The 72089-nt window shown below is 45.2% G+C and overlaps 2 long non-coding RNA genes across 2 annotated transcripts; both read right to left on the bottom strand.

Moving 5' to 3' along the window:
- Positions 1-15102: 15102 nt before the first annotated feature.
- LOC132026812 (uncharacterized) lies at positions 15103-15945 on the bottom strand. The gene is made up of 4 exons (XR_009407003.1): positions 15890-15945; positions 15584-15761; positions 15313-15482; positions 15103-15213 (listed from the first exon to the last, which is right to left on the bottom strand). It is a non-coding gene; the product is annotated as an uncharacterized LOC132026812 (long non-coding RNA).
- Positions 15946-18309: 2364 nt separating this feature from the next.
- Positions 18310-66542, bottom strand: LOC132026810 (uncharacterized). The gene is made up of 3 exons (XR_009407001.1): positions 66315-66542; positions 57492-57581; positions 18310-18860 (listed from the first exon to the last, which is right to left on the bottom strand). It is a non-coding gene; the product is annotated as an uncharacterized LOC132026810 (long non-coding RNA).
- Positions 66543-72089: the final 5547 nt, after the last annotated feature.

Genomic DNA, 72089 nt, shown 5'->3' with positions numbered 1-72089 from the left:
TCTGTCACATTTCTATATGCTAACAATGAGGCAGAAGACAGAGAAATCAAGGCATTCATCCCACTTACAACTACACCCAAAACTGTAAATACCGAAGAATAAACCTAACCAAAGAGGTACTGGGATCTGCACTCTGAGAACTATAGAACACTTATGAAAGAAATTAAGGAAGACAAAAAGAATTGAAAACATTCCATGCTCATGGATTGAAAGAACAAATATTGTTAAAATGTTGATGCTACCCAAAGCAATCTACACATTCAATGCAATCCCTATCAAAATACCACTAGCATTTTTCACAGAACTGCAACAATCCTAAAATTTGTATGGAACCACAAAAGACCCCAAGTAGCCAAAGGAAGGTTGAAAAAGAAAATCAAGGCTTGGGGCATCACAATGCCCGATTTCAAGCTGTATTACAAACCTGCAATCACCAAGACAGTATGCCACTGGCACAAAAACAGACACGTAGATCAATGGAACAGAACAGATAACCCAGAAATGGACCCTCAACTCTATGGTCAACCAATCCTGAACAAAGCTGGAAAGAATATCCAACAGAAAAAAGAGTCTCTTCAACAAATGGGGTTGGGAAAATTGGGCAACCATATACAGAAGAAAGGAACTGGGCCATTTCCTTACACCTTACACACAAAAATAAACTCAAAATGGATTAAAGACTCAATGTGAGACAGGAATCCATCAAAATCCTACAGGGGAACACAGGCAGTAACCTCTTCAACCTAGCCGCAGCACCTTCTTCCAAGACACATCTCCAAAGGCAAGGGAAACAAAAGCAAAAATGAACTATTAGAACTTCAAGATAAAAAGCTTTTGCACAGCAAAGAAAAAGGCCAACAAAACTAAAAGGCAACCTATGGAATAGGAGAAGATATTCACAAATGTCTTATCAGATAATGGGCTAGTATCCAAAATCTATAAAGAACACTCCAAAAAAAACAAATAATCCAGTCAAGAAATGGGCAGAAGACATGAACAGACGCTTCTTCAAAGAAGACATACAAATGGCCAACAGACACATGAAAAAATGCTCCACATCTCCTGGCATCAGGGAAATACAAATCAAAACCACAGTGAGATACCACCTCACACCAGTCAGAATGGCTAAAATTAACCAAGTCAGGAGATGACAGATGTTGGAGAGGATATAGAGAAAGCGGAACCCTCCTACACTGTTGGTGGGAATGCAAGCTGGTGCAGCCAGTCTGGAAAACAGTATGGAGGTTCCTCAAAAGGTTAATAACAGAACTACCCTATGACCCAGCAACTGCACTACTAAGTACTTACCCGAAGGATACAAACACAGTGATTTGAAGGGCCACTGGGACCCCAATATTTATAACAGCAATGTCCTCAATACCCAAAATATGGAAAGAAGCCAGACGTCTATTGACAGATAAATGAATGATAAAGAAGATGTGGGGTGTGTGTGTGTGTGTGTGTGTGTGTGTGTGTGCATATACACTGAACTCTAGGGAACAAACTGAGTGTTGCTAGAGGGGCGGGGATGTGAAGAGGGGATAACTGGGGGATGGGAATTAAAGAGGGTACTTGATGTAATGAGCATTGGGTGTTATATGCATCTAGTGATATGAATCACTAAATTCTACCCCTGAAACTAGTAATGCAGTATATGTATATGTTAACTGCCCTGAATTTAAATAACTTTTTTAAAATGAAAAGAAGGTTTGGGCAATATGAGAAGATCCCAGAATGCTAGTCCAATAAATTGGGTATTTATTAAGTACAGAGTAGAAAAAAAATTAAACTGGAAAATAGCATAAATGGGTCTATTTTATTTGCCCCAGGGGTACAGGTCTGTGAGTCATCAGGCTTACGTGAGGCTCACAGCACTCACCATAGCACATACCCTCCCCAATATCCATAACCCCGCCCCCCTCTCCCTACCTCCCACCCTCCAGCAACCCTCAGCTTGTTTCATGAGATTAAGAGTCTCTTATGGTTGGTCTCCCTCCCGATCCCATATTGCTTCATTTTTTCCCTCCCTACCCCCCACAGGCCCCTGCCTTGCCTCTCGAATTCCTCATTATCAGAGAGATCATATGATAATTTTCTTTCTCTGATCGACTTATTTCACTCAGCATAATACCTTCTAGTTCCATCCAAGTCATTGCAAACAGCAAGACTGTTTGCTTTTTGATAGCTGCATAGTATTCCATTACATATATAGACCACATTTTCTTTTAAATGGGTCTATTTTTGTGAAGATGAGAAGCTGTGGAGATACTGAAGGCAGGGACTTTCTGCGAAATTATTGAATCAGTCCAGTTAATAATAATAAGGAACTGAGGTGGGACAGGGAACTTTTCAGCAGAACTATTATTAGTAATACTTGGGATAAGTCAATAGAATCTGGTAACTAAAGACCAGATTGGAGGACGGTTATACCGTCAGGCTATGTAGCAAAGGGCAAAGCAGGTAGTATGGAAAAGCTGACATTGAGTTCAGTCAAGCTGATTTTGAAATACCTCCAGAACACCCAAGTGGTGAGAAATACGGATCAGAAGCTTCAAATAAAATGTAAGGACTAGGGGCAGCACCTGGATGGCTCAACTGGTTAAGCATCTCACTCTTGGTTTCAGCTCAGGTCATGATCTCAAGGTGGTGAGGCCAAGCCCCAAGGTGAGCCTCAAGCTGAGTATGAAATCTGCTTAACATTTTCTCTCTCCTTTTCCCTCTGCCCTTCCCCCTGGTCCCTCTCTTTCTTTTTAAAATAAGTAAATAAAAATCTTAAAAAAAAAAAAAAAAGTCAGGACTAAAACGTGAATTGACAAATCATTCCTGGAGAGCTGACAGTTGGAGCCATGACAGTACAGGAGGTCGGCTAGGAAGACTGTGCAGCCTACAAGGAGGGCCAGGACAGAGCTTCAGAAAGAGCCAACATTTAGGGGATGTGATGAGGACACGGAGTTGGTATGAAGCTTGAGCAGCTGTGGGAGAGAGGCCAGGAGTGTGCAGAACCACATAAGTCAGGGATGAGCTCCAAAGGGACTACGGTAGCCAGCAGTGTGGAGCGCCAAAGAAGGGTCAAGCAGGAAGAACATTCAGCAGTGTGGCCTCCAGGTCTCTGGGGGAAAACAAGTTGGGAGAGAAGCAGGGGTTGAGCAGAAGCTTTGTGCAGTCTGCTGGCTAAGCAGAGAGATAGGGAGTAGGCAGACCAAAGCATCTAAGCTACTTTTTCCATCAAAGTGAGTAACAGCTTCAGGCAGGGGCTCAGATGACATGGATTTGAATCCCACCTCTCTGGGGTCAATTTTTCTTATTGGTAAAATAGAGGTGACACCAACTTCGTAGGAGTTGTGGTAACTGAGATCATTCATTTCAGGGGCTTCCATGGCAACCAACCCAGGGTAAGTGGTAACCGCTGAGCATTACTACTACTGTAAAATACACGACGAGACCATCAGCTGAGAAAGGGCAGGAAGCAGGAGGTAAAGGCAGAAAAACAAGTCATGTGTATTTAAGTAGACTACTTCTCATAGTTTTGAAAAACAAAACAAACAACCACAAGATGATCAGGAGGCAGTAAGGGGTCAGTGGAAGCCAGCGGAGACGAACTTGTAATGAGCCCAAACCACCCCCACTGTCAGGCCAGTCCTCCGGGCAGCACTCCACCACTGAACAACGGGGTAGGAGAGGAACAAACGGATGGCTGGGAGCATTCTGGCAAGGGTTAAAACAATGTGGTGTGGAAAGGGACCAGATGTGAGCAAAAAAGGAAGATCCCACTAGACCTGGAGGAGAGGGCAGGATGTGGGAGTGAGGGTCAGATGAGGGCAAAGGTCAAGCAAATGGATCACGAGGAAGGGAAAAATGTCTAAAAAGGCGTACCTTGATGGAGAGGGAGAGATTCAGAGGCCTGGGCATCTCAACAGCCATTTTCCTTCTCTTTCTCTTTCAACTAGGCTCCAAGGCCTACACGGGGCTTGAACTTACAACTCTGAGATCAAGAGTCATAAGCTCTACAACTAAGCCAGCCAACCATCCCCGTTTTCCTTCTGTTTCTGTTGCTTATTCTATTCGTCCTATGTTCAGTCTCTTACCTACGTACCTCTGGTACATTCAATAATCTTTTTTTTTTTTTTTAAGGTTTTTTTATTCATGTATTTGAGAGAGAGAGAGAACATGAGCTGGGGGGGAAGGGGGGACAGAAGCAGGCTCTCTGCTGAGCAAACAACCAGATGCGGGGCTCCATCCCAGGACCCTGGGATCATGACCTGAACTGAAGGGAGACATTTCACGGACTGAGCCACCCAGGCGCCCTTCAACACTAGTGACAGTGACACTATTCAGAGCCAGGCAGGAACGGTGTCAAGCACAGTTGCCTTTATCATCCCATGGGTCAGAAAGTCTTTGACGCCCATTCCTATTACTACGCTTGCTCAGGGTAAATGGTGGGACTGGGATTTGAACCTGGGTAATCCGAATCCCAAGGCTGGGCAAGTAACCACGGCGCATGTAGCAATTTGAGCATTATGGCAGGTGACCTCTAAAATGGCTCTGGTGGTCCCTGCCTCCTGGTCCCACCCTGTGCAAGTCCCTCCCATTGACAGTGGGCTGTATTCCGTGGCTGGCTTCTAGCAGCAGAGGTGAGGAGAGGTCACCTCTGGGATTCGGTTACAAATAGACAGTGTCTTCCATCTGGGATGCTGGCTCACTCACCCTCTGAGGGAAGCCAGCTGCCACGTTGTGAGGTGTTCAGTGAGAGGCCCATGTGGCAAAGAACTGAGGAAGTTCTCTGGCCAGCAATCAGCGGAAAACAGAAACCCTCAGATCCATCAGTCCCCAAATAACAGAATCCTACCCATAACCATATGAGTGAGCTCAGAAGCAGACCCTTCCCAGTTGGGCCATCACACACACAAGACGACAGCCCCAGTCTACTCTGACTGCAACCCTGTGAGAGGCCTGGAGCCAGAGACACCCAGCTAACCCATGCCCAGATTCCCAACCCACTGAAAATGGAGGTAACGAATGCACATAATATTGGGGTTTTGAGGTTTTTTTCTTTTTTTAATTTTAAACTTTATTTGCAGATAATATTGGTTTTAAGCTGCTCTGTTCTAGGGTAGTTTACTGTGCTCTGATAGTTAACTAGCACGATCATCCACTCCATGCTTGACACTTCCTGACGTTGGGAACACAGAACTACGTAAGACTCAGTCTCTGGCATCTGAGAACGAAGAGGGGAAAACACTTCTTTTGATTCCAAGAGTAGATGGCCCAGGCACAGGTGGGGGAGGACTAGTGGTCAAGTCCAATGCGGGAAGCCAGAAAACGTTCACAGAAGAGGTGAAGCTTGGTCTGGGTCTTGAAGGAGGAATCACAGCTAACCAGATATGCAGGTGGAGAAAGGACAGTTCTATGGAGAGGGAACAGATCCGTGCCGAAGTGCAGGAGACAGAAGAGCATCTCAATTGTGGCTGCGTGTGGCTGGCATCAGAACCAACGAAAGAGGCACCTGGTCACTTGTCAGTTAAGCGTCTGCCTTTGGCTCAGGTCATGATCCCAGGATCTGATCAGGCCTGAGTCCGGATCCCTGCTCAGCAGGGGGTCTGCTTCTCCCTCTGCCCTTCCCACTGCTCAAGCTCGCTCTCTTGACTTCTGTCTCATAAATAAATACAATCTGAAGAAAACAAACAAACAAACAATGGAATGCCTTGTGTGCAGAAACTCCCAAACATCCCAAAGACAATCATGCACAATACACACTTGATTTATTCAAGAACTTGGGCTACTCTGAAGTCATTTTTAGGTCAGAGGTCACAAACTGACAACCCATGAGGAACATGGCCCGCACACATGCCTGTCTGACCCACAAGGTTATATTACTACTTCCAGTTAGTTGTTAATGGTCTACAGATAAGGGATCTCAGAAAAATATACAGATATCCCACTGTGATTAGAACAGCAAAAGATCTGGGGCGCCTGGGTGGCAGAGTCAAGTGCTGACTTAGTTCCAGCTCAGGGTATAATCCCACGGTCCTGAGATCGAGCCGTGCACTGGCTGTGTGTCCTGCAGGGAGTGGGCTTGGGATTCTCTCTTCCTCTCCCTCTGTGCCTGCCCCAAGTCATGCTCACACTCTCTTGTTCTTGCTCTCTCTCCTTCCTGCTCTCTCTCTCAAATAAATAAATCTTAAAAAAAATAAAAATAAATAAAAAATACCAGAAGATCTGCAAACTGAGCTCGCATTCCCATTTAACAACACTGGTCAGGAGCGAGACAGCAGCTAGCTCCTTTAAAACAGAGCGCATGCGCCCCAGCTTGCCACAGTTCCCACCTGGCCTGTGGAAGACCTTTGACTCTGCATCTCTTTCTCTGGAAGGCACATGTGTACTGAGCATAAACATCACAGCTGTCAGCAGGATGTGTTGGTGAACTTCCATCACCTCATCAACTGAGTGACCACTTGAAAGGATCAAGTAGAAAAAAGTATTGATTTAAAGCAGTGATTCTTACCCTTTAATGTGCATGTGAATCACCTGGGGTCTTGTTAAAATACAAATTCTAACTCAGTAGATCTGTTGAGGAGCCTAAGATTGTGCATGTCTAACAAGCTCCCAGGTGATATGGATTGGATGTTGCTGGTCCAAGGACCACACTTTGAGTGCCAGGGGCCAGGGGGCATTGGCCTTGACCTCTAGGATCCAGAGCCAGACTTCTTCTGGGATTGGAACATGTCCTATCTGCTAAAACAGAGCCTCTTCTAATAGGAGTCAGCCCTGGATCTGGGCTTTGCTAGGAACAGTAGCTGAGCGAAAATAAAATACAGGTATATTGAAAAATTATTCTTTCTAGAGTTTTGTAGAACTAGTGGAAAATAAAGTAGCACTTACTGACATCTTGTGTGTGCCCTGGGTTATCTCAGCTAATCTCAACCCCTACCTCACACCACCTACCCCCAAACCCCTACAAAAACAAATTATAAGTGTATGAGACAAGAAAGTGAGCTGTGGAGCCAAGACGGCCTAGGTTCATATCCCAATCTTCCACTTACTAGCTGTGCAGCTTTGGCCAAGGTACTAACCTTTCTCTGCTTCATTCAGTTTTCCAACAGGAAAACTGAGGGTGGTAATAGTACCCACCTCCTGAGATGTAAAAGGGTGAATGTAAACACAGACTGTGCTCAGGACAGCGTCTGGCATATGGTAAGTGGCCAACAAAGACTTGATATTATTAATATCCCATTTTTACAGATGCAGAAAACCAACCTAGGAGAAGTTACTTTGGTCACACATTAAATGGTGGGCCCAGTTTTCTTTTCAATGACCCTAGGGAGTAAGGACAGAAAGGCTTGTGTGAGTAAGGCAGTATCTACAAAAAAAAAAAAAAAAAAAAAATAGCCCACACCCTCCTTCTAGGTCCTTTTCTATCCTACTGTGCAGCTCACTCTTGTCCAGGAGACTTTGGTATATGGCAATAATAATAACATAAAATTTACTGAATATGTATATCATCTTATTTAATCCTCACAACAAAATTTTTTTATGGATTTATTTATTTATTTGAGAGAGAGAAGGAGAGACAGAGCACGGGGAGGGGCAGAGGGAGAAAATCTCCAGCAGATTCCCCACAGCGGGAAGCCTTACACAGGGCTCAATCTCACAACACTGAGAGCATGACCAGAGCTGAATGAAATCAAGAGTTGGACACTTAACCGACTGAGCCATCCAGGAGCCCCTCCTCACATCAATCTTATCATGTAAGAACCATTGCATTGTTATTCCTCCACTTTGCAGACAGGTGTCTGGAGACTTGCCCAAGTTCACCTACTGCTAAGTTTTAGAACTAGGACTCAAAGCAAGGCAGTCTGATCCTGGAACCCAGGTATGCTACCTGGACAAAATATGGATATGTAGATGGCTTTGCTGATGAATTCTATCAATCGCCTAAGGAAGACATAATACCAGTTCTATATAAACCCTTCTAAAAAGTAAAAAAAGAAGAAATACTTCCCATCTGATTCTATAAGACCAACATTACCCCACTACCCAAACAAAGGTATTACCAAAAAACTGCAGACCAACATCCCTGATTATACATGCAAAATTGCTAAATTAAACACAGGCAAGTTGACATAAACAGTACATAAAAAGGATAATAGGGGCACCTGGGCGGCTCAGTGGGTTAAACCTCTGACTTCAGCTCAGGTCATGAATCCAGGGTCCTGGGACTGAGCCCCACATCAGGCTCTCTGCTTGGTGGGGAGCCTGCTTCCTCCTCTCTCTCTGCCTGCTGCTCTGCCTACTTGTGATTTCTCTCGGTCAAATAAATAAATAAAATCTTTAAAAAAAAAAAAAAGGATAATAATTTTGACAGTAAATCTTGCCTCAGGAGTATAAGTTTGGTTTACATTCAAAACTAAATCAAGGGGCACCTGAGTGGCTCAGTGGCTTAAGCCTCTGCCTTCAGCTCAGGTCATGATGCCAGGGTCCTGGGATGGAACCCCGCTTCAGGATCTCTGCTCAGCAGGGAGCCTGCTTCCCCCATCTCTCTGCCTGCCTCTCTGCCTACTTGTGATCTCTGTCTGTCAAATAAGTAAATAAAATATTTAAAAAAGAAAAAAAAACTAAATCAAGTAATTCACCATAGCAGCAAACTAAAAAAAGAAGAGACATCTCTATAGATGCAAAAAAATCTCATTTGTGAAATTCCAAAACAAACGTTGGAATTTTTTTACTCATTCATAACAAAAGCTCTCTCCACAATGTAGGACTAGAGGAGCTTCTTCAACATGACAAAGAGCATCCAAATAACGAAAGCTTCTCCCCTGGGATAAGGAAGAAGACAAGGACAAGACGTCCTCTCTTGCCATTTTTTTCAACGTATACCAAAGTTTCTAACCAGTGCAATCAAATAAACAAACAAATAAATAAAAATAAAATTTTTTTAAAAAGGAAGGCACCCAGAAATGGAAGACATAAAAGCGTCTTTATTTGCCAATGGCATTATCATCAAGCAAAAAAATCTGCTGTGATCAACAAGAAAGCTAGTTGTAACCAGTAAGTGAGTTAAGCAAATTTGCAGGATATGTCAATACACAAAACTAAGTTAGATGTCTATATAACAGCAAGACAGTCATGAACTGAAATTAATAAAATGATACATTCGCAATAACATAAAAATAGGACATATGTAGAGATAAATCTGACAAAATCTGTGAAATGCTCATACATTGAAAATTATAAACACTGCTAAGAGAAGTTTCAGAAAAACCTGAAGAAATGGAGGGATACACTATGTTCATAAAGATTCAATATTGTTAAGACAACGTGGTCTCCCCACTTGATCTATAGAACCTGTGCGATCCAAATGGAAAACCCAAACAGGCTTTTTTTTTTTTTTTTTTTTTTGGTAGAAATTGACAAACTGGCTCTAGAATGTATATTAGGGGGGCACCTGGATGGCAGAGCACAGTTAGGTGTCTGACTCTTGGTTTCAGCTCCGGTCATGATCTCAGGGTTGTGAGATTGAGCCCCATGTCAGGCTCTGTGTAGAGTTTGCTTCTGATTCTCATTCTCTCCCTCTGCACCTCCCACTCATACCCTCTCTCTAAAATAAATAAATCTTTTAAAAAATAAATAAAACAAAATGTATAAGGTAATGCAAAGGACCCAGAAGAGCCAAATTACCTTTGGTGGGAGGGGGGAGAAGAATGAAGTAGAGTAAAGACTTATAAAGCTTTAGTAATCAAGACAGTGTGGCAATGACATAAAGACAGAAAGATAAATCAGTAGATCAATGAAACAATAAAAATCCACAGATAGACCCACATGTGTATGGTCAACGGATTTGTAACAAAGGCAGATGGACAATTCAATGGAGAAACGATAATGCCTTGACACATGGTACTGGAAAAATTAGGTGCTCGTATGCAAAAAGGAAGATGAACTTCTATCCATACTTCACATCATATATTAAAATTAACTCAAAATGTATCATAACTTTAAATATAAGACTTAAAACTTTAAAACCTTGTAACAAAGGAGAATATTTTCGTGTAACCCTGACCTGGGGTTTTTTCAGATTCATCATCAAAAGCATAATCCATAAAAGGACAAATGGTTAAGTTGGACTTGATCAAATGTAAAAACGTCTGCCCTTCAAAAGACACTGGTAAAAGAATGAAATACAGGCTGCAGGCTGAGAGGATCATATATCTGATCAATCAAACAGCTGATAAAACACTTACGTCCCCAATATATCAAGAACTCTGAAAACTCAATAAGTCAACAAACTGATAAAAAAAAATTACTCAAAATATTTGGACACATCACCGAAGAAGATGTATCGCTGGTAAATTAGCACACGGAAAAAGACTCAATCTTCAGTCTTTAGAGAAATGTAAATTAAAGTCACATACCATAGTATTCCTACTAGAATAGCTAAAATTTAAAAGACTGACCATACCAAATGCTGGTGAAGATGTGGACAAAACAGAAGCCTCACAGACTGCTGGTAGGAATGTAAAATAGTGCTTTTGAAAACAGTTTGTCAGTTTCTTACCTATTTAGGTAAAAATGTGCCTGCCATATGAACCACCTATTCTACTCTTAGGTATGTACCCAAGAACAAATAAAAAGATACATCCATAAAAAATATGTATACATCTTCACAGGAACTTTATTTTTTAATAGGCCAAAGCTTAAAAAAAAAAAAAAACTTAAATATCCATCAAGAAGTGAATTATAAACTGTGTATACTGTTGTGTCCATAAAATGGAATACTACTCAGCAATAAGAAGGAATGCAGGGGCGCCTGGGTAGCTCAGTGGGTTAAAGCCTCTGCCTTGGGCTCAGATCATGATCTCGGGGTCCTGGGTTCGAGCCCCGCATCAGGCTCCCCGCTCAGTGGGGAGCCTGCTTCCTTCTCTCTCTCTGCCTGCCTCTCTGCCTACCTGTGATCTCTGTCAAATAAATAAATAAAGTCTTTAAAAACAAAAAAACAAAAAGAAGGAATGCAATATTGATACATGCTACGACATGGAAAAATCTCAAAATAATCATGCTAAGTAAAAGAAACCAGACCAAAACCCAAAGCACATTATTTCATTTTGATAAAACTGTAGGAAATGGACTGCACACGGACAGAAGGCAGATCAGGAGCTGTCTGGGAAGGTGGGTGGGAAGGCCTTCAGAGGGTGCACAGGAAACTTTTGAGGGTGACGGACATGTTCATTATTTTGATCGTGGTGATGGTTTCCCTGGTGTATCCATACGTCAAAACTTACCAAACTACACACATTAAATACGTGTAATCTACTATATATCAATTACTCCTCAGAACGGCTGTGTAAGTATGACAAAATTTTTCTTCTAATTTTTTTAAGGTTTTATTTATTTAAGAGGAAAGTAAGTGAGAGAGCATGAGCAGGGGGAGGGACAGAAGGAGAAGCAGACTCCCCGCTGAGCAGGAAGCCCTGATGTTGGGCTCTGATCCCAGCCAGGACCCTGGAATCATGACCTGAGCTGAAGGCAGATGCTTAACCAACTGAGCCACCCAGGCGCCCCTAAAGTATAATAAAAAATTGTAAGTGGATGGAGGGGTAGGTGAGTGGATGGACGGATAAATGAATGGATAGGTGAGCAGATGGATGGATGGACGGACGGATGGACGGATGGTACATCCGTGGAAGGAGAGAGAAAGGGAGCCATCTTTCCTTCACTTGTAGCTTAAGAAACAGGACATTTCCCCACTGGATTTTTGGACAAGCTTTCCTATCGCCTTGGGGCTTGTTTGTCTCCCTGCTCACATTGCATTTATTGTCTGTCCCAACCCCTGCCACCCGAAGGACCAGATCTTTGATCACTAATTACACTGTCATTGGATTGGATTCCCTCTGGGACTATACAACCCTTCAGAGCTTTTCATTTTCTTACCTCACCATATTCCCAACACCAACTTTAGCACACACATAAAAAAGGCATTCAGTAAAGACTCTTCTGGTTAACTGATTTATTGATTAATTGAAAAAAACTATAAATTCTATAAGGTGTTAATTCTTTTCAAAATCCAGTGGGATTTGGGGAATTGGATCTTTATTAAACTGCTTACCTTAAAAAAAAAAATTGGATCTTCGACTTCCAAATTTTTCCATAATTGCCCCACAATGCTTTTATAATCAGAAACTGGCTCTAAAAATAACTAAATAAGTACATGTACCATTCAAATTTTAAAAACAACAGCCTTACCAGGCTCACTGGCAACTGTAGTAAATCAGACTGAGTCTTTCCACTGTGCTATGCCAGGCTGGGGTCCCATCCTCCTCTCCTCTTTAAGCTTAAAGTGGTTCTGGAAGATTCCAGCAGAAACCACAGAGTGAACTGAAACAACGGATTCATGGAACAAGACAATCAGGAAAGGCAGCCAAGGCCAACTGAAGTTGTCTGCTTAGACGAAAGCTCTGATCCAGCAAATTTCTCAGAAAGTTCCATCTATATTTATAGTTTTGGAAAGCTTTGGGGAACATGGGACACTCGGGCTGGTGGAATCCTGGCTCTGAGAGGTACTGGGAACAAAATGTTCCTTCCTCGCTTGGATTGCAAGAAAGCTAAGTGTTGGTTTTCTGAGTCTTTCCGGATCTCAGAGGAAGGAAGACTTCAAGCTTCTCTGTGCCCCCAGGGTCTCCCTTTGTTTAATGCAATTTCATTTTCCCTACTTGACTCATGAAGCACAGTAATAACCACCACCACTTATGTAGTTAGTACCCGTCATGTTTGAGGCACTGGGCTAAGAGTCACTTTATTTTCACAAACACTATTTTTAATGCCCATTGTAGAGACGGCATAACTGAGGTGCAGGGAGGTGAAGTAACTTACTCAAGGTTCACACTGCCAAGTAAGTGGCGGATCAAGGATTTATGACAGGGTCTGCCCGGCTCTAGAGTCTTAGGTCTCCACCTGTAAACTGCTGAGGGGCTGAGATTAAACGTGATAAAATACAAACAGGAAAAGAGAGGGAACAACTGTTTGCTGAGCCTCTTTTATGAGCCAAGCACCTTACACCAGTCACAACTACAAACTGCTCTCAAACAGAAAGGTCAGGGGCGCCTGGGTGGCTTAGTGGGTTAGGCCGCTGCCTTCGGCTCAGGTCGTGATCTCTGGGTACTGGGATCGAGTCCCGCATCGGGCTCTCTGCTCAGCAGGGAGCCTGCTTCCTCCTCTCTCTCTCTGCCTGCCTCTCTGCCTACTTGTGATCTCTCTCTGTCAAATAAATAAATAAAATCCTTAAAAAAAAAAACAGAAAGGTCAAAGTAGTATTGTTTATTTATCTAAATCAAATACAATCCAGCTGAAACCCACCCTACCCCAAGAAAACAGGGTTATCCTTAAGCTAATGTCCCAGGTTAGGCCCTTCGCTCCATCACTTCCAGGTCCCCCTTCTTTTCTGGGGTTCTGGAAAGCCCCAAGTCACATCCGTGGTCGGCTTCCCACCGAGCGTGCCGCGGTCTCATCCTCTCTGCCTCACGGAGGAGGGGGAAGGGTTACCAGGGACCCGTGACACCTGCCCCCAGCCCCCAGCCAGGGGGCTTCCCAGGCTCCTACCCATAGTGCCTGCTCTTCAGAGACAACCTCCCAGCACTGCTTGAGGGTAAAGATCTCTGAAAACCAGGCAGTAGCTATGGTCACCATCAGTCTTTATTATACACCTTTACATCCAGGTAATGCACCAAACTCCTTAAGTTCACGATTTCATTTAATCTCACAACAACTAAGAAGTGTTACTGCCCCAGTTTTGCAGATAAGAAAACAAAAACTTAAATAAATGGAGGGTTTTTTGCCAAAGTCTCAGGGCCAGCAAGTGCTAGAGGTAGGATCTGAACCCAGGCAATCCGACTACAAAGACTCCACTGGCTCTCATAGCCCCGAAACCATGAGGTAGCAATTACTACTCTCTTTTCTAAGTAGAGTTGCTGAGGTGAAGTAACTCACTCGGGTTAATAGACACAGAGCCAGAATTCCATGTCACACCGAAACAAGGGCAACCTACTAGAATCTTTGCCAACACGGAAGGAAAGTGTTTTGAAAAGCCAAAGAGAACATGTACACCTAAATCTAATTCTGCTCAAAACCCTGAGTTTGGAGGTGCCTGGATGGCGCAGTTGGTTAAGCTTCGAACTCTTGGTTTCTGCTTGGGTTATGATCTCAGGGTGATGGGATCGAGCCCCGCATCTGGCTCTGTACTCAGCATGGAGTATGTCTGAGATTCTCGCTCTCCCTCTCCCACTGCCCCCTCCCCTACTCTCTCTCTCAAATAAATAAGCTCTCCCCTACTCTCTCTCTAATAGATAAATCTTTTTTAAAAAAGAAAAAAGAAAGAAAGGGGGAAAAAAAAAAAGAGCCCGTGTTTGTCTCGCCCCTAGAGTAAAATCAGGTTTTTCCTCAGGCTGTTGGACGGTGGGGATCTGGGAATAAAGAAAGACTCATGGTTCCCCAGAGGGCTCCACTCGGTCACAGTGACCACCTAATCTTTGCCAGAAAAATGTGCAGAAACCTATGAAAAAATAATAGCAAATTTGCCTATGGTGCTTACTATGTGTCAGGCCCTGTTCTAAGCAACTTATAAACATGTTCACTGTTTAATCCTCCCAACAACCTCATGAGGTAACGGTAGTGTGCTCTTAAGTTTAAGAAACGGCTCTTGGGGGAACGTCTGATTTCACAACGGCCAACTTCAGGACACAAATGTGAGGTCATGGGCCTCAGAGTTGGGAAGAGATGCGCAGGGACACACCAACATATCACTGCCATCAAAAGCACTTTTGCAAGAAAAGCTCCTAACCATCTCGCCTACGGCTTCTCTTGCAAAAGTGTTGTTATCTTTCTGGCGAGCATGTCAGCCCAGGTTTTCTTCTGTGCTTCTCTCAGGAAACATAGCCAGTGCATTTGATCAGAGGAAACATAGCCAGTGCATTTGATCAGAGACTGCAGAAGGGCTCCGGGTTTGCGCGCAGCTTCTTCCCCAGGACCTCGGGCAGGACCTGAGGCCGCCACCTGCCTCGGCAGCACAGCTCTCGGGCTCCCAGGCCCCGCGATTGGCTGCAGAAGCCTCACCTGGCAGCGCTCCACGTCCGGCGGGCTGGGCCTTGCCCTCGAGGCCCGACTGCGCCTGCGCTCAAACCGCACATCCATTATGGAAAGGAGGGTCCCTTAATGTAGCGCAAATTATAGCTGGAACACAAGCAAATTGCCGGCTTTTACTAGCACATAAACTGAGCGGAACCTTTGAGATAGATCCGCATTACCCTAAACGGCATCCATAATTCATACCTGCAGCAGAAATGCTTCCCTCTCCGAGGGCTGGAGCCGATCTATTATTGATGGGCCCCTTAGAAGGCCACGACAGAGTGTTTCTCATGCTCCAGCCATCTGCCGGCGCGGTCAATTCCTCCGGCGGCAGCAGCACATTTATTCATCAGAATCAACTCCCAATTAGTTTCCTAGTAGGACCCGGGGGGGGGGGATTTATTTGAGGAATCAAAGTGAGTGTTTCTAGAACAGTACCCCCATCCCCACCCCTGTGATGCTAATCAATACATACAGAAGCAGGGAGCAGCGGGCCAGCGTTCCTGCTTGCTCAGAAATGCCGCCGCCTTTGGAAGCCATAGGGAGCAACACGGAAAGCTGTCGCTCCTCCCTCCCCGCAGAGGGTCTGGGATGACCAGAGGCTGCCTGGGGTCTATGCAGAAGTCACCAGACTGTCGAAGCACAGACATCACCTGATGGAAGACACATGAGGATTCTATCTATCCTAGGTGCTTTGTGAAAGTCCTTGGAAAAACTCTCTGAGATGGGTAGTTAGTACATTTCCCTATATACATGGGGAAACTGAGGCACAGTAACTCACCCAAGGTCACACGGTTGGTTAAGTGGCAGTACCCAGAAGTAGGCCCAGAAATCTGATTCCAAAATCCAAGGGCTTAACCACTACTCCATGCTGCCACCTGGAGGGGGAGGAAAGGGAACCCACAACAAATCCCTAATGAAATGTGGACACTCAGCTACAATAACACGACAGGCTGACAACTGCCCCAACAGACTGGTTAAGTAAAGGCTGTTGCTTTTTTCTTTAAACGTTATTGCTATTTCATATTGCGATTTATTATTTTATAGAATGCCTAATTTTTAAATGACTAAATGGATTAATGGCTATTAATAAACACAAATGGTTTTAAGAGACTAATCATTTTTAAAATTTTATTTTATTTTTTATTTTTTGAGAGAGAGAGAGCAAGCACAAGCAGGGGGATGGGCAGGGGGAAGAAGAAACAGACTCCTTGCAGGGAGCCCGATGTGGAACTCAGTTCTAGGACCCTGGGATCATGACTGAGCCAAAGGTAACACTCAACCAACTAAGCCACCCCGGTATCCCTTTATTATATTTTTAAAAGATTGATTTATTTATTTTAGAGAGAGAAAGAGTATGCAGTGGGGAGGGGGAGAGGGAGAGGGAGAAACCCCAGCAGACTCCCAACTCAGCATGGATCCCAACTCACCCCATGACACAGAGATCACAACCCCAGCTGAAACCAAAAGTTGGACACCCAGCCCACTGTGCCACCTAGGCACACCAAAACTAAATCTTTTTAAGTGAGAATTTGGGAGATGGAGGATGATGAATCGTGAAAGGGGAACCCAGAATTTAAAAGGTTGAGATACACTAGGCAAAGATATAACCATCAGGGTTTAGAGCCCACAGGAAGGATTCACCAAGCACTTGTATCTGTTCAACATCTTCCCAATACCAGGCTCTATGCACGGCACAGAGGATACAAGGACCAAAACTGCACAGATTCTAATGTCCACAATAGACTAGTCAGGTGGAGACACAACTAACTCCAACACGTGGCAGAGCAACACAGAGCTGGATATAAACAAGCCTCCCCACCACCACACCCCTTCTTTCTTACCCCAGGGGAGGTTGGAATAGCACTTCATCAAGATGAAAGTCACGATCACATGGCACTCTGTCTGCTTGCTTGTCTGTTCCTGCCACAGGACTCTAAGCTCTGTGGGGGCAAGAATTGGGTTGTATTCAGTCTTGCACCCACTGGAGCTTACTACAGTGTCTGAACATAGCAGGTGCTGTTTGCTGAATGGACCTGTCACTAAATGAATGAATGAAGCATTAGACTCTAAGATCAGGGAATGAGCGCAGCTGTCCGAACCGGACAGCTCAGGTACACAAGCCCAACGGCAGTCTAGAAAAACACCAAGCCCGGGACTGTTGCCCCAGGCCAGGCCGACTCTCACAAAATCTAAGCAGCAGGTTGCACCGAGGAACCAGCTCCATTTCAGAGCTAGGGCTCGGCGGGGCACTTACCTCCTGTCCTCCTGACTCCCACACAAGGCTAGCTTCCACATCTCTTTCTAAATCCCACCCCTTCATTTATTTTCTGCCCTCTGTTCTGAAGAGAGAGAGCCTCTCTCTTCTAGTTTTCCTCCTCGGTGCCAAAACAGTGGCTCCCATCTTCTCAAAACTAAAACAATGAAAGCATATTCCTCTACAGCAACCAGCCCTTCCCTCCTCCCAGAGCCAAGCCTCGGGTCTAGGCTAAGAAGCTTCACTTCCACACAGGCCTGGCAGGGGGGTGGGGTGGGGGGTGCTATTCACATGGTGCCAGGAGAGGAGCCTGTGTCTGGGAGCACCGCTCTACAGAACAGTGTGAAAGAAGCCCAGGAGTTGAGGCCCACGCACTCCGCAATCCGCTGCTCTCTAGCTCCCAGCGCGGCACCGACGCGGGTCCAAGTGTGGTCAGAGAGGACGCTGCGCCGCGAAGCCGCAGGGGCATTCTGACCTGTGCCCTTGGCTTCTCTGCGGGGGGCGGCACCGTCGTCCCCTCCCTCCTGCTTCACCCTCGGCTTCTGCGTTCCGCTCCCTCAGGTTTCCCTTCTCCCTCTTGGCGTGCTCCTCAGCGCCCCTGACCTGTCCCTCCGTTCTTAACTCTTTATCTTCTCCTTCCTTGCAGCCTTTCTCTCGATGATCCTGTCCCGCTCTTGGACTTCCACTACCTCTTCATCACCGAGAACTCACAGCCCCGCGTTCTCCGCGGAGCTCCGGCCCCGCTGCGGCATCGGCCCCGCTGCGGCATCGGCCAGCTCGCTTCCTCGCCTCCCAAATCCGAACCGTCAGCAGCTCCTATGGGTCTGACTTAACCAGTCTGCGAATCTACCTTCTTACGATCCCTGCTGCGGCCGCCTTAGCTGTCCCTCGCCGGACTCCGTACCTCCACTGCACCCTCCCCGTACACACCCCACCCAGCTGCCCGCCTGCCTTTCCAGGGGAATGAGGTGCTCTGTCCCCCTCATCTCTTTATTACTTCCTTACCCTCACCCCCAGAGAGGACATCTTTCAACTGCATTACATCAGAATACTGATACAGAATATTTCATCCAACCGAAAACACTCTGATGCTGGCGGGTCTTTTTGAGTTTACAAGAAAATGGCCAAGGACAGTTTTCAGACAACACGGGGAACTTAACATCCTTCGTGAATGCACAGAGCAGAGGGAAGGGAGAGAGAGACGAGGAAGAAAAGAAGGAAAGAAAAAAAGATGAAAGAGGACAAGAAACTAAGAACATGTACGGCCAAGAGACTTTTCGAAGGTGATTCTCTATGGACAAAGGGGCCCCCCATTTGGGACACCCTCCTCTGGATTCTGACGACACCCGTGACTGGCTCCAAAAAGCCTGGTTCTTTCTGGCGATGTGCTGGGTCCTTCCAGATACAGCGCGTTATGAAGGCAAGCCGGACAAGTGCAAATCCCATCTCACTGTTAAAACTCTTTAGGACACTCTGATGCCGCATCTCACACGACCTACAGGAAGGAGTCCAACATGCGAAAGATTATTATGACGGGACTTGGAAAATGTTGAAAATATCCCAAGGCCTCTAACACACTTCCCGCCTCTTACTGGCAGACAGCTCCAGCAGGTGGGTACGAGGCGGTGAGTGAGAAGCTGCCATGCTGCCTGTCTGGCCCGGCCTGCCCAAGAGGCCAGCACCCCGTCACTCCCCAATAAATCAAGAGGTCATTTTTCACTGAACTGAAACTCAATACTCCCATCGTTTTCTCCCCTAACCAGCCCCGAGATTGCTCTGTGCTCTTTATTACCTTTCAATGACTTAAGCCCCTGAACTGAATAACTTCATCAAGGTGTCAACCTAAACAGATTTTCCCCATAATGGCCCAACTCTCACAGGTTCTTAATGAAAAATATTGATTCCCAAGGATTAGTTGCAGATTTATGTGTGGGGATGCTGATCTCTCTGTCACCTAGCACCTTATCAGTGGATGAAAGGACCTAGCTCCCCTTCATGGTTTTAAAAAAAGCAATCACTGGCTATGTCAAGGGGCAGCTTAGGTCCAGAAAAACAAATAAAATTCTGTGTCTGGATCCCTTGGAATACTTAACAGATGGGGGCAGGGGGTGCAAAGACACCTGTCTGTCTTCCCTCATTAGCATCTTCACTGGCTGGGCTCTTGGGGACCAGGCACCGAGAAGCTGGAAGCGAATGTGACAAGCAATCCTCCCGGTACGACTGATCCCGGGGACACAGTCTGGAGAAAAGCATGTTGTCTGGGGCTGAAGACACCACCTGGCAGGAATTCAGCAGCCGCTGTCTCAAAGTGGCATTCAATCAACACCAGCCTAAGGTTGGCTCTGCCAACTCACTCTGTGAAATGTGGTTCTCAGGGGATAAGTTGAGACGCTGGCACCTAAAACCCCAACAAGCTGCACAGCAGATTCTCTCCCATCACCCAGCGGGGGCTGGGATGGAGTATGAGTCATCCGCTGTTTGGTAGATACGTATCTGCTGATGGTCTACTATGGGCTCGGTACAGTGCTAGGCACCGAGGACACCACAGTCAACAAAACCAGATATGGGTTCCCACACTCACGGAAAAGGCAGACAAAGAGAAAACCATCACAAATAAATGCAGAACTGCAGCTGAGACAAGATGCTGGGGTTGGGGACAGAAGCCTATAAAAAGGGGATTTACCTGGTGAGAGAGGTCGAGAGTTCGTTCTCTGAGGAAGCTATGGTCAAGGTAACACCTGAGGACGGGAAGGAGTCCACTGGAAAAGCAGGAAAGGTGGGGGACATTCGGGCCTGGGAAGTAGTATGTAAAAAAGCCCTGGTTTGGAGGGAGCCCAGCACCCGCTGTGTGGCCAGAGTGCAGACAGAAGCGGGGAGCATGGCCTGAGAGGGCTCTGGGCAGGCACGCAGAGGCCAGACTGTGGAGTTGAGCCCCAATTCTAAGAAAAACAGGAGGCCACCAAAGGATTTTAAGCAGGAAGGTGACCTGATCAGATACACATTTTGCAAGGACCACTGAGGCTTGTCTGTGAAGAGTGGATGGAAGCAGAAGGTAGGCGGGAGACAGTGGTGGTCTGGGAGGGAGATGAAACCACGAAGCTGCCAGAGAGGGAACGACACGGACAGAGTCCAGGATGTTTGGGAGGAAAACCCAACAAGCACTGGTGAAGTGACTGTTGGGGGGGGTCAGCTGAGGCAAAGGAGGGGATGAGGATGACTCTCCGACTTCGTGCCTGAGCTGCCCCTTCTCTGAACTAACGACCGCCTCAGGCCATCTAAGATTCTCTAACCCTGAGGAGTCCCTAGAGCAGGGCTGGCAAAGTTCTTCTGTGAAAAGACAGACAGAAAACATATCCGGCTTTGAAAGTCTCTGTTACCTGCTCTGCTGCTGTAGGGGAATAGCAGCCAGGACAACAGGTAAACAAACAGGTGTGGCTGTGTTCCAATAAAACTTTATTTAGAAAACAAGTGGCCAATTCTCCCGGCTGTAGATTCTGGACCCCTACTCTAGGAAACCTGGAGGAATCTGAAAACGCCTGAACTCCTGGATTCCCCAGTCCCAAAAAGCTGGAGTAGTCCACTGAATTGGGATGTTCATTCCCAGACCTGGAAGCCTTGGACCCTCCCAGGGAAATGAAGTAGAACACTGAGCACTCTGGGGAGCTCAGAACCCCACAAAAGACCTGCAGAAAGGGTCCTGCGAGACTCCCAGAGCTGGAGCTGGGCGGATAAAATAGACGTCCAGGTTCCCCGGGCCTCCTCGGAGACCCCAACACCTTCCATAAAGGAAACCCAGAGCAAGTCCTTCCTATACATTTTCATGTGTACTCAAAGCAGAATTTTATTTTTTATTAAGATTTTATTTATTTGAGAGAGAAAGTGCACAACAGAAGGAGAGGGAGACGCAGGCCCCCCACCGAGCAGGGGCTCTATCCCAGGACTCTGTGATCACTACCAGAGCGGAAGGCAGATGCCCAACCAACTGAGTCACCCAGATGTCCAGAAGAACACCAGAAGGGCACCCAGGAAACTAGTAAGTGCTCTTCTGTAGGCCTGAGAGTGGGATTGAGACTTTCACATATGTACCTTTTATATCATTCTGATTTTTGCACCATAAATCTATGCTAGAGTATTACCTACTCAAAAAAATTAGTAAATAAATTTCTTCATAAAACATACTGTTTTGGGGGTGCCTGGGTGGCTCAGTGGATTAAAGCCTCTGCCTTCAGCTTGGGTCATGATCCCAGGGTCCTGGGATCTAGACCTAAATCCCGATCTCTGCTCAGCAGGGAACCTGCTTCCTCCTCTCTCTCTGCCTGCCTCTCTGCCTACTTGTGATCTCTGTCTGTCACATAAATAAACAAAATCTTAAAAAAAAAAAAAATACTGTTTCTATGTGGGCAGAAATGTATCTAGTTGCCTACCATTAGACTGTAACTATGAAAAAGACCTGTATCTATTCCTGAAGTCACAAACTAAAATTAGGCCCGGAGCAGGTTTTTCAGCTGCACCACACACGGAACCGTGGAGTTAGCTGTGAGTAATTAACAAAAGCACCCTTTTCTGGTTTGATTCTCCGTCTGCTTCCTTGGTTAGCAGACACCTACTTCCCGCTTCTCCTCTGTTCTTAACAACCCCACCCCCAACTCCAGGTAACAGCCCCTACTTTTACTGAGGGATCCTCCCCTCCCGTAGGAGACACAAGGGTAGGACTGTCAATCAAAAGACTCTCCCCGCCTAGATGCTGATCATGTGAGCAGACTAGACCAATCAGATTCCCTCTCCCCGACCCAGTCTGGAGGGGATCCCCCAGAGAAGGAAAAATGGTAGAAGTGCCTTGAAGAAGAGTTTTGTTTGTTCCTTTTACCTAGATCTTTGAAGCAGCTCTTTCCAAACATATGGTTATTTGACCTTTGTTTCCATTTTAATTGTTTAGTTTTATTGACTAAATTGGCCAGTATCCATGTTTGTGAGTTGATACTGATGAAGTGATCCTGCTTAACTATTTCCAGTGTGTCCCTGTGGCTTACAGTCAAAGGGCAGGCAGATGTACGAATCTCACCAAACTCTGGCTCAGGACACCCCCTCCCTCCTCATCCTCACCAGACCCCCTCTGCTTCAGCCTACTAGAATTTCTGCCCTTTTTCCAAAAGGCACAAACTACAGATACCTCTGTGCACTGTTCCTGCTTTGGCACCTAGAAACGCTCCCACCGATCACTTGAGGTAGCAGACTGGGGCAGATCGGAGTACCAGGCCTGGTGCCAGTCTAGCAGCCAGTGACTGCTTTGTGACGGGCCCTGCACCCCAAACATGAAACCGATAAGGCTCTCTTCCTTTGAGAAACATGGAAGAAACTGCCACAAGTCAGGGACCCCCTGAGCCCCTTTCAGAGATCTGAGATATGCTGTGGTTATGACAGCACTGAATTCAAGTGTTTCTGCCAGCTGGCCTTGGGCAAGGTGTTTCCTCCTTCAAGGTCTCAGTTTTCTCATCTGTTAAGTAAGGATATGAATTCTGCCTTCATCCTAGAAAGGACTTATGTACATATTTAACAAACACCCTGTACCATTGTTCTAAATGCTTTACATATATTGATTCATTTACTACTCGTAACAACATCATGAAGCAGAGACTATTATTATCCCTGTTTTGCAGGTGAGGAAACTGAGGCACAGAGACATTAACCTAGTTGTCCAAGGTTACAGAGCTGGTATGGGGACAAAATGAAAGACTGTATGGAAACGACCTAGCACAGGGCCCAGGAGATAATACGTATTTCATAAAATGCTAGTTACATGGATTGAATTGTGTGGTCCCCAAAATTCATATGTTAAAGCCTTCAAACTCAATATGTAACTGAGATTAAATGAAGTCATAAGGGTGGGGCTCTAATCCAATATGACTGGTGTCCTTATAAGGAGGAGACACATGGGATGCACACACACAGAGAAAAGGCCACGTGATGACACAGCAACCATCTGCAACCCAAGGAGACAGAGCTCTCCAGACAGAGCTCTGGAGAGAAACCAAACCTGCCAGCACCCTGATCTTGGCCTTCCAGCCTCCAGAACTGTGAGGGGTCCGTGTCTGTCCTTTAGCCACCCGGTGGGTGGGATTTTGTTAGGGCAGCCTGGCGCGCTAATATACTGTTGAAGAAGACCCCACCTTGTGGGATCATCCCAGCTGCTTTTCAAATGCCTGTCTGACAGCCTCCCCCCAGGACATATTCTCCTCAGCGACTCCCTGCCCTGATCTACAGGGTCTTCCAAAATACCTCTCCAAGTTCATCTTCTTTCACCCATTCCAGTCCCGCCCTCAGTTCAACCAAAATGAATTTCACACTTCCCTACACATGCCAAGGCTTTGTACATACCATTTCCACCTCGCATGTCCTCTTCCTCTCTTGCCTTCACCCATCCCACTTCCCTGATGAGTTCCTAGGCATCCCGCCAAGACCCAGCCTCGGTACTTCTTCTGAGGTTTTCATGGCACTTCCCGGGGCAGAGTTGGATACTTCTTCCTCTGTGCCACTGCCATACCTTGCACATGGTTCTGCCGTCTTACACCACTGCTACCTGACCTAGTACCTCTCCACCAGCACCACCACCACCATCTTGCAGAATGAGTCTGGTTAGGAGAATGCCTCTGTCATTAAATAAAAACTTATTCCAGGGGTGCCTGGGTGGCTTAGTGGGTTAAGCCTCTGTCTTCAGCTCAGGTCATGATCTCAGGGTCCTGCAATCAAGCCCCGCATCAGGCTCTCTGCTCAGCAGGGAACCTGCTTCTCCCCCTCTCTCTGTCTGCCTCTCTGCCTACTTGTGATCTATCTATCTCTCTATCTCTCTCTCTCTGTGTCAAATAAATAAATAAGTAAAATCAATCTTAAAAAAAAAACTTCTTCCATCATCTGTCACCTTGTCTCACTGCTCAGGATTCGAATCCTAGGAAGAAAGCATCAGAGCATCCCAGCTTGGCTCCTGCGCCCACTCCAAGTCTAGGAGAGGACAGGGTCTCCGGTTACTGTTCCACGAGCCTGCAGTAAGTGGGAGGAAGGTTATTCCTCAAAGGCAAAGTAAGAGAGTCTAGAATTTGACTCACATGTAAATAAATGATTTTCAACAAGGGTCTAAGGTAGTTCAATGATGAAAGAGTATTCTTCCAACAACTGGTGCAAACACAATTGGATATCCTTATGTCAAAAATGAACCTAGGGGGGGAAAAAATGAACCTAGGCCCTTAACTCACACCACATGCAAAAAATCAACAGAAATGAAGCATGATCCAAGTATAAGAGATAAAAGTTCTAGGAGAAAACAGAACAGGAAAACTTTTATGACCTTGGTTTACACAAACATTTCTTAGTATTGACATTAAAAGTACAATCCATCAAAGAAAATGTTGACAAATTGGACTTCAACCAAATTTCAAACTTTTGCTACATAAAATGAAAAGAGAAGCCACAGACTCCATAATAAGGAGACAGACAACTCAGTTTTTTAATGGACAAAATGTCTGAATGAACACTTTCCCAAAGAAGATACACGAATGAGTAGTAAGTGTGTGACAAGGGGCACCCACCATTAGCCATCACAGCAATGCAAAATGAAACCACAATGAGATGCCACAAGATACTCAGAAGGACTAAATAAACAAGATGGGTAAATCAAGGGTTAGGACAGAGAATAGCTACAATCCTCGTGGGAATGTAAAATGGTACAACCACTTTGGAAATGAGCCGGTCGTTTCTTTAAAAATCACTTAGTGTACAACCCAGCAATTTCTCTCCTAAATACCTACTCAAGAGAAGTGAAAATATGTGTCCACACAAAGACACGTATGCAACTGTGTAGAGCAATTCGTAACAGCCCCAAACTGGACAATCCGAGTATCTATCAGTTGGTGAGTGGGTAGAACGGGGTTTGTATCCATGCCGACAATAAAAGGGAACTCTGGATACGTGCAGCAACACAGATCTCAGAAACACTAGGCTACGTGAAAGAAGCCAGCCACAGAAGGCTACCTATTGTTCGATTTGATGTACAGGAAATTTCTAGAAAAGACAAACTGTAGAGACAGAAACACATTGGTGGCCGCCTGCAGCTGGCACTGGGAGTAGGCATCAACCATAAATGGGAATGAGGGGACCCTGGGGAGTGACGGAAGTATTCTAAAACTGGACTGTGGAGGTAACTGCACAATTATATAAATCTGCTAAAAATTCATTGAACTGTACATTTAAAATGGGTGAATTTTAATGCATGGAAATTGTGCCTCAATAAAGCTTTTAAAAATAAGTGATAAACTATGAAGGAAGGAAGGAAGGAAGGAAGGAAGGAAGAAAAAGAAAAGGAAGGAAGAAGGGAAACCACTGCTGTTAGCTGGGTTTGGAGAGAAGAACACACGCGTATCACCTCATTTTACACACTAAGACAGTGAGAAACAGTGAGGTGCCCAGTATCACACAGCTAGTAAGTGACAGAACCCAGATGCGAACCTCAGCTCTTTGGCCCCAAACCCATGCTGCTAACCCCTCCATCAAGTGAACTTTCTTCCCTGTTGTGCCGCCTGCCTCCAGTCAGCACCACCGCGGATGGAGCCATCATGAGGACTCTGCTCACATCGCAACGTGACCAGAATGCTCATCTGAATGACATGTAAGCGAGAGACACGCGGAGGCCTGATGTCCTCGGACGCTTCATTTAAGTCGCAGTTGTTACTCTTCTTTGAGCGTGGTGTGCTCGGGTTCATTTGGTGCTTTTTGTATATTGCTCATCTGGCAGAGAATTACTACTCTACTCCACAAGTTCCCACAGATGGCTTTATTTTCCATTGCTATTAAATTGGTTTTGAACAAGACATAATTCTTCAAGTGCCTAGTGAGCTCTCTGGGTTTGTTCAGGCAAGATTCCATAAAAATGTAAATAATCAGAACACTTCTGGGATTATTTATCACAACTGACTTGCGGCTGTAAATTTATGTATTAATTTCAGCTATAAGCTACAGTGGGGAAAAGATGAACAGCTGCAAACAGACTTGCCCACCTAACATCCTCTCTGTGTCCCCATTTCCCCTTGGCTTCCAAGGAACATACTGTAGATCTGGGTCTGAAAGACACTGGACAGCGCCAGGAAGATTAGGTGGCAAGCAGGAAAAAAAACATCCCTCAGCAAGCCGCAGGCTGGTCTCTTACCATTACCCCCTGCTCTTGGAACTCCAGCCACACCAGCCTTCTTTTACGTCCTCCTGCTGATTCCTGCCTCAGGACCCTTGCATATGCTCCCTTGGCTTACAACGTTCCTTTCTCCCTTTTATTGCCCGGTTGTGCTGTAGTCAACCTTCAGCTCTTGGCTCAAGAGCTTGGCCTTGCACGCTCACCCATCCACTACACCAGGGTCTACTCTGGTGGCCACGGGCCTTCTCATCCACAGCACTACACACAACTGTAATTCCTCATTGTTGTGGGCTTTTTAAAACCTGTCTCCCCTACTCAATTTTAAACTTCATGAGGGCTGGGCCTAGGTCCTTTGTCACCTGCATCCCCAGAGCCTGGCACAGAGTACATACTGAATGAACTGACAGGTCCACATTAAGAGCAGAAGAACATAGCTGGGCTTCCAGGGCTCTGCCCACACACACTCGGATCGCTTCATCACTGTCTGCACACAAGCACAGGTGTGAAGCACCAGATGTGCCTTCACTCAGCCAGCATCTGTATCTCCTTGTCAGAGAACTGCTCTCACCTTGCCTGGGTATGCCAAGAGCCTGAAGTAGCTAGGTACTTCCATTTCCTTTAACCTTTAACCAGCTAGCTGACAGGTACAGGTGTATAACCTTACCAGCTCTCTTGTCTCTGTGGGACAACTATCAGGCGTGACCTGTACTGCCCCTGGAGCTCCCCTGCAGGACAGCCATGCTGGCCACCCATGGGACTGGGCTTGATGATACCACCCTCTTGCCTCGTCCAGTCCCCATCCCACTTCTCTACCAGTGCCCCTGTGAACTCTTATAAATCACGTTACACAAATCGTCATCACAGGCTGCTTCTAGGGAGCTCAACCTAAAACCAAGAGCTTACTTCTGGAGAAGTTTCTCGATGAGCTGTGATTAACATCGTCAATTTTAATGCAAGAAAGCACTCCAGCCAGACCATTTGCTAGTTCAGACGAGGACAGGTCCTGCCAGTAATTCTCTAACTGGCAAGAGTCATGTCTACAAAGAGAGAGCACTAAAACCCTCCACTTTACAATTTTCACAGACATGACCCAGTGCCCCACTAAAAAGGAGCCGGAGGCTGTGCCCCTCGCCTTCCAATCACACTGGACGTGGAAACCTACTGGCAAGACTGTCCTGAGGGTGAGCCGAGATCGTCTCTACCTGCTCCTTCTCCAGGATTTCAGCTCAGGCCAGGCCAAGGGCAGGACCAAGCCTGCGGGCGGGGAGAAAGGGACAAAGGACCTGACCGGCTCGAGGACCTTAGGGGGAGGAGCTGCAGGCTGTTAAGGTCTGTGCACACACAATCAAAAGAGGTTTCATAATGGGGCACATTTATCAAGGAATCTGCTATAGACAAAGTCACACGGTGTTATGAGAGGAAAGATCAGGGGAAACCTACGTAGATGGGACTGGCTGAAAGGCCCGAGGAGGTCCATTAAATTCAACACTAGAGAGTCAGCTATGTCCGGAAGAACACTGACCCCCCGAAGATGTCCACGTCCTGATCCCCGGAGCCTATGAACCTGTTACCGTCCAGGGCAGAAGGCACTTTACAGACATGACCGAGTGCAGAACAGTGAAGTAGGGCAGTTATCCTGATTAGTCCACGGGGCCCACTCTCTGCGCAAGAGTCCTCGTAAGGGAAAAGGGGAGCAAGGGAAACAGAGGCCTGCGTGATGCGGCCAGGAGCCACGGGATCCAGGCAGCCCGCACTTCTGGAAAAGGCAAAGACATGGATTCTCTCTCTAGAGCCTCCAGAAGGAATACAACTTGATTTCAGCCCACGGAGACCCACCTGGGATTTGTGACCTCCAGAACTATTAGATAAAAAAATGTGTGGGGTTTGCTGCTGCTGTTGTTGTTGTTTTAGGGAAGGTTTTGGTTTTTTGTTGAGAGAGAGAAAGAGAGCGCACAAAAAGGGGGAAGGGAAGGGGCAGAGAGAAGTAGCTTCCCTGCTGAGCAAGGACCCTGGGAGCATGACCCAAGCCAAAGGCAGATGCTTAGCCGACTGACCCACCCAGGTGAACCGAAATGTGTGTTATTTTAGGCCACAAAGTTTGTGGTCGTTTGTTACAGCAGCCAGAGGGAAAGCATATGAGCATCGTCACACGGGAACAGTTGTATACAAAATTCTGGGGCCGGGGGCCTTTTAGTGTTATTAGGAAATACGAGGATGGGGGCACCTGGGTCTTTGGCTCAGGTCATGACCCCAGGTCCTGGGATCAAGCCCCGCATCTGGCTCCCTGCTCGGTGGAAAGGCTGCTTCTCCCTCTCCCACTTCCCCTACTTGTGTTCCCTCTCTTGCTGTGTCTCTGTCAAATAAATAAATAAAATCTTAAAAAAAAAAAAGAAAGAAAGAAAGAAAGAAAGAAAAGAAAAGAAAAGAAAAGAAATGTGAGGGTGACCAGAAGAAATGCGTGGCTGCTACTTAGTAAGTCAGCCCCTGTGACAAAGTGAGAGATAAACAGGGCCCAGATCCTGTGGGGCCTTAACAGACCACTGTAAGAAGTCTGGATTTTATTCTAAGATTCTAAGTGGGAAGCCACTGAAATCTCGATATAATCTAATCAGCATTTTTCCAGTATCGCTGCGGCTGCCGCAAGGACAAACGGGTGGAGGGCTGCATGAGGACCGGCAGGAGGGGCACAGAGACCGGGAAGCCGTCCAGTCACCACAGAGTGAGGTGGCGACGGTACGCATCAGGGCAGTGGGCAAGTGCGGATGCAGAGAGAAGGCGGTAAGATATATTCCAGACACTGATTTACTGGCCCGGAAAAAAATCAAATCAAATAATTTGGACGTCTTCATGCCAGGGGCCCTGCCATCAAGTAAGAGCTTTTCAGGGACCGCATGTGGGCTCCTGACAGTGACAAAATGGTATCGCCACAGAAGTAGTCCCAGAGCGGGGACTTGGGGATGTTCCAGCAGAGCAGAGAGGAGTCAAAGGAAAATGTGTGTTCCTTCCTAAATGTCCAGCAACAAATGACTGCCCAGTGAGAAAGAAATTGAGCCAAAGTGCAGGATGGTCTGGCTGTGCTGTGGACCCCTGGGAGGCCAGCTGTGATTTATGGGGACAGTGACTTGTTCTCCTAAACAACCGCAAAGTCCTGACCTGTCTGAGTTTCATGAAAACCTCCAGGTCAACTTCCAATTTTAAGTTACAAAAATAAGCACAGATCCTTCAGGAATTCAGACTTGATGTAAAGTATATCCAAAGACCTGCCAACAGATGTTACAGCATCTTGGAAATGTTAAAGACTCATGCCAGCTGACAGCAGTGTTAAGTAGCATCAGTGTTCTGATTTTTTTTTTTCCAAGATTTTATTTATTTTAGAGAGAGATTGAGTGGGGGGGGGGGGGGGGCAGACTTCCTTGGTGACCAAGGAGCCCAGTGCAGGGCTAATCCTAAGACCCGGAGATCACAACAGATGCTTAACGAACTGAGCCACCCAGGCGTCCCTGATTTTTTTTTTTTTAAGCCAGGATGAAGGGATGGTGCTTGTTATGGGGTGACCTTCCTGAGACTCTCCTGTTCCTCACAAGAAACAATAGTCATAATGATGCTAACAACAAACCAACAATAAAGCTCACATTTCTTGATTACTCACTATATACAACAATCCTTCAGACCTCTTGGTACCCCCTTCTTAGATAGGAGGAAACTGAATCTCAAGAAGTAAAATAATTTACCAACATCACACAAGGAAGCAGTGTAGATGAGTCTGACTATAAAATGAAGTTCTAAACCACAGATCTGCGAACTCTGGCCTGAGGGCAAAAATACCATCTGCCACTTGTTTTTATAAATAAAGTTTTATTGGAACATACCCACACCCATTTATTTACCCACTGTGTATGGCTGCTTTTGCAGTCAAGGACAGAGCTGGGTAGTTGCAACAGAGACCATGTGGCCCACAGAGCCAAAAATATTTACGTGACCCTTTACAGAAAAAGTTTGCCAATTCCTGTTCTAGATCATACATGACACCAGAATGTTACCTCGTAATACATTCTCCCACTCCTTCATGACACTTCCACAAGTTAGAGCCTATTCCAGAGCACTGAATAAGAGACCCAGGATCCTGGGGCGCCTGGATGGCTCAATGGGTTAAGCCTCTGCCTTCGGCTCAGGTCATGGTCTCAGGGTCCTGGGATCGAGCTCTGCATCAGGCTCTCTGCTCAGCAGGAAGCCTGCTTCCTCCTCTCTCTCTGCCTGCCTCTCTGCCTACTTGTGATCTCTCTCTCTCTGTCAAATAAATAAATAAAATCTTTAAAAAAGAGAGAGAGAGAGAGAGAGAGAGACCCAGGATCCTTCCACTTCACAGATGCCTCCCACTCCCACAGCTAGCCTGGCAAGACCCTGGCGACCTTCCTCTTCGGACTGCTCTGTGTTGAGAGAAGAGTGCAGTCAGGGCTGCAGTACTACAAGCAGGCTCGCTGGTGCCTCCAAGAGTTCCACATGCGAGAGAATGAGCCAGACTACTCACTGGGGGACCACCCACGGCAGGCATGGTTTTAGAGAAGCATGAATGTTATTTATGAGACCATTTACTGTTCTAACCAACCATAAAGTCCTGACCTGTGTGAGTTCTATGAAACACCCCAAGCATGATGTCTACTACATGAGGCCTTTCCTTCGGGGGTTCGGGGGGGCCCTCCTAGAGAGTCTACTCAGCCGGAGGGAGGGGGAATGACCATCCTGTAGCCCTTCCCCAAAGCCGGCAGGAAGAGACGCAAAGGGAAGATGGGGTCAGGGTAAGGCACGGTCTTCCCTCTCGCGGGCTGACAGCTACACCCACAACCCTTCTTCCCGACCTGACTTGCCCTGCCTGGTTCCTTCACTCCAGCTTCCACTCCTCTTCGATTTTTTAAAAGATAATCTTTGCATCATTTGTTTTTCATGTCCCATCTCTGGTGACTGTTAAAGGGAGACATGGCAAAGAATTGTTCCACCTCCCTGGTTTGGAATTCCTGCGCCACGCCACCCTGTTTGAATTGTTAGAGCTTCATAATACGTTACCGTATCTGGTGTTTTGAGTCTCTTGTTAGGAATCCTTTCCTGTGCTGTCCTCACTGGACCACAGAATTATTATTATTATTAAGGCAGTAATCAGTAGAAATTCCATGTGTTCATCTGTAAGCTAATTCTGGAAGAATTTAAATCTCTAAACTCTTTAGGCTCCTGTTCAGGCAACTGACACGTCTATTTATCTAAACCACCTGCACTGCTCAGGACGTGTTTATTTTTATTTATTTTTTAAGAGAGAGAGCACGCACACACATGCGTGCATGAGTGAGAGAGAGAGAGAGGAAGAATCAATGCAGGGATCGATCTTAGGACCCTGAGATCATGACCTGAGCCTAAATCAAGAGTCAGCTGCTTAACTGACTGGGCACCCAGGCACCCTTTAGTAAATTTTTATAGTTTTCGTCACGCACTTCCTCCCCTTACAGTCTGATTATTTTTTGTTGATATTGCCAATAAGACATTTAGTAATAGCTGTCTTATTGGTTATTCATCCTAAATGTCCGAGATCCAATCATGTTCCTGAACCATCGTACTGACAACGTTCCAGTTCTCATGACACGTCACTTATGAATGATACACTGGTGTTTCCCACAGGTGTGCCTCTATCTCTGTAATCCCATATGGTCATTGATCAAAAATTTCACAACACACTTACACAGTATCGGTGAAGGTGAGTGTACTGGTCTGTTCGGGCTGCCATCACAAATACCATAGACAGGGTGGGTCAAAAACCTGAAATTTATTTTCTCATAATTCTGGAAGCTAGAAGTCCAAGATCAAGGTGGCAGTAGGGCTGGTTTCTTCCAGAGCCATTAGAGAAGGATCTGCTGGCTTACGGATGACTGCCTTCGCCCGTGTCTCCACAGGGACATCGCCCTGTGCCCTTCTGTGTCCTTGCTTCCTCTTCTCCCAAGGACATGAGTCGCACTGGATGAGGCCCCATCCAGTGACTGCATGTCCACTGAATTACCTCTCTAAAGACGATCTCTCCAAACACAGCCCCATTCTGAGGTTCTGGGGATCAGGACCTCACCATATGGAACTGGGTGGGGGGACACAATTCAGCCCCTAACAGTAAGCATCATTATCTCTAATGAAAACGCACTTCATGTTTCCTCAGCAAGACTGAGGGATACCTTGTTTGTTCCAAAGAGATAATTTTATCATGTTTCTGTTCCTCAAATTTCAAAGAGCTTTTTATAAAAAGTAATCTCGGGTTCTACTGAAGGCCTCTCTGGTATCTATTGGCGTATCATATAGGGTATTTTTTTAACCTACTTCTCTGGTGTAATATATTAACACATTCCTTGTCATTAAATAGTCCTGGATCAACAGAATATAAAAAGAAATCCTACAAATCAACAGGAAAAGGATTTTCTTAACCTAGTATAAATCAGACAACAGATATAAAGAGAGAACTCAGAGAAAAGGAAACACTCTTGATCACTGAACACTGGAAAAATCAGGGAAACAAACTAAAACAGAAATAAACCCATCCCACACAAGAATTAGCACGGCTGTGGGAGACAGAACTGTCACACCCAGCAGACAGGAGAGTAAACTGTAATGTCATTCACACGTGCATGTGGGGAAAAGAATGCAATGTCTGTGGGAGCACTGTTTATAATAACCACCAAAATAAGGGAAACAACCTTAATGTCCACATGTAGAAAATAAAGGATAAATAAAATATAGTGCATTTATATAATGAATGAGCTAGATCTACTTGTGTCGACCTGGATACATCTTGAGAACATAACACCAAGAGGGGGAAAAAAAAAATCAAGTTCCAGAGGAACCCACTTAGAATAAAGCCAGTTATGAAATGTTAAGGACATACAAACTAATATGTAGTTTAGTATTTATGGACATATGAAAATTGCAGGGATACAAAACGTAGATTAGGGGGCTAAATACCAACTTCACGATAGTCGTTTCTGCAAGGGGTGTGGGATGGAAGAAGGGAAGGTGGGGGAGAATGAAATCCCGGAGGGCTGCAGAAAAGGTGCCTCAACTAATCTAGGAGATTTTCTTTTATTTCTTTTTTAATAAAATTGATGTGAAAAACAAAAGTCTTTGCATTCTGAAGCTAAATCCTACTTGGTCATGGTGAACGATTCTATTAATGTATTATTGAATTCTGTTTGCTATTATTTTATTTATCGTTTTTCATCTAGTGCCGTGGTCTTCTGTTCTCCTCCCCCACCCCCTCTATATTCTTCAAGATTGGATTTCAGGGTTGTTCCACCCTGATAAAATGAATCAGAGAGTTTTCCATGCTTTTCTATAATCTGGAACCGTTAGTCAAGTATAGGAACAATCTGCTGCTGGAAAATATAGGGGGAAAAAAACAACACTAGAAAAATCTCTGTTCGAGGAGGCTACTTTAGAGCTACCATTTAGTAACACTTTAACTTTTTAATTTTTGTATGATTATTTTTCTTTTCATACATTACGTTTTCATGAGCCCATTTCTGTTGTCAAGATGGCACAAAAAATCGGCATCGCTGGATTTTTTTTCATTTCTTTAGAAAGATCTGCTCATGGTAGTATCTTGGGTTTTAATCTCCCACATGTCTTTTTTAGTTCCTCATCTATAATTTTATTTGTTTTGTTCTTCCTCCCTTCAGTCAATATGCCAGTGGTTTATCTGCATTATTAGTTTTCTTCCAAGAACCACTTCTTAGATGCATTTATTATATCTTGAGCTTTTCTGCTTTTGAATCCATGGATTTCTGCTTTGTTCTTGAGAAGATTTATATATATATTTTTTTACTTCCTGAAAATTTTTTTCTAATTTTCATAGTTCTTGATTTTAAAGCTAACTTCATTCGTTTTTATTTTCAACAATAAAAAGCAATTTAAGGGCTTTGGCTATATCCTGTAAGTTTTCATATGTCTGAGTCACATTCTCATTATTCTCTAAGTGGTCTGTGATTATATATTTTATTTTTCCTTTGACTCAATAATTACTTGGGAGACTGTTCTTTTTTACTTTACTTCCACGTAGTTACAGCCATTCAGTACGAATGTGAAAAACACGAAGTACAAGAGGAAGGCCAGTGATGTGCCCTCCCCAGTGGCCAACTTTCCATAAACATCTGCTTAATAGATGTGCTGACTGATCATGACGTAAACATAAAGGCTGGTAACCCTGAAAAATAACATCAACTCCCTAGTTACATCCCAAACGTCCAAAGAATAACAACAAAATTAAAAGGAAATAAGGAGAGTCGAAATCCTCCGCCCTTTAGCCCATCACGCAGTTTGCAGGTTAGATTCCACAGACGGCCCACAGATAGCCTTAACCCACAACAGGACTGTGGCACAACCAGAGGAGGCCACTCAGACCTCATGAACGGCAAACAACTTTGACAACCAGGGCCTGACCTCATCCTCTCTCCATGTACAAGATAGCGTAGTTGCTGAAACCGAACATGCCCGCCCCGTGTGCACCTAAGGGGTTCATTCTTCAGACGGAAGGTCCATCACCAACAGGGTCAGTGGAGGACACCATCCCCTTGCGGCAGAGCATGGCGGCACGAACATCACAGCCAGCACCGGCAGAGGAAGCTTTTACCAACTACCTGTGAAACGGACCCTTGACAAGAGCTGCAGATTCATACCCCCCACCTCTGTCACACCTACCTGAAGATTTAAGATGCTACTCCATTGGAAGTCCAAAGTCCATCTGCTGTTCTCATGTTTCCGGGACACAGATAATACCCTGTCCTTTTTAAAATGTACTTTGCTGAATTTCCCTCCCGAACTGTATTAACAACATATAGTCACATGAACTCTTCCCTTCAAAGTAACTAATGTCAACTACATGATATGTATTTTCCCATGTTTTTCCTGGGCTAATGCAAATAGGCATCTATAAAAAGTTACACGAATAGGGGTGCCCGGGTGGCTCAGTGGGTTAAAGCCTCTGCCTTCGGCTCAGGTCATGATCCCAGGGTCCTGGGATTGAGCCCCGCATCAGGCTCTCTGCTCAGCGGGGAGCCTGCTTCCTCCTCTCTCTCCCTGCCTGCCTGTCTACTTGTGATCTCTGTCTGTCAAATAAATAAATAAATAAATCTTTTTTTTTTAAAGTTACACAGATAGATTTTCTTTTTCATCAAAAATGAGATCATCCTACACAAATTTGCTTCCTTAACAAGATATTATAGGTGTAGCTCCATGTTTTTCCCCTAGTAGCTGCATAAAACTCCAGAGTATGAAATAATATATTTACTCAGTAATTTCCTATTTTTGTACATCTGGACTGTTTCCAAATTTATGCAAGTATCCAATATGCTGTAATAAACAAACATTTCTCTTTTGACCTGTATTTTTGTCTACCCAAAGAGTATGTATATTTTGAATTTCAGTGACTACTTCCAGATTTTTGTTCACCAATAGTCTAGTTAGACAAATCACAAATTATTTTGAATGGTTAAAACAATTCTCGCTCACACCAGCAAAGTCTGAGAGAGTCCCTACTTCCCCCACACAGTCAGAAGCTGTAGGTTATGAATCACTTCCATTTTGGCCAAACTAATGAATTTCTAACATGATCTTACTGGCTTTTTATTTACATTCCCCTCCCCCCTATGAATGAGCATAACTGAATTTGCTTATTGGCCATTTGCATTTCGTCCTCTGAGAGCTGCCTACTCTTATCTTTTGCCTACTTCTTTATTGGATTTTTAAAATCTTTTCGGTTTTCAGTACAGTAGAAAAATTAACTCTGGGGCTCTCCCCAGTACTTTTGCTAGAACTGTCCAAAAAGCAGCACAGTCTAATCTTTTCTGTTGAAATCATTGGTACAAGAGCAATGGAAGCCCAGAGGTGCTGGTGCTGTCACTGCCGCCATGTGAAAGAGTGAAAAAAAGGAAAATCAATACAGAGAAAAAGTAAGTCAGAGTTGGGGAGAGAGAAAGAACTAATGACATCATCTGAATGCCCAGATACAAGGGCGCCTGGGTGGCTGTCGGTTAAGCGTCTGCCTTTGGCTCAGATCACCGGGCCCTGCCTCAGGTTCCCTGATCAGCAGACAGCCAGTTTCTCCCTCTCCCTCTGCTATTCCCCCTGCTTGTATGCTCTCTCTGTCAAATAAATAAATAAAAATATTTTTTTAAAAAAAATGAGTACCCAGGGGTGCCTGGGTGGCTCAGTGGGTTAAAGCCTTTTTGCCTTGGGCTCAGGTCATGGTCCCAGGGTCCTGGGATTGAGCCCAGCATTGGGCTCTCTGCTCAGCAAGGAGCCTGCTTCCTCCTCCTCTCTCTCTCTGCCTGCCTCTCTGCCTACTTGAGATCTCTGTCTGTCAAATAAATAAATAAATAAATAAAATGAATACCCAGATACTGCCAGACTTGAAGCTGGAAGGGTTTAGCCATAGCAGTTCCCAATTAAGATAGCCAACACATTTTCTTTGGGGTTTGTGCTGGGTTTTTGTCATTTGCAACAAAAACATTCCTGGCTAGAGTGAGTCTGCACACAATGGAATCCCGCACTACGATTCTGGAACAAGACCTTACCATCCGAGAGAACTGGATATGCTAAATTCTGGTCCAGATAATATTTGAACTGGCCTCATCACTGTTCCTGAATGTCCCCAAGGTTTCCTCCTATGTGACAGCCTCTAAGGGATTTGTAGCACAACAGCACACCAAGCCATGGGAAGAGTTCCCCCAGTGTATACCTGTTTATCGGTCACCGAAAGAATTCAAGTCCACAAGTCACTTGGTTTACACCTATATACAGGCAGGACACGCTAAAATGAGACCCAAGCTGACAAATGTGCAGAGGCCCAAGGTAAACAAGTCACAAGTTACTTTTGGAATGGCTGGGTATTTGTGTAAAAGGAGTGCTGGAGTCCACAGAGGAGTCAGAAGGCCTACGCAGGGTAGGTCTCCAACTGCTCATTGAAAACACAGAGGTTCCCCAAATGGGCTGTTATCATAGGCTAAACTTCCTTAAACTATATGAGATACTAGATAGTGTTGTAATGAAGAGGCGAAAGTAATTACAACTATGTGTTAGAAGGCTTTGTCTATTCTGGAAACTCCAACAGAGGGGAATCAAGTGAGCCTGCGGTGGGACTCCTGATTAGGATGGAGGGCCAGATACTGAACTGCTAACAGTTCACAGAAACAATGAACATACTATCGTGGTATCACAGATAGGGTCATTTAGACACAACACAGAGGCATCCCCAACTACAGCAATAAGACCAGCAAGTGCTTTCATTAAGTACCTGCTGTGTGCCAGATAACGAGTGAAGCAATTTTTGTGAATTACTTTTTTCAATTAACAACTCAATAAGGCAGGTACCAAAACGTAAAGAAATCAAAGCTTAGAGAAGGTGCACCTGGGTGGCTTAGTCAGTGAAGCTTCCCACTCTTGATTCTGGCTCAGGTCACGATCTCAGGGTCATGGGGTCGAGCCCTGCGTCAGGCTCTGTGCTGAGTGTGGACCCTGCTTGAGATTCATTCTCTCTCTCTCTCTCTTCCTCGGCTCCTCCCCCTCCATCTGACCCATGTCTCCACAATTGCTGTGATAGGGAAAACATGGCATGCTACCTCTTAACGCTTCCGCAGGCAACTGACACCCCTCACTTCTTGCATATCATTAACCACACAAATCTCAGGCCGCTAGCCAAGTTCAGGGTTGGGGAAGGAGAAGAATAAAGCCTACTTGTGCCCAGAAGGAAAAGAACTGGAAATAGCTGAACTGGTCAGAACTGGTCTCACTGAGCACAACAGAGCGTGAGACAATGTGGCCTCTTCTCGAAACAGATGTGTCAGAAACTACAGAGCTCTCTGTTTCTCTCTCTGCAACTGCCCCAGGTTAACACTTTAAACCTGAAAGTCTCTGCCTCAACTACCCACAGATGACTGTATGTCTCATGCCATGGCTGTCCTCACAGCCAATGATGCTTAGACTACCAACAATCAGCCAAAATTTCAGAAGGAAAAAAAAAATTTTTTTTTTAAGAAGGAAAAACTTTTGGTATGTTCCCACCAAGTAGAATCATTCTGTCTGTGCAGGTCCTTCGTCCCCTCCATGGAGATGGGTTTTTTAAGAACTCCATGGTTAGATGTGGGCAAACAGATTTCTCTTTTAGATCGCATGCCACCTGGAAAACTTCTAGAGCTATAGCAAAATGCCTGTGTGTAACAAAAAATAGGTTGCAATATCTGTACTACCCATCCACATACAGACAGTTTCTGAATTATTAATGGTTCAACTTAACAATTTTTCAATTTTACAATGGTGCCAAAGCAATACTCACTCAATAAAAACCTTTCTTGGAATTTTGAATTTTGCTTTTACCCGAGCTAGCAACATGCAACAACAGGACCTCCTTCCATCATGCTGGGCAGCGGCAGCCACAGCTCCCATTCAACCACACAACCATGAGGGTCAGCAAACCACTCTGCACCCGTACAACCACTCTGTTTTTCACTCTCGGTAGAGTGTTCAGCCAATACGTGAGATGACACTTTACTATAAAACAGACTTTGTGTCCGCTGATTTTTAATGTTTCAAGTTTTTAAATTCTAGTTAGTAAACATATAGTGTAGTAGTGCACTGGATGGTTCAGGAATAGCATTTAGGGATTCGTGACTTAAACGGAACACCCAGTGCTCATGGCCGGTGCCTTCCTTACTGCCTACCGCCCGTTCAGCCCATCTCCCGTCCACCCCTCCTCGGGCAACCCTCAGTTTGTTCTCTGTCATTGATATGGCTTGTCTTCCTCTTTTTTTTCCTTTCCCCTATTTCATGTTTTGTTTCTTAAATTCCACGTGAGTGAAACCATATGGTATTTATCTTTGACTTATTTCACTAAGTATAATATGCTCTAGCTCCACCCACATTGTTGCAAATGGCAGGATTTCATCCTTTTGATGGCTGAGTAATATTCCATTGGGTATATATACCATGTCTTCCTTTTTTTAAAAGATTTTATTGATTTATTTGACAGACAGAGATCACAAGTAGGCAGAGAGGCAGGCAGAGAGAGAGGAAGGGAAGCAGGCTTGATGCCGAGCAGAGAGCCCAATGTAGGGCTCGATCCTGGGACCCTAGGATCATGACCTGAGCCAAAGGCAGAGGCTTTAACCCATTGAGCCACCCAGGCGCCCCAATGTACCCTGTCTTCTTTATCCATTCACCAGTCAATGGATGTCTGGGCTCTTTCCATAACTGGCTATCATTGATAATGCTGTTATAAACACTGGGGTGCGTGTACCCCTTCAAATCAGTATTTTTGTGTCCTTTGGGTTAATACCTAGCAGTGCAATTGCTAAGTCATAAGGTAATTCTATTTTGAACTTTCTGAGGAACCTCCATATTGTTTTCCAGAGTGGCTGCACCCATATGCCTTCCCTCCAACAGTGTGAGAGGGTTTCCCTTTCTCTGAATTCCTACCAACATCTGTTGTCTCCTGTGTTGTTAATTTTTGCCATACAGACAGGTGTGAGGTGATATCTCATTGGGGTTTTGATTTGTATTTCCCTGACGATGAGTGATGTTGAACATCTTTTCATGTGTCTGTTGGCCATCTGTAGGTCTTCTCTGGAAAAAAGTCTCTTCATGTCTCCTGTCCATTTCTTAACTGCATTATTTGTTTTTTAGGTGTTGAGTTTGATAAATTCTTTATAGATTTTAGATACCAACCCTTTATCAGAGATGTCATTTAAAAATATCTTCTCCCATTCTGCAGGCTGCCTTTTAGTTTTGACTGTTTCCTTCACTGTGACTTTTCTTAACTGTCAGCTAATGTTGTAAGTGTCCTGAGCACATTTTTAGGCAGACTAGGTTAAGCTAAGGTGTCCAGTAGGTTAGGTGTTAAATGCACTTTTGAATTATGATATTTTCAACTTACAATGGGTTTAAAGGGACATATCCCCATCTTAACTCAAAGAAGATCTACACTTTCTAAATGTATAAAAACAGAAAATGCAAGTTTCTTAAAGCTCCTCCAGGAAGTATGCTTTATTCACAATTTGGTTCCCTCACTATCCCCCATTTTCTGTCTATAATACCTTTCTACAAGAATTCTTTTACTTTGGGCGCCTGGGTGGCTCAGTGGGTTAAGCCGCTGCCTTCGGCTCAGGTCATGATCTCAGGGTCCTGGGATCGAGTCCCGCATCGGGCTCTCTGCTCAGCAGGGAGCCTGCTTCCTCCTCTCTCTGCCTGCCTCTCTGCTTACTTGTAATTTCTCTCTGTCAAATAAATAAATAAAATCTTTAAAAAAAAAAAAAAAAAAAAAAGAATTCTTTTACTTTATTTTAATAGAACTTTCTTTCTGCTCCTGGGCATAAAACTCTTTAAAGTGCACATTTGGTTCAGAGGGGTTGTTGGGGTTTTTTTTTGTTTGTTTGTTTTTTGTTTTTTTCCCCGAGAAGTTTAAAAACCTTCATTTTGCATTCAGGAATAAATGAGAAGTGGTGTTATTTATAATTGGCTCCTTCTAATTCAGACTAAATGCAGATTAATCCTAATTGATAACACATAAAATTTAATTAAACCTTAATAAAGAACCTGGGAAAGAGTTCTCAAAAGATAATATCAATGGTAATGTTGGATGCTGCACACTGCAGTACTTGAGATAAAACACAGTTCGTAGGAGTATTTTCAGGGCTTTGTGCAAGTCCAGATATGGGTCATTATCTCAAATAGGACATTCATTAAAATTGTGGATAAATCTGAGAGATGGTGTTCTTCGTGCAGCTCACCGATAAGAAGTTTGGACCATAAGAGCTCCCAGTGACTTCCTCAGCCCTCCCTCCTCTCTCTCGCCTGTTGGTCAGACGGCAGCTCAGCCCCCTGACGATGGGGCCACCCTGAATCCCTGCCACGAGCCGCCATCCCAGCCCACAACGCATCAGACAAACCCCAAATGACTGAATCTCTCATTGTAGAAATCCAATTACCAATGCTACAGAAACATCAACCCTCTGACCAATGTTCCCAGCAGAGAAACATTTTCATCTCATGTATTCACGAATATTTTTGTGTGTTCAGGAGTGACTGAGGACTGATCTTCCATGGTCTATCACCCCAGTACCTAATTACTTAAAACATGGAGAGAGAGCCCAGGAAGATGGGAGACCAGGCCCTCAGGAGCAGGACGCCTGCCTCAGAGATGGGAGTGTACACTCTAGCTGCTGGCAGAAAAATACAAGGAGCAAACCCAGATGCCTCCAGGGACCAGAAGGTAACCCAAGTGAAGGCAGTATGTTGGGCTAGATCACAGCAAACTGGAAAGATCTGCCTAGTCCAAAGGGGGTGAAAATGTCTCCATTCTCCCCACGCTTTCTATTAGGGACTGTGGATCCAATGTTACCAGGTTATTTTAGTCTTCATGAGAATTTTTAAATTTGGACTGTAATCTGGAAAATGAAACCGTATTTTTGAGTGGGTAGCAAATCTTTTTAAATGTTTAAATACTCTGTAGGCCTTATGATTTCTCCTGTATAAGCTGACTCTAGATCTTTGAAGTTCCTTCCCTTTGGTTCTTTTTTCCTTTTTTTTTTTTAAGAGAAAGAGCGCTCACAAACAGGCGGGAGTGGGGATAGAGCGAGATCTCAAGCAGGCTCCACACTCAGCGCAGAGCCCAAAGCAGGGCTCGATCTCACAATCCTGAGATTATGACGTGAGCTAAAACTAAGAGTTGGACACTTAACTGACTGAGCCACTCAGGCACCTCCTTTTGGTTCACTCTTTAGCAAACATTTAATTTTTTTTCTGAGCATTATAGGAAGAAGGAATAGCCCATGCAAAATGCCCAAAATAGAGGAGTATGCCTGGTGTGTTCAAGAAACAACAAATTAAGAGCGCCTGGCTGGCTCAGTCAGTAGATCTCAGGGTCATGAGTTCAAGCACCATGCTGGGCATAGAGTTCACTTACAATAAAAAATTGAAGTATAAAATTTTAAAAATTAAAGGTATTAAGTTAAAAAATTAAAAACTAAAGTATAAAATTTTTAAAAAGAAACGGCTAAGGAACGAATGTGGCTGGCACAGAATGACTGAAGACGGGAGGAGGAGGTCACAGCGCTGCGGACAGAGGAGGAGGTCACAGCGCTGTGGAGCCTGAGTCCCTGGAATGCCTCTGGTTCTTAGTCTAGGGGCGATGGGGAGCCACTGGAAGGTTTTCGGCAAAGAGACATGGGCAGACCATGTGTTTTTACCAGGATTCTTCTGGCTGCTGTGTTGAGAAGACCGCTGGAAAAAAGCCAGGAGACCAGCTCGGAGGCAGCAGCGGTGTCCAGGAGCGAGAGGACAGCGGTCAGACCAGAGTAGTAGCAACTGAGAGGGCAGAGAGTTAGCCAGCTTCTGCTTTAAAGGGAAAGCCCACAGGAATACCTGATACGCTGGTTATGGGGACTGAGAAAAACAAAGGATTCAAGGACCATTCTAAACTTTTAGCTTGAATAACTGGAAGGATGACAGTTATCAATCCAGACCTCCGACCCCAAATTTTCCCAGAAGGATTGCAAACAGCCAGGACACCCCCTTTCCCATCCCCTGTCCAATAATAATGATGATGTTAAAGAGTATTATCTTTTTATTAAGCACTCACTCTATAGCCAAGCATTTTCTTTTTTCTTTTTTTTTTTAAGATTTATTTATTTGGCAGAGATCTCACAAGTAGGGAGAGAGGCAGGCAGAGAGATGGGGAAATAGGATCCCTGCCGAGCAGAAAGCCCGATGCAGGGCTTGATCCCAGGACCCTGAGATCATGACCTGAGCCGAAGACAGATGCTTTAACCCACTGAGCCACCCAGGCGCCCCTGGCCAAGCATTTTCTGTGCATGACTGCATTTAATCCTTCTATCCACTCTGTGAATTAGATCCTGTGGTTTAGTGCCATTTCCTCCACGACAGTGAGGCTCACAGAAGTTACACAAGTCGTCAATTTCGCAACACTCATAAGTAACAAAGCCGGGATTTAAACCCGGGGCCCAGTGACTACGAGGCCCGTGACATATTCACCATGCTATCTTCAAATCTACCTTTCTGTATGTCAGGCACAGGCTGGGTCCTTTCACATATGTGATTTTACTTAATCTCTCTAACAATTTTATGGAGCAGGTACTTATGTTCCCATTTTCAAGTGGAAATCAACGGAAATACGTACCCAAGCCCTACTTCCCTTATTCAGAAGTCGTTGTTCTCCAGGAAACTACAATAAAGCCAAGTGGCGTCTTCCCACCCAGCCCAATACTGGCTTGGGTAGAATAACTGAGTAAATTGGGGGAGATATAAAGAAGCAAAAGACATAGTGTCCTCCATAGGGAGTGTGACTCTCCCAGAGAAGATGATCGGTTACCCAAGGCCAGTCAAATGCCACTAGGTCTTGGGATGTGCCTGCCTTCAGCAAGCAGCCCACCCAGTGCACAGAGGGCTAGCTCTGTACTAGGCTTTGAGAACAGAGAGATGGACAGGAGGAAGCTCCTACACAATCTAAGGGAAATTAAGAATTTTGGAGGCATATGCATTTCTGTAAATGATGTGCAAAGCTGATTTAAATGCATCATAACTGCCACTGAGCCGAGTGTCTATTCCCAGTTCTTTTCCTTAAATGTTAAAGACTAAAGACAGCACTTACCATCTGCTATAGCTTGAGATCTGCTCCTTCCCCCAAGGTCTCCTGACATGGCAAGGCCTGGCTGGCAGCCCCCTCTGACACAGCCCGCCAACAACATCTAGAAGCAGTCAGAACATCTGCTGGTCTTTCCAACACGCAGCTGCTGAAGACTTGTAACCCTTGCCTCTCAGGTCACTTCAGCCTGTGGACAATGAGGAACCCAGATCTGAGGACATTTAGCTCAGTTCTCATCCAATCTGGGTCCTTGGACTCCTGGTTATTTGTTCAATGTTTACTAAGCAACTTCTAAGTGTTGAATGTGGTTATAGATGATACCATGGTAAAAAAGAGAGATGCAGGCTCTTCCCTGATGGAAAAAAATCTAGAAGGGAAACAAATTTTGAATATGTTCACTGGCAGGGTATTGCAGGAACATGTAATTGGTGGATCTAAGCCAACATGGGATACCCTGGAATTAGTGATCTTTGCGCTAAGAAATGAAGCAGGCGTTAGCTCGGTGAAGGCAGGGACTGGTGAATCATTCCAGAGAGAAAAGTGTGAGGAAAGGTCCTAAGTCTGGACAGAGCACAACAGTTGAAGAAAAGAAAGAACTACAGTGCCATGGGGGAGAGATATAAAATAAACATAAGACACCAGATCTTACAAAGACTGAACACTGTAAGGAGTTCTTTTTATCTCCTGAAGGCAGTGGGGAGCTATTAAAGGGTTCAAGCAAATGAATGCCTTGATGAGATTTATATTGTTAAAAGATCATTGTCATGGCTCTGAGGAGATTGATGGAAGGAAACAAGAGAATGAGGAGAGCCGTCCAGGCCAGCGCACCAAAGCAGTGGTCCAGGTGAGAGAGGATGGTGCCAGAGGCCATAAGGGTGGCAGTGATAATGAAGAGGGTGGGGTCTAGGTCTGTTTTTGGAAGACTCAACAAAACATGGTGACACTGTATAAGGTGGGTGAGAGATAAAAGGTAGAACTGAGGCTGATTCTACCTTTTAGGAATGATGGCACCATTTGTGGTATGGGGAAAAGGCAGAAGAGGGGTAAGTTTGGTAAGGGTGAGGAATTCATTTCCAGACATTCTAAATTGGAGAGAAGCACAAGACATTCAGGAGAATATCTAGGTCCAGAAAGAAAATCTAGCCAGCCTCCTATACTGCTTGGTTATTTGTTCTGACTCTTCTCAGGTAAAGGTGGCATAGCCGAGAAAGAAAAACTTCCACTCCATCCTGTGAGTCCTGCCTAGTTCATGCTGCTGCTGTTGCAAATAAAAACATACATATGGATACCTTGGACATCCGGTGATGTTTCAGCACATATCAAGCAGCACCTTGGACAGATCCCTCACTGCTCTCCCCACAAAGTTCCGCTCGAGTCATTCCACCGTGCATCTTGCCTTTTATTCTGCCCCTTACACACCACTGACCTCAAACACTACTTTCTGTCTGTCAGTTCATCTGTTCCCCCTATTTAAGTCTTAGAACCCAAAAAACATAACCCTGAATTTAAAGTCTTCCACCGGATGTGAGATGCCATGAGACAAGCCTAAGGAAAAGCAGGGTCTGGAGACCAAGGAGGATGTTCTCAGCATCTGACATGGGGTAGAGGACAACTAAACCAGGGAAAGCATGAAGAGAGAGACTAAGAAATTAATAACGTAGAGTGGATCCTTCTAAAACCTAAAGTTTGCTTAGGAAATTAAGACCAGGGTGAGTCCTGCAGGACATGGAGCTAGAGACTGGAAAAAGCAACCAGGGAAGGTCATGGGAAGAAGAGCAGCTGCAGGAATGGGCTCTTTATGACAGAGTTTGCAGCGACACCAAAGAACAATGTATGTTTAAAATGCTGTGTGAGTGGAAGGATGCAGCTTGGTAGTGCATAAAAACGCGCCAGTAATGGTATTGATTTAGGTGCACAACTTCTAATTAGGAGATAAAAGGAAATGCAAGAGCATAAGGTAATTCTTTGTGTGCCCACATCACATAATGTTCACAATGCACTCTGCTTTGAGAGAGGAGAAATGGAAAATTTGTGGTACAGAATGCATAGTAAGGTCTTGTTTATGTTTGCAGAGAAAATTCAAAGTCTGGGAGGATATATCCTGAACTGTTAGCCACAGTCCTCTTTGAGAGGTGAATCATAGTAAGGTTCCATTTTCCCTGTAATGCATTTGTCTTATGATTCTGTACTAGGTCACTGCTTGGCCAGTATACACAAGTGCAGCATTGTGAGTTGCTAAAATACTTCTGATTGGTTGGGAAAAGCCACTCTCCCAACACCCTGCCCTCAAAGAACCTTCCGCATGCTCCAGTAGGTGAAGGGTTAACACCAAGTACAGCTGGGAGCTGCCAGGTCCCCTCCAAGGCCAGTGTCCAATCTGACTGTTAATTTTTTAAGTATTTGTTTTAAAAATTTTTATTTTTCTTTAAAGCATGGTATTGACTCCAATCAGAACTGCATAATGATTGTGATGCTGGAAGAATTTTAGAACACTGGTCTGCAGTTTCTACTGTGCTCACCACTCACATGTCAAATGACTTCCACCTAAAGGACTCACTTTTATAGGCTTCCCCAGATGCTAAAAATTACTTTGGAATTTTTTTATAAAGATTTTACTTATTTATTTGACAGACAGAGATCACAAGCAGGCAGAGAAGAGAGGAGGAAGCAGGCTCCCTGCTGAGCAGAGAGCCCCGATGCAGGGCTCAATCCCTGGACCCTGGGATCATGACCTGAGCCGAAGGCAGAGGCCTTAACCCACTGAGCCACCCAGGCGCCCCTACTTTGGAATTTTTTAAAACAAACTGTCCTGCAGAGACTTTGTTTCTTCCTATTCGCACTTCATCCAGATGCAGCTGCCAAAATGAGAGTCGTAGCCAGGACTCTGCCTGATGCTATGTCACAGCCCAAGTGGGGCTGCTCTCCCCTGAAGACCTGTGTCAGCTCCCTTTTCCCCATTCATGCTATATTTGGCCTCTGCTCCTTAATATTTCTTATGATTATACTCTGTCACCCTGACTGCTTCGTAAGCACCTTGAAGACATACAATTTGGCAGGGTTTTTTTGTCCTCGCTCTACCTAGCCTACTGCCTGGCTTGCAGAGATTTTCAAGGATATTTATTGTTATTGATACTGAAACGTGTTATTTGCGAAGTGATCCTCTTCCCTGGTTACTGCCAAAACTGTCCCTGCAGGGTTAGGGTGGTAGAGGACACAGAGCCTGTCGTCGGAGGCTTCAACATGACTGGGGTGGGACATGATCCCCCTCGTGAAGGAGCAGAAATCATTTGTCAGCCTGTGCCAACGGGTGTTGCCTTTGCAACCCTCTCTTATCTTCAATATCCTTTCCTACTCATCCCATTATCTGCTAACAAATATCACTGTTTTCGCTCAGAACAGTTGTTACAGGACAGAGGTTCCTTACCTATCCGGTATGTTCCATGCTGGACATGAGGAGTCCCACTGCTTTTATCAGCGTCCCTGTCTCAGGAGGTCAAAGCGCCTTAAGTCCGATAAAGATTATTCGGTGACTGGCTGATGAGCCAGTGTACGGTGAATGAAGGTAATCCATGCAGGTGCAATAAGCAAATCTCCAAATTCCAGCGATTTGGCATAGCGCGTCCTGATTTCTCACTCACATCAAAGTCCAGTGAGCATTTCTGCTCAGTGGGCAACTTTCTTCCATGCAGTGACCCAGGAGCCCAGGCTCCTTCTGTCTTATAATTCCACTTTCCCCCAGGGCTTTGGGATTACCTACACTCGAGGACCCACTTCTTCAAAGACTTTGACCCAGAAGTGACACATGTCACTTCTGCTCATGTTCCCTTGGTTAAAGGCTAAACGATGACCAAATGTTGATGCAAGGGAAGCTGTGTCTTGTGGTCCCTGGTCCCACAAGCAAGTCCATGCTGTCAAAAGGGGATCGTGAGCTCTTGGTGGATAGCTCGCCATCTGCCATAGTAAACAAATTTCCAAAGGCTTAGCAGATCATCCAATGACACTCTTTAGGAAAACCATCTCCCAATGAAGGCAAAGGAAGCATTTTCAGGCTTATGCTCTCCAAGTCCCTTAAGAACACTCCTGTTACTTGCCATAAAATACTTTTCATGGAAATGGGGAAAGGTTTTGAACTGGGAGAGGACTATGCAATGCGACAACCCATATAAACCTTCAAGCTAGGCCTGTAGCATTGTAGGACCTGCCTGCATCAAGTGTGTGGGCATCAGGAAGTCAACAGACATCCTGCAATCCTTTGCACCAAACTGGTCTCCCTTTGGAGTTGCCACAGCCCAACACAGCATCCCCGTACTGTCCTCGTCCATACATTCAAACCTTGAGGCAAAAATCAAGCCCAGGAGGGAAAACTGACGTAAACTCACAGAACACGTGTCTAATAAAACGATTTCTTTCAAAAATAGAAGCAACTGCTACGGGTTCATAATGAACATTTTTATTTTTAAAGTATTTTCTTTCATAGGGAAGAAATGTAATTCATTCTTTTCCCCAAAATAATAAGGAAAATTGCTACTGAGAACAGTCTGGCATTTGGAACCTAGTGGGAGATTTCTCCAGCAGATGGTTTTGTGGCAAAAAGCTTTTAAGAATTTCTAACTGCTAGCGAAAAATGTTTGAGAGAGAGAGAAAGGAAGAGAGGGGGGGCAGGGAGGGAAGCACGGAGGGATGGAGGGAAAGAGGGGAAAGGGAGCGGGAAAGACCGCTTTGATATGATCAAGAAAAGATGTGCCCAAAGCAAGCAATCCTTATTCAAGTTCTCATGACTCAAATGATCCATAGACTAAGTTGTAGATTCCAAAATCTGGCCGGGCACCAGAATAGCATGGAAAGCTTGTTTAAAATAACCATGGAATCAGAATATCTGTGGGTGGTGACCAGACATGCATATTTTTTTTTTAAAGTTCCATAGATGATTCCGTTGAAACCCAGTGGCCTTTTTTTTTTTTTAAACTCTGATGATGGTTATGCAAAACGGTAGGCAGCACTTTCAGCTTAGCAAAGGTCCTGCCCTCTTGGCCACTTGGCCATCATTTTCTACACGCGCGTGTCCACCAGGAGCAGGCTATTCGACAGGTCCCTCAACTCACCACACAAAGCACTGGGGGGATGTTCTTAAGAACGCCATGAACAAAGATACCAAAGCAGTTAATTATTTTATTTGGAAGCAAGGGAGACGTAGTTCAAGCCAATCCACCCAGCACTATCTGCAGAGAATCAAAGCTATGTCACAGCCAATGGCTCTGCCAAATACCATTGGCCACATCCTCTCAGAACGCTGGGGCGGGGCGGGGGGGGGGCTGTTCCTGGGAGGCTTGGCAGATCAGCTTTCACTCCCAACACAGCTGCCTACTTGCTGAAAGGCCAGGACAAGTCCCTCTGACCCAATCTGCTTATTTATAAAATAGTAACTGAAAATTCTGACCCCAGAGTGCTATGAGCTACAAATGGGAAAAAGGAGAGAAAAGCACCTAGAAAAGAACCTGCCACGGAAAAGGAACTTGATCAATGGTACTTTCCTTACCACATTTTTTAAACCTCCTTCACCCTGGGAAAAGGAGAACCATTATCAAAGGCCGACAGAAGACAGTCTCGTTCTCCCAGTACTCCATGAGTTGTCTCCAGAGCGGTTACCCAGGATCGAACTTGGAGACAGGTGACGATCTCTATTATTCTTTATTTAGGTGGCTACCACTGAAGAGACGCTTACTTCTAGCTCCTGCTGTCACCTCAACCAGAAAGCATCTCTTGGTACCTGCAGCCATGGTAGGAAATGCCAGGTACAGTTTTTGCGGCCATAACCTGGGTTATGGGCATGATCTCTGTGAGTCCCACATGGTCTAATACTAAATTATATGGGATTCAAATTAATCATATAGACAGTCACAAAACACCAGACTCTAAATATTATTTACCCAGCATCAAGCAGATGTTTGTTTCCAAAGCTACAATCTCCTCTAATTGGCTGACATTGTGCTGCATAAACACCAACGCAAGCTTATGTTCTCTAATGAATGACAAATGCCTAGAAGAATCCTCTGCGAATTGGCAGCCTCCCCCTCCAGCATGCAAATTACATGGAAATTCCATCAGTACATGCATATAAGCTGATCTGCACGACTGGCAGACTGGTGGATAAACACACCCATGGATTCATTGTCCAAATTCAATTTGGTGGGTTCATCTCTGCTGTTAGTGATCATTTGTTAAGTTACTCATCCAGCCAACATTTACTGCACAGCCATTCCACAACAGGCATTGTCTTGGGTTTTAGGAGTACAAAGAGGACTAAAAATATGGTCTCACTTCAAATAGTCCACAACGAAAAGGGAGACATGACTGGTAAAGAAATAAAATTAACAATGTGAGAGGTGCAAAAATAGAATGTGGGCAAGCTTCTATGGTCAGAGAGGAAATAAATCAACACTACCTATAGGGGCTGGGGACAGCCTCCCAGATTTTCAAGGCACAACTCCGAGCAAGATCTTAAGAGTCAGCGAGACAAAGTGCAGAAAGGGAGGTCACCGTGAAGAGAGTAGCAAGGACATATGACAAAACATGTCGGGCTCTGGGGGCCGACAAGAGTTTGAACTTGCTGGAGCACACACAGCAAGCAACTATCTGCTATTCTAGCTCCTTAAAAATGCGTGCCGACCACAAACCAGAAGTGACTCTTAATCTCACAGAACAAACTGAGGGCTGCTGGGGGGAGGGGGGGTCAGAAGAGGGGGGTGGAGTTATGGACATTGGGGAGGGTGTGTGCTATGGTGAGTGCTGTGAAGTGTGTAAACCTGGTGATTCACAGACCTGTACCCCTGGGGATAAAAATACATTACATGTTTATAAAAAAAATTTAAAAATTTAATTAAAAAAAAAAAAAGGCGTGCCAACCACACAGCCCCTCTGAGGGGTAACATGGCCCTAGCTATTGAAATTTAAAATGTGCTTATCTTGTTTGTATAGCAGCAAAAGGAGCAAAAGTGCTCCTCTTTAAGGGACTAGTTAAATATGGTACATACACATAAAGAAGTACGACACATACTAAATACCCTGTCAAAAGGCATGGGCATATGCCCCATAAACTTATAGAAGATTTACAGTTAGGGAAAGATCTCCAGAAAATACTGTCAAGTGAAAAAATCATGAGATAAAAAAAGATAGGATGCTACCTTTTGTGTAAGAGAGAAAACAAAATAGGAATATCTGTTCTTCTTTGCTTTACTGATAAAGAAACCCTAAAAGGACATATAAGAAACTAATATCTGTAAGCATTGAGGGGGTTGCAGAACAGATTAGAAAAGAGCTGGGGGTGAGATTCTGCAATGCAGACCTTGTAGATCTTCCCCTGCCCCCCGAATCGCATAAATGCATCATCTCTGAAAAAGTAAGACCAGGGGTGGGGTGCCTGGGTAGCTCAGCGGGTAAAACATCCAACTCATAATTTCAGCTCCAGTCATGATCTCAGGGTCTGGAGATCAAGCCCCACATTGGGCTCCGTGCTCAGGAGGGAGTTCACTTGAGAGATTCTGTCCCTCTGCCCCTACCTCATCCCGTCTCTCAAATAAATAAATCTTAAAAAAAAAAAGAAAAAAAAGTAGGACCAAATTTTAAAATGTATCTGCCTCATGGCCCACTAATTCTAGTCTTGACATCAATTACAATCACTTACACATGTGCCTAAGGATATTTGTTATAGTACAGTTTTTGTGCAAAAAAAAAAAAGAAACAACAAAAATGTCCATTAATAAAATCATAGAATAAACAAGTATGTTCATACTTAAGAATATCAGGCACCAGCTAAAACTGTGAAGTAGATCTTTCTACCCACAGGGACAAATCCAAGACTCCCAGAAGGATAGGACACTGCTACTGTAACACACACAGCCCAGGTAACACCGTGCTAAGTTGAAATAATTCACACCTGTTACCAGTGCTTACTTGCGGACATGGTCTAGAGCAGTAGTCGGTGATCATCTTCTATAAAAAGCCAGACAGTCAATGTTTTAGGTTTTTCAGGCCTTAAGGTCTCTGTTGTGCCTAATCGCATATGGCAAACACAGCCACAGACAATATATAAATGAATAAGCTGTGTTCCAATAAAACTTTATTTCAAAAACAGAGAGAGAGCCAGATTGGGACTGCAGGCTGTAGTTTGCCAACTACTGGTTGAAAGAACCAAGACAGGAGGTGTTGATTAAAAACTCTTTAATTTGGGGCGCCTGGGTGGCTCAGTGGGTTAAGCCACTGCCTTCGGCTCAGGTCATGAGATCAAGTCCCGCATCGGGCTCTCTGCTCAGCAGGGAGCCTGCTTCCTCCTCTCTCTCTGCCTGCCTCTCTTCCTACCTGTGATCTCTCTCTGTCAAATAAATGAATAAAATCTTAAAAAAAAAAAAAACAAAACTCTTTAATTTTTTTTTTAACAAAGAGAATCAAGTATCTCTTCCTTATTTAATTAAAGTTAACTAAAAATAACACCGTATATTAGTCTGCTTGGGCTTCATAACAAAATACCATAGATTGGGTGGACTGAATAATAAGCATTTATTTTCTAATGGTTCTGGAGGCTAGAAGTCCAAGATCAAGGTGCCAAGGGTGGTTTCTGGTGAGGGCTCTCTTCCTGGCTTGTAGGCTGCTGCCCTCAGTCTGTGTCTTCCCATGTTTTTCCTCTGTGTACATGGAGGCAAAAAGAGCACTCTGGTGTCTTTTCCTCTTCTTACAAGGATATCAGTCCTACTAGATCACGGATCCATCCTTATGATGTCATGTAATCCTAGCTACCTCCCTAAAGGCGCTACCTACAGTCACATTGGGGGTCAGGCCTTCAACACGTGAATTTTAAGGAGACACAATTCAGTCTGTAACAGTGGGTCAGGACTTGTGCTCTATAATAACAAGACACACAGGTTCCTCCTCCCAGAATCCAAAAGAAATAATCAAGATCATGATGGTTCTTAACATCAGAAAGCCCAGCCAGGGATTCTTCCTTCCCTAACCCTCTCTCTTCCTTCTCCTGGAAAGAATGTTCCCTTCTCCAAGGCAGTGCTGCTGTCCTGCCTGGGTAGGAAGTCTTCAGCAACCCCTCCACCCCTCACTGACACTGCCTGCCTGCCTCTCTCTCTCGGGAATCCTCCTACCTGTCAAGAGGTACTAGAAAGGCATACGTTGAGAAAACCATATAATATATCCAGATCGCCTTTGGGATTTATGTCTATATTATGTCTGTATCTTCCCATATTTATCTATCTAAAACAATCTATTGAGAGAAATTATAAGGAATTGGCTTACGCAATTATAAAGGCTGAGAAGTCCAGACCCAGGAGAGCCAATGGTATAGTTGCAGTCGGAGTCTGAGTTCAAATGCAAGAGAAGACCAACGTCTCATCTCAAAGACAGGCAGAGAGAATTCTTTCTTATCCATCCTTTTAGTTTCCTCAGGCCTTCAACTGATTGGATGAGGCCCACCACACCCGGGAGAACAATGTTACTCAGTCTACCAAATCAAGTATTAATCTCATCCAGCAAATCCCTCACAGACACACCCAGAAATAATGTTTAACCAAATGTTTGACACCTTGTGGCCCAGACAAACTGACATGTAAAATTAACCATCACAGCCAGTGACTAGAAACAACTCAAATGTCCACCAGTAGAAGACTGGTTAAATAAATTATGGGACAGCCAGAGAAGCGGACACTGTACAACTGTAAATTTTAAAAAGGTAAGAAAAAAGAATGAACTTCTCTAAATACTGTCATGGAAAGATCAAAAGTGGAAAAAGCAAAATGCAGAATACGTGTGTAATAGGTACATATGAGGAGAAAATGAGAAAAAACTAGCATTTATATTTGTATTTTTTTATATATATGTAAAGAACCTCTAGAAGGAGTACTCAGAAACCACATTGCTTCCCTATGAAGACAGGAACTAGGCACATACAAGTCAAAGAAGGGAGGGAGAATTTTGGCAGATTCTCCATACTGTCTGGATTTTAACTGTGAAAATGTAGTACCTGCCCAAAAAAGATTTTAAATAACTGATGATGGGAAAAACAACTGTTGGGCATCTCCGAAGGTCCAGTCTGGAAGTCCCCAGTACACATCCAGCCAGCAGTGAAAGCCATGAAGAAAATGAGGTTGTCCCGGCAAATACGGAGAGAAGGCAATAATGTGGAAGTCAGACCCTGGGGAACACCGACATTTTGGGGGGGGGGGGCCGCGAGGAGACTGTGAAGGAGCAGACAGAAAGGCGGAGTACAGAAGAGTCTCAGAGGGTATGTAATGGTCTCGCGGCGACAAGCAGTGTAAAGTACAGACAAGCATTCAGCGGTCGCATCATTTCTGGGGTGATATATTTAACCAGAGAGTCTGTATTGTGTTTGCACTTTCTGTAGGAAATAGATCATGTAGTTACATCTCTTCCCTGGAATTTCTGTAGCTGCTGTCAGTGCAACCTGATTTGAGATGTAAATAAACTGCGGAGATAATGCCGGGATCTCGGCAGACTCTGTTCTGCCGCCCGCCCAGGATGAGGGCGGTGATGGATGGTGCCAGGGCCACTGCATAATCTCGTCTGTTTTAATACTCGATTATCGCGTCCCTCATCTTCCCCAGAACCCAACTCAACACATTAAAACCTCTTTGTTCCTTCCACAATGCTAGTATCTCCCTCGCATCTCCAGCCTCCTTTAATATGTTTCATTATTGAAATGAACACAGAAAACCAATTACCCGGGTGGCAGCAGGAGTTGGTCATGTGCCCACCCAGCCGCTCCAGGAACCTGATTCCCGTTGAGATAAACGAGAACCCCCGTGCACAGCCAAGCTGCTCACCTCTCCTCAGGCTCCTGGGAGCCGCCCCGACACAGCCACGGGGCTTCAGACATTCCTGTTCAGCTAGTTCAGTGCGTGTTTGTTGTCACCAGATGCTATGGGAGGGTGTGGCGCGACCGAAGTGCAGGGCCACGCAGCTCTGCAGCCAAAGCCGTTGTTAACACAGTGAGGGCAGAGACTCTCAGAACACCCGAGTTCAAATCCAGGCTCGGCTAACAAAGCTGTCTGGCTTGGGCAGATTCTTAACTTCTCAGGGCCATGGATCCTCATTTGTGAAATGTAAATAATCACAGTACCCACCCGGGCGCCCCTGTGGCTCTGACGGTGAGGCATCTACCTTCTGCTCAGGTCATGGTCCCAAGGTCCTGGGATCGAGCCCCATGGCGTCGGGCCGCCTGCTCACTGGGGAGTCTGCTTCTCCCTCTGACCCTCCTCCCTCCCATGCTCCCTCTCACATTCTCTCAAATAAGTAAAATCTTTAGAAAAAAGATATAGTACCTCCCTGTTATGGGTCGAATTGTGCCTTCCAAAAAGTTGAGAGTCCTGACCCCCAATACCTGTGACTTTATTTGGAAATAGGATCTTGGCAGATAGAATCAAATTAAGCCTCCTGGATTAGGGTAGCATCTCAGTGGGGTGACCAGTGTCCCTGTGAGGAGACAGATTTGGAGCCACAGAAAACACATGAAAAATTATGCCACGTGATGGCAGGGACAGAAATGGGAGTGATGCAGCTCCAAGGTGGGGAGCAAGGGCAGTCACCAGACGTGGAAAGAGGCGGGGAAGGATTCTCCCTGAGAGGCTTCAGAGGGAGCACAGCCTAGCCAACTGCTTGATTTTAGACTTCTAGCCTCCAGAACTAAGAGAAAATAAATGTCTGTTATTTTTAAGCCACCAGTTTGTGGCCACTTGTTACAGCAGCCACAGGGAACTCATACACCTCCTCAAAGGGTTGGTATGAGGATTAATTAATTATACATGCAAAATGCTTAGGAGAGTGTCTAACACCTAGTGAGTCATACAGCAGTGCAGCATTATTGTTATTACCAATTATTATTATTATTGTGGTAGTCTTGTCCCATAAGCAGGCAAGCGTCCCTCAACACGTCAAGTATCAGATTTGACAAACAGATTGGGGGCCTCCCACTTCCACAGAAACCTAGAGCTTGTGGTTGGTAAGCAAGTCCTCAGGCTACCTCTGGAGCAGGTGAAGAGCCCAGCTTCGCCCATGTACTCTTTGAGCCACCTTTGCAGGGGTACTGTGACAGGAAGGATGTCCAGGGCATTTGCATAGGTTGACACCATGCCAAAGATTAGGCTGGTTTCTGCTATACTGAATCACTCTGGTGGAAGAACCAGTTCCTCACTCAAGGTTACTGAGGCATGGGAGCACTGTGGCTAAGCACATCGATCTTGGAGCCAGACTACATGGTTCAAATCCCAACCCCTCCCTTACCAGCTCTGTGATCTCTGACAATTCATTAACCCCTCTGAAACTCAGTTTCCTTATCTGTAAAATGGGCAAAAGCTAGCAAGAAGTATATAATAACATACAGGTGAATAATCTAGAGAAAGTGGGGAAAGAGGCAGTTTGTTCGGAACCAACACAGCCTCTCCTTCTCCCACATGCACACATCCCCTGACCCGGTGGCACATCTCAGGGCATCCCTATAGCCTAATATAATCATCTGTTCTTTGTTGGTCCCTCCATATAGCCTAAGCTCCTTCACGACAGAGGGTGAGTGTTTTTGGAGCATCCCCAATATACAGAGTCATGACCAAGAACACATACTGAACAAAGTCTCTCAATCCTAAGGCATTTACACCCTGGCTCTACGATTTCTCCTCTACTTACTCCCTGAATTCTTATTTTAACAGTAAGTTCCTTTCACTCAAGGGTCAACTAACTGCAGGCCTAATTCGACCACATCCCTTCGTGTACTAGCATCTGTAGCTGCTTTCAAGCTACAACAGCAGAATCAAGTAGTCTGCAGTAGGGACCCATGTGACCCACACCATGTGACCCACAAGACTGAAGATATTCACTATCTGGCCCTTTACAGAAAAAGTCTGTCAGTTCCTGTTTTCCATCAATTTCTCGCTTTTCACTTAAGTGTATTTTTTTTAAGACTTTTTATTTATTTATTTGACAGAGAGATCTCAAGTAGGCGGAGAGGCAGGCAGAGGGAGAGGGGGATGCAGGCTCCCCACCGGGCAGAGAGCTCGATCCCAGGACCCTGGGACCATGACCCAAGCCGAAGGCAGAGGCTTAACCCACTGAGCCACCCAGGCACCCCATCATGTAAGTGTATTTTTAAATAGGAAACTTCCTATAACTAATGTGAGTGGAAACCAGTACCTCTTGCCATACATGGAAGGCAGCCATCAAGTCAATACAGTACTACTGAAATAAAGCACAGACCAGCTACAAGAACTTACCAGGCCTCAGGAAGCCAGGCTGCAGGGCACAAAGCAGAGGCCTCGGCCGGAGATGCCAGGATGGCCGGGAGAAGCTGAAGGCAGGCTACTCTGCAGGAACAAATGCAGAAAGGAAAAAGGAAAGTGTGAGTACCGGATCTGGAAGGACAGCCACACAGCAGTGTGGGAAGGGGGAAGACTATGCCAATAACGGACTCATAGAAGAAATCCTCGGGGCGGAAAAGGAACCAGAATTTCTAAGAGCAGGAGCTCCGAGGACACACAGCCAGAGGGGCCACTTAGAAAGGCAGCAAAGTCAGGTGCCTGGGTGGCTCAGTGGATTAAAGCCTCTGCCTTTGGCTCAGGTCATGATCCCAGGGTCCTGGGATCGAGCCCCACATCTTGCTCTCTGCTCAGCAGGGAGCCTGCTTCTTCCTTTCTCCGCCTGCCTCTCTGCCTTTTTGTGATCTCTGTCTGTCAAATAAATAAAAAATCTTAAAAAAAAAAAAAAAGGGCAGCAAAGTCTCCTCACAGGATTGAGAAAAAATATGTATATATTTTTTCAACATCTCAAAGTAGTAAGCATAATTTATAAACCAGATTAGAAAAGAACATCTCAGCATATTTATAATGAAAACAGCTGATGCTAATGAGCACAATAACATTTAAATAGAAATCTGTTTACCTTCAGGAGATTCATGTAGAACTTCGCTGGTGTACTGACTGATTTAAGGACCAAGGACTGATTTAAGGACCAGGGAAAGGGCTGATGAACCCTCCTGAGTTTTCTGGATTAAAAGCATAGCTGGCTGAGGTGCAGAGGAGTACTGAGAACCTCGGAGCCTAACCAACCAGTGACTGGGCGTCATCAGAACCAGGTGGCGAAGAGGTCACAGCACCCAACCTGGCCATATGCTTCCAGTTCTTTCTGTTATGAGCACCACAGACTCCTTGAAAAAGCTGAAAAATCTAGGCCCCTGCTCCCAGAAAATTGCACAGAAATACATACACCAAAACTTTTGCATTTACATTCTTTATCTATGTTGGAAATGTTTTTCCTACACATGAAGAAAAATTAAAAGCAATCTTTAAAAAAAAAAAAAAAAAGCCTTGGCCTCATTTTTTGTAACACGTTAAGATTCAAGGTCTATTTGAGTGGTAGAGGGAATAGATCTAAAATAAAACAAAAAAAAAATTTCAATTCTTCTCAAAATCTCATTTTAATGAGATTTCTGCAATTTCTTGGCCTGAATAAAAGTTGTAATTGTGGAGTGGTCTTTGGCATGAAAATCAAATTGTCTTCTAGTTTTCATTTAAGGGAGACCTGTCGGTTAAGCATCTGCCTTCAGTTCAGGTCATGATCCCAGGGTCCAGGGATGAAGTCCCACATTGGGCTCCTTGCTCAGCGGGAAGCCTGCTTCTCCCTCTGCCTGCTGCTGCCCCTGCTTGTGTGCTCTCTCTCCCTGACAAATAAATAATCTTTTAAAAAATGTTTTTTTCATTTAAATGGTACCTGCATAGACAAAAACCCTGAACCCCAGAAATACACAGGAAACAAAAAAAATTAATAATCCTATTACTCACTTGGCTAACTTAGAGTGGGGTTGTGTCAATAAATACCAAATTCTCCAAAATATTTTTAACATTCAATTTACATCAATTTTTTTTCTCTCATCCTTAAGTTAATGAGGCTAGGTGATGAGAGAAGTCCTTATGAATCATGATCTCAGGGTCCTGGGATCGAGCCCCGCATCGGGCTCTCTGCTCAGCGGGGAGCCTGCTTCCTCCTCTCTCTCTGCCTGCCTCTCTGCCTACTTGTGATCTCTGTCTGTCAAATAAATAGATAAAATCTTTAAAAAGAAATTCTTTTGAAGATGGTCTGAGTAACTCCTGTTAACCTTAAAAATAAAATGGCCAGTAAAAATGGGTTTATCTGGGAATAGCAGAGAATTGCAATTTAGGACAAGCACTGGCAAAACCGCAGGCAAGTCTGGAGAACAAAGAAAAGAAGTGTTCTTTTAAAGGGGAAAGAGGGATTAAGGGGAGGCTGTTGTGAACTAAAAGTCCATTGGAGTAAACTGGGAGTTTGAAGTGGAGTCGCTTCTTTTTGTCTGGGCTGTTGCTAGGGGAGGAGGAAAGCCTTGCTTCCTCCTGCTGGAGTAGTCGGGTAGCAGGCAGCGGCTAAGGTAGGAGCCCCTGTAAGCCAGGACTCCTCCGTTGGCTTTGCAGCTGACGGGTGCTGGCCATGACCGCTCCCCCTGCCAGCCTCCCGCCTCCATCCTAAACAGTTTCCTTTTATTAATTTTCACAGCCTCCCCTCTCTTTGATGGAGAACTCTGAAAAGCACTGCTGACCAAGAGTCACATTTTCCACGTTCAGTGGTTTTGTCCCTCAGCACCGAGGAGGACCTTTCCTGGTTCTCACGTCCTCCATTGGAGGGAGCGTGCAACAGCAGTTGGAAACTACATAAGGCCATGTCTGAGTACTAAGGAAGCTTAGGAGGGAGAAACTCTCAGGCCCTTCCCATCTGTCATCCAAGACCGGTAAGCCTTGGAGATCATTTCGAGGTGTTGAGCTAGCATCACCTTATTGGGTACATCATTTTTTTTTAAGTTTGAAAGGCAACAAAATACAAAACTTCAAAAAATTACACAACAGAAAAAGTAACATGACCATTCCAAATTGTAAGATGGTTCTAAATCAGGACTCTGGTCTGAAAGTAGGCAACCAAACTACTTATCGGGACTTATTCCAACCTCAGGAAGAACAGTTCTCCCTATGGAGGCAAATCTGGACTCGTGTATGCCTCCCAGAGGTCTCCGCCTAGAGCGGCCCTAAGAGAAGAGTGGCCACCTCGGGAGCACCCTGAAAGAAAGAATAGACCGGGTGCATCTGGGAAGATGCAGTGCAAGTTTAAACAGGAAGCAATCGCTGATGAACTTTCTACGAAACAGTACAACTTCGAAGACATCTTTAAATAGCACTGTTACCCCAAAAGAACTATTTATACCAAGTATTATTCATAATAGTCTGTAAAGTTATAAATTCAAAAATCATGACTGTGGATGAGAATGCCAAGTTGGTGAATAATTCGGATGACTTTTGTGGATTCTGGAACCTTCTAACCCTTCAGGAAAAACATGTGAAAGAAGAATTTGTCCTGGTTTCAAGATGAGGCTATTCCCTAAAGACTGCAATAAAAAAAAAAGGAGGTTTCTCCCTTTCACCAGAGCTTGGGAAATGCAGACAAGGGCATTATCTTTCCACAAAAGAAAGGAAACACCAGTGAGAAAAGATACATAGGTCTCTTCTGACATCTTGGAAAAGCTGTCACACATCGCCTGCCTCAATTCTGGGAAATCTTAACTTTCAGGCCACCAGAAGGTGTGCGGGTCCAGTCAGGGGTGGGTGCTCTCTTTAGATATTTCATGTGACTCCAAGAGTTTGTTCCCTCCAGTTTGGTGACACAAAGCAGTTCCTGATAAGGGCTTTTCATCAAGGCTAAAATCGGGGGGGGGGGGGGGTCTTTTCTAATAGATGAAATCTCTCGGTAGCAAGAAGGAATGCCTAAGGTCACTGTCTCCTGGAAGCACACGATGAAAAATTGCTCCACCAAAGTATGGCTATTTTAATAGAAGCAATAAGGCCTTTACGATACTGAAACATAAGTCCTTGCATCAGCTGTGTCAAAGGAGAGAGGGGCCAAGTACATCGGTCGCCCTGTGACTATCTCAAAGGGTGAGAGTGAGTTCCAAATGGGGTGGATCTGAGATTAGAAGGACCGGTTACAGTGCTTTCACCCAAAATATCTGGTGGGTCTCTACACATTTTGCCAGTTGAATCTCACGGAGCCATCAGTGTGTTTGAGCAACCCTGAGGATAGAGGATGGTGTGCACAATGGAAGTATTGTAAAACCAGCCAAAACAGCACAGACCTGTTGAAACACCTGACCAATAGAATGGGTTCTCCGGTCCCTATGAAGTTCAGAAGTTCCTCGGGTAGGGATAATCTTTTCTAATGGAATTTTGGCTACAGACAAATTGGCCTATCTACAAGAGAAAGCTTTGGTCCACTAAGAAATCATGCAAACTATGACTAAAACATATTTACATCCATGAGACAGGGAAGCTATATGAAATCTATACGAACAGGTTTCCCCGGATTATACTTGGGACAGGTGGGGAAAGTAAGGCAGGCACTTTCTGAAGCCTTATTAATATTTCCCCACCAACCCTGGTTCCAAAATGCTAGCATTCTGTCAGTAGACCAATGGTTTAATGCACACAGAGTGGTGAATAATGGGAATTTTAGAATTTCTTACAGGAATGGATGGTTACTTGGTCCAAACCAGAGTTCTCTCTTTTTATTGAGCCAATGATTATTAGATTTCCAATACTGTTTTTCCTCTCTAGGGACAATAGTTGGGTATCTCTAGTCAGTCTTTCCAAATTATCATCTGAAAGAACATCCCTTTGGAGCATGACAGAGGTTTGGCTACACATTTCCTTGGCAGAAATGTTATAGGCAGAAATATCAGGAAGGGGATTTACTCTGCCTCCAGGGACTGGAGTCTGGAATACCCAGGAACCTGCAAAAGTATGGCATCTAATAAATTTTAGACACAGGAGCCCTTTTTTTTTTTTTTTTTTGAGAGACCAAGCAAAAGCACAAGCAGGGGTGGAGGGGCAGAGAGAGTGGAAGAGAGAATCTCAACCAGGCAGGGTCTATGCTCATCGTGGAACCCTACACAGGGCTCAACTCAGGACCCCGAGATTATGACCTGATCATTGATTCCTATTATGGAATCAAGAATTGGATGTCTGCGGGGCGCCTGGGTGGCTCAGTGGGTTAAGCCTCTGCCTTCGGTTCAGGTCATGATCTCAAGGTCCTGGGATCAAACCCCACTTCGGGCTCTCTGCTCAGCGGGGAGCCTGCTTCTCCCCCCCACCTGCCTCTCTGCCTACTTGTGATCTCTGTCAAATAAATAAATAAAATCTTAAAAAAAAAAAAAAAAAGAATTGGATGTTTAACTGACTAAGCCACCCAGGTGTCCCCTTAGGAGCCATTTCAAATTTTATACCACTTGGAGGAAAGGAAACCTTGTTGCTTCCATAATATTCCAAAGTATGAACTACCCCAAAAGCATACCAGCTATTGGTATAAATACTTAGGGTCTTCTTGGCTAAAGTACATGCTGGAGTAAGGGCTGAAGTCTCAAAAGATGAAGCTGCCATCTCAATGACTTCAAAGAGATGCAAAAACATACTCAGCATATTTACCATCTTCACCATTTAAATAAGAATCATCAGTATACCATGAAAAATCTGCTTTGGTTTGAGGAGTTTCCTGTGAATTTCCACAGGGAGTGAAAATGTAATCTGTCAGGAGTTAAGCAGTCATGAAGGGTTTCATCTTTGTGGAAGTGTAGTGGTTGTTTCAAGATCAAATGCCCTAAGTATAGAACCTGAGTTTGAGTAAACTGCAATTTTTCTTTGGAAACTTTGTGTCCCTTTAAGGCCAAAAGTTGCAATAGGTGAATAATGTTTCCTGTGAAGAGGTTTCAGAAGGGGAGCAGAGAAGCAAATCATCTGCATATTTTAACAAAGTAGACCCTGCAGAAAACTTTCTATCAACCAAATCAGCTTTTAAATGTTTGTGAGAAGTAAAGACTCTGTGAAACCCCCAGGCATTACTGTCCAGGTGCATTTCTGTTCCTACCAAGTGAAAGCAAAAAGATACTGGCTATCCTTATCAACAGGAATACTAAAAATGCACTGCACATATCATCTGCAATGAAAAATTTGCTTTCGGTGGGACTGGATGTCAGCAACATATAGGGGTTAGGAAAACAGGGTGTCAAGGGATAAAATGTTTATTGCTAGTAGGTCCAGGACAAACCTCCATCTTCAGCCACTGGATTTTCTCACAGGTAAAATGGGGTGTTTACAGGGACTACTAGTGCGGGGGATAATGAGACCTTGAGATTTGTAATCGATATTGGCTCACTGTCTTGGAGGACTTCCTTACAGACTATTGATTCATTCTGAGAAGAGGTTTTGAGGGATCTGCCTGAATCCCGCTGGGCGCTGCATAGTAGATTCTGCCCAGAAAGAAGATGGCAGCTGATCCAATAGGAATCAATGATCAGGGTCCCCAGACTCAGCTACAGGGCAACATCAGAGATGGAAGCAAGAAAAGATGTCAAAGGGCCATTTAATTCCCCTGGTTGGCTATTTTGGTTACTACGGTTAAATTCCAAAATTAGTTTCCTCTTTTGAGAGGAAGAAATTATGACAAGAGACTTTTCTAAGAAGTCTTGGCCTAATAAATGAATAGGACCTGAGAACCAAGGAGAAAAGGGTGCCTCTCTCTCAAAGGACCTAGACTAAAGGGAATAGGTTCAGAGACAGGAACCTGTTGAGGTTTACCAGAGACCCCCAGTATTTGAACTGTCTTAGTATCCTGAGGCAGGAGCTGCTTTATGACAATGGGGTTGGGCACTGAGAGGGTAGCTCCAGCCTAACCAGGGACACAGGCAGAGTCATTCTAAATGTTCTCTCCACAACAAGGAATAGGACTGGGAAGTTCCTTGGAACCCACCATTGGGAACTGAGGGGACACCGGAAAGACTGAGCAGAGGGCAGAAGGTGTCTGGGATGCTCAAATATGTAACATCTTGTGCCAGTGCCCTGGCTCTTTGCAGTAACAAGAGAAACTAGAAGGGTTTTGGTTTTGTTTAGGGGCCCTCACCTGCTGGAGTTGAAAAATTTGAGGATTTTCGCAGTCTTTTAGTGGACTCATCTAGGGTATGAGCAAACAGGTTTGCCAAATTAACTAAATCTGAACTGCCCGAAATTTCCCATTCCATCCTGGTCCTTTGGTCTGATTCCTTCCAGAAGCAGGCTGTTCCAAACAGAGTAAAGAAGAAATCACCTCAGCCCACGAATAAACACAGAATTAAATACTACCCTGATAGATTCAACATCTAAAGGAAAAAGAGTGGGGTGCCTGGGTGGCTCAGTGGGTTAAAGCCTCTGCCTTCGGCTCAGGTCATGATCTCAGGGTCCTGGGATCGAGTCCCACATCGGGCTCTCTGCTCAGCAGGGAGCCTGCTTCCCCCCTCTCTCTGCCTGCCTCTCTGCCTGCTTGTGATCTCTGTCAAATAAATAAAAAAAATCTTAAAAAAAAGTAAGGAACTCTGTAAACACTCTTTCAGTATTTAAATGGATTCTCCGAAGACTCAACTTTAAAGAGGAGGTTTTAACAGGCTCAGGAGAAGAGGGAGCAGGGGGAGGTTTCAAGGAAAGGGAAGTCTGGCAGAGAAGAGAGGGAAATGGCACAGGAGGCACGGCCTGAGCGCAGGTGGCTGCCAAGTGGGAGGAAACCCAGGAGGAGATGAAGAGAAAAAAAGAGACATTTTGACTTCTTTCAATTATTTGTTTGCCTCAGTCAATTTAGAAATACTATCCTGCAAAGAGGCAAACTTAGAATCCCGAAAACATCTGGAAGCCTCAAGGTACAATTTACAATAGGTATCTCCTTCAGTTTGTTTGGTTTTGTTTTAGGAGCCCCGGCTTTCTCATTTAATTTTGAGTAAAATGGGGCGCCTGGGCGGCTCAGTGGATTAAGCTCAGGTCATGATCTCAGGGTCCCCCGGATCGAGCCCCGCATCAGGCTCTCTGCTCAGCGGGGAGGAGCCTGCTTCCCCCTTCTTTCTCTGCCTGCCTCTCTGCCTACTTGTGATCTCCCTCTCTCTGTCAAATGAAATAAATAAAATCTTTAAAATAAGTAAAATAAGGGCACCTGGGTGGCTCAGTGGGTTAAGCCGCAGCCTTCGGCTCAGGTCATGATCTCAGGGTCCTGGGATCGAGTCCCGCAGCGGGCTCTCTGCTCAGCAGGGAGCCTGCTTCCTCCCCTCTCTCTCTCTCTGCCTGCCTCTCTGTCTGCTTGTGATCTCGCTCTGTCAAATAAATAAATAAAATCTTAAAAAAAAAAAAAATAAGTAAAACAAGTTAGGTGAGCTCGGAAGTTCCCCCCCATAATGGCCATGGATGGATTAAAACTACTTTTGATTAAGTGAGTCGTATTCCTCAGAAATGAGCACGAGGAGGGACCCCAGTTTTTAGAAACACCAGGGCCATCCCAGCAGGAGGTGATCTTCAAGCATTTCGAGGACTAGGATCCCATTTCTTAGAGCAAAGAGGGGACATTCCTCAACAGGGACAGTCGGGTTCCAGAGGGATCCGACCAAAGGCCAGCACAATTCCAAAGGGCACAGTCCGGTCCCAAAACAGGAACAGGGCCCAAAGCCAACCAAGTACACTGGGGAAGGGCAAAGACTTAAATAAGAGCTGCAGAGGGGCACCTGGGGGGCTCAACTGCGTAAGCGCCAGTTTTTTTCTTTTTTCTCTCTTTCTTTTTTTTCTTTCTTTTTTTTTTTTTTTTTGTTTGTTTGTTTGTTTTTCGATTTTGTCAGAGCACGAGAGCAGGTGCACAGGGAGAGGGGCAGGCAGAGGAAGGGGCCCGTTCCACGCTGACCCGGGAGCCGCGCGCCGGACTCGATCCCACGACCGAGGATAACCTGAGCTGAAGTCACTCGCTTAACCAACTGGGCCTTGCCAAGGTGGCCCGCAGGCGCCCACTCCTGACGTCCGGTCAGGTCACGGTCTCGGCGACGGGAGACCCGAACCCCGAGGGCGGCTCCCGCCGGGCCTAGGGCCTGCTTGTTGGGCTTCCGACGCTCCCCCACCGCGCTCGCTCTCACCCGAAAACCAACCGACCCCAACAGCCTGTCGAGCTCGGACACGAAGAGAGCAGAGCTCCGGACGCCGGAGAACACTCACCCTCGGGCCCCGGGGTCCCCCCTCTGCCGGCTCTGCGGGCGCCCGCACCCGCTTCCTCAGCCCGCCTCAGAGCGGTCTGGGGGGGGTCTTCTCTGGATCCCACCTCCGGTCACCAGGCAACAGGACCCTTAAAAAATTCAACCGGCCGGGTGTTTCGCCCGCAAAACCAAACTTATCCTACTTGTTATTCCTAAAACTCCTCAAATCAGAGGAGAGGCTTTTTTTTTTTTTTTTTTGGTGGTGGCGGTTTCTTTTTAACCAGAGGAAAGGGGCGGGATTAGCGGGGCTCTAATAAACAAAGAATCCATTGGCGCAAACTGGGGCGTTCTGAGTATAGTGGCTTCTCATTGGTTGGATTGTGAGAGTCTCTCATTGGCTGGGCTGTTGCCAGGGCAGAAGGCAAGCCCTTCTCCCTTCCCTGGGGCGAGGTTCTTCGTCTCTTCCTTCTGGGTCTGCGGTTGACCAGGAGTGGTGGCGTGTGAGCGCTCCCCCTGCCTCCAGCTCCATTCTAAATGAGGTTTCCTGTTGGTAATTTTCTCACCCTCAAATGAGTTCCTGTGATATTATGACTCATAATAAGGAATATATATTTGATCTTGTCCCACTCCTGGCGCAGAGCTCGTAAAACCCTGGGAATTTCCTAAGTGATGAGAGCCATCAAGGTGTCTTTTCTTATGTGAACCAGGTACCTTTTGGACCCACGCAGAAAGATGCGGGCTGGCTGCCAGGAGAACCAACCCTGTGATTAGAGGATTGAAACCTTCAGGGACACCTTGGGTGGCTCGTTAGTTAAATATATGCCTCTTGATTTGGGATCAGGTCATGAGCTCACGAGATCAGGCCACAGCAGCCCCTTGGCAGCCCGTGGTAGCCGGGGTAGGCCACCTGTTGGCCATGGAACCTGCTTAAGATTCTCTATCTCTGAGACACCTAGGTGGCTCAGATGGTTGCGTGTTTGCTTCGGCTCAGGTCATGATCTCATCGTGGTCCTCAGATCGAGCCCCAGGTACAGCTCCCAGATCAGCAGGAAGCCTGCTTCTCCCTCTCCCTCTGCTTCTCCCCCTCTTCGTGCTCTCTCTTTCTCTCAGATGAATAAATAGAAATCTTTCCCCTTTCCCCCTTTCCTAAATAAAAAAAAAAATTAAGTTAAATTTTTAAAAAGTAGAGTTGGGGAAAGTTCCAATCCAACCTCCAGCTCCGGAAAGGAGCGAGGGGCTGGAGGTTGAATCAGTCACCTACAGTCAATGATTTAATCATTCGCACTATTCTAATGAAGCCGCCATAAAAACTCAGGAGGACTGGATTCAGAGAGCTTCTGGGTTAGTGCACACGTGCAGGTGCCAAGCTCGGAGAGGGTACAGAAGCTCCCCCCCTTTCCTCAGACTTTGCCCTACACAACCCTTCCATCTGGCTGTTCCCGAGTTACATTTTTTTTTAAAGATTTTATTTATTTGGGGGCGCCTGGGTGCCTCAGTGGGTTAAAGCCTCTGCCTTCGGCTCAGGTCATGATCCCAGGGTCCTGGGATCCAGCCCCGCATCGGGCTCTTTGCTTGGCGGAGAGCCTGCTTCCTATTTGACAGAGATCACAAGTAGCCGGAGAGGCAGGCAGAGAGAGAGGAGGAAGCAGGCTCTGCATGGAGCAGAGAACCCGATGTGGGGCTCAATCCCAGGACCCTGGGATCATGACCTGAGCTGAAGGCAGAGGCTTTAACCCACTGAGCCACCAGGCGCCCCATTACATCCTTTTATAATAAAGTGGTGATCTAGTAAGCAAAATATTTCTCTTTCTGTGAGCCACTTTAGCAAATCAGTCGAAGCTGAAGAGGAGCTCTTGGGAATCTCTGATTTTTAGCCATTTGGTCAGAAGTACAAGTAATGGACATCTGAAGTAATGAGGAGACAGTCTTGTAGGACTGAGCCTTAACCTGTGGGATCTAATGCTATCTCCAGGTACCTGATGTCTGAATTCAGTTGGATTATAGGACACCCAGCTGTGTCAGAGAATTGCTTGCTGGATGAGAATACCCCGCCCACACTGGAATTGGTACCGGAACGTATTTAGTTCCTCAGCATTCCTAAGTGTGTTCAGAATTTAACACACCAAGAAATGAATAAGGCTTATCATTCTCAACTCCAGTCTGCAGAAGCACCTTCTTTTCCATCTTGTACACTTTGGAGAGGCTGAAAGAGCTCACAGTTTTTCTGCAGCATCCCTAACAGAAACTGAAGGAACTTGAGTGGAAATATCTGCTTCATTCACTTGGCAAGGCCCTCCAGGTTAAGTCCAGCAGTGAAAGAATTTGCTGCCACACTGTTCTGCAAGAGGGCTTTTTATTCCCTCAAAAAAGGTGAAAATTCTGTTCAATACTCAAACAAGAGGTGGGGAATTGTTTTCTGGAAAGGTAACACACTTGTGTTTAAACAAGATAAACGTAATACTATGCGTGCACCTTGGGACAAAAACTCCTGAAAAGACCAGCTTTTCCGACACTAGACAAGACTCCTTTCAAGATTTTGGCCGAGGCTTTGATGCCAACGTAGATAGTAATGAAGCATGCAACGTCTCCACCAAAGGAAGAAAGCCATGTGTTGTCGAGCATCACAGATGCTCCCTTCCATGCCCAGGATTTTTTTCCCGTTAAAGTTATGCCTGGGAAGAAAAAAAAAAAAAAACTTTTCAGCCATTAATGTCTCCAAAGGGACCCACCAAAAGAGGATGTTTCTTCTGATGACACCAAAGGGCACATAAAGGATGAAGGGAAGTAGCTCCACACTGAAGAGTGTAAAGCATTTTTGTGCAATTGCAGGCTGAGGCAAAGCAGTAGCTGCATTCCTGCTTTCAAATATCAGGAAGAAATGTCTGTCTCTTAGAGCAGATGAGGTTCTTTGATAGAGACACTGTTTTATTGGTGTCTCTGCTCCAAATCATAAACCAGCTTGATTACTGCGAGGGCACAGGTTTTTCCCAAAACATGCCCTATTGCACAGCTATTCTGTTGTTTGGCAATGTGAGAGGCAGAGTTAGAGAAAAGTCCCACATCTGGCTTTGGGGGGCGGGGACAAAGGCAAGTTCAGGGGAAGTTTCATCCTTTTCAAATCTAACCTTCTTCTCAGGAAACATACCTATCCTGTAAGATACTTTATGGGAATGCTGAAAAGGAAGGTGCTCTTTTGGCTTTGTTCCATGCACCCACTGACAAGTAATTCTCATTCCAAGAACCATTATGGCTTTAGTGACCCATTAGGTTCAGTAATGAAGCTAAAGTCAAGGGATACAATACTTGCTTCATGCTTTTATTAAGTGATACATCCCAGATGGGGTAAGCTTACAATTCCTTAAGCATTATGGCAATGTGAACTTTTTTTTTTTTTTTTTAGATTTTATTTATTTATTTGACAGACAAGAGACCACAAGTAGGCAGAGAGAGAGGGGGAAGCAGGCTCCCCGCTGAGCAGAGAGCCCAATGCGGGCCTCGATCCCATGACCCATGCTGAAGGCAGAGTCTTTAACCCACTGAGCCACCCAGGCGCCCCAACCCTCTTTCATTTCTATCAGAGAAATTAATCTAGGTATTGACATTGACAACCGTAAACTTAGTGTATTACCTTACTGGGCCACCATCACATTCCACAGTGCAATTGTTTGGAATGAAACAACACCTTCATTTGACCACAACTTTTTTTTTTTTTTTCCCAAGATGACTTCTATTTCAAATAACAGAAAGAAAAATGGAAGAAAAGCGTCATGCGTGCATGTATGTGTGTACCTGATTCACAGAGCAGTTGCCACTCTTCAAAGGCCCTGAATCTGGCTCTCCCCTCTCCCCTTCTGAGGTTAAGAAACTCAACAGTTGGGGCACCTGGGTGGCTCGGCAGGTTAAAGCCTCTGCCTTCGGCTCGGGTCATGATCTCAGGGTCCTGGGATCGAGCCCCGCATCGAGCTCTCTGCTCAGTGGGGAGCCTGCTTCCTCCTCTCTCTCTGCCTGCCTCTCTGCCTACTTATGATCTCTCTCTGTGTGTCAAGTAAATAAATAAAATCTTTAAAAAATAAAAAAAATAAAAAAAAAAAAAAAAGAAACTCAACAGTTAGTACTGACTGGTCTCTCGCTGCTTGTACAGATAATTGAATGGAATTGTTGTGAGCTGTTCTTTTTTAAATTTTTTTTTAAAAGATCTTATTATGTATTTGAAAGAGAGAGCACGAGTGGAAGGAGGGGCAGATGGAGAAGCAGGCTCCACGCTGAGCAGGGAGCCTGGTGGTGTGGGGCTCGACCCCAGGGTCCTGGGATCAGGACTTGAACCAGAGGCAGATGCTTAACCAACTGAGCCACCCAGGCACCCCTGTCGTGAGCTGTCCTGAGCAACCACACCAAAGGACGGAGATTATAGTTAGCATATATTTCAAGCCCCAAGTGGCCTGTATTTCCCACCCTTACCACTATTTTTATACTCTAACATTGTCCAACTCCTTATTTACAGATAGAGCCCTCCAGTGACGACTGATACTCCCTTTGTGACATTTGAGATGCTCTGATTGTGAGTGGTAGGGCGCTTCACGCTCCTCTGGGGAGGGAGTGTAGCACAGTGGCCAAGTGAACAGTTTGGGAAGTCAGATGGGCCTGGGTTTGACTTCCAGACCCACTGTCTATTTTAATTCTTTAATAGCTACGTGGCCTATTTAACTGTATAAAGCCCTTACCTCATCTGTAAAATGGAAATTAAAGGAGATAACATATCTGCACTAAAGAGCCTGATTCCATTCTTCATTTTGACCTTGACAGACTTCAAGCTCCACCCTCCCCCCCTGCACCCCCCCCCCACCACTTCTGCTTTGGACTCACATCTCAGCGAGCTGATAAGCAAGCCTGGGTGTTCCTTCTTTTGGTGACAGCGAGATGTCACACCACAGAAGCTTGGTGGGTGAGTGGGGGTGTGGGAGCCCTCACCCCAGCCCTACCCCCTAACCACCATAAAAGCCAAGACAGCCTCCATGGTTTGCTCTCTCTAGACAGTTTGAACCTACCTGGGAAACTTGCCCTCTTAACCCTGGAAAGCCTTGTGATTTGAGAAATAAACCTTGTCATACCCTCTTGTGTGTGTGTGTGTGTGTGTGTGTGTACCAAATTCTGATTGATGGAGTCCATCCCACTGCTTTGGGTGACCACAAGAAGTGGCACTGTTAGCAGGATGTCTAGGCAATGCCCCCCACCAGCGAGGGTCTTTCTTCTCTTGCTTTGGCTTGCAAAGTGGGCTTAGCTGCCCGCTGGAAAACATGCATTATGAGCTGCTGCCGGCCAGTATCTTCTTCGACTTGCTGCTGCCTGCTGGCTAGCTTGCACTTTGAGCTGAATAGCTTTGTGCCACATCTGCTGAGTTCTTCAAGGCTCTGTTATACATAACCAACCTAAGTCAGTAATAATTGGCATTTAGGAACAGGAGTATGGGATTGGGGCCCTCCTGAAAGTAGCCCTGGGATATGTGTCTTAGCCTGACCCACAGGTGGGTATTTCAGACTGAATTATGTATCCATTCCAGCATCAGCCATGACTGCCTCTGGTTTGGGGGAATGACTCTTAACCCTGTGACCATTGTGTGTAAAGCACCAGGCTTTAGTCCCCTGGAGGGCGCAGGGGATAAACTGATACTCTACACACTACACATGTCCTTGTGGGGGGGTCACTCATGTGGCAGAACATCCTGAGTTTATGCCCTTAAAAGTGCTTGGATCCTCAAAATGCATTTGCTGCTGCCTATGCCCCTGTCATAACAAGTTTT

The sequence above is a fragment of the Mustela nigripes genome, chromosome 11 (assembly GCF_022355385.1).
Source record: "Mustela nigripes isolate SB6536 chromosome 11, MUSNIG.SB6536, whole genome shotgun sequence".
Lineage (NCBI taxonomy): Eukaryota > Metazoa > Chordata > Mammalia > Carnivora > Mustelidae > Mustela > Mustela nigripes.
The sequence above is the reverse complement of the archived record's forward strand: the minus strand, read 5'-3'. Positions and strand labels throughout refer to the sequence as shown.